Source organism: Lytechinus pictus, chromosome 17 (genome assembly GCF_037042905.1).
Source record: "Lytechinus pictus isolate F3 Inbred chromosome 17, Lp3.0, whole genome shotgun sequence".
Lineage (NCBI taxonomy): Eukaryota > Metazoa > Echinodermata > Echinoidea > Temnopleuroida > Toxopneustidae > Lytechinus > Lytechinus pictus.
The window spans coordinates 3,165,532-3,237,620 of record NC_087261.1 but is presented as its reverse complement, the minus strand read 5'-3'; the positions used below and the strand labels follow the sequence as shown (position 1 = coordinate 3,237,620).

The 72,089-nt window shown below is 35.6% G+C and overlaps 4 protein-coding genes across 6 annotated transcripts in view; all 4 read right to left on the bottom strand.

The window, feature by feature from the left end:
• Positions 1–2,731: 2,731 nt before the first annotated feature.
• Positions 2,732–10,247, bottom strand: LOC129280599 (interleukin 17-like protein). Of its 2 annotated transcripts, none has more exons than XM_054916603.2 (4): positions 10,010–10,247; positions 6,442–6,688; positions 5,096–5,334; positions 2,732–4,639 (listed from the first exon to the last, which is right to left on the bottom strand). In XM_054916603.2, the coding sequence occupies exons 1-4, from the start codon at positions 10,040–10,042 to the stop codon at positions 4,520–4,522; spliced, it is 639 nt and encodes a 212-aa protein (XP_054772578.2). In that variant the 5' UTR covers positions 10,043–10,247; the 3' UTR covers positions 2,732–4,519. The 2 variants fall into 2 exon arrangements, with proteins under 2 accessions (XP_054772578.2, XP_054772577.2); XM_054916602.2 differs by lacking the exon at positions 10,010–10,247 and adding an exon at positions 8,205–8,439 and having other exon boundaries at positions 2,741–4,639.
• An 8,940-nt stretch (positions 10,248–19,187) lies between these two features.
• Positions 19,188–31,367, bottom strand: LOC129280459 (interleukin 17-like protein). The gene is made up of 4 exons (XM_054916479.2): positions 31,018–31,367; positions 27,392–27,671; positions 22,789–23,021; positions 19,188–20,709 (listed from the first exon to the last, which is right to left on the bottom strand). The coding sequence occupies exons 1-4, from the start codon at positions 31,033–31,035 to the stop codon at positions 20,647–20,649; spliced, it is 594 nt and encodes a 197-aa protein (XP_054772454.2). The 5' UTR covers positions 31,036–31,367; the 3' UTR covers positions 19,188–20,646.
• An 8,713-nt stretch (positions 31,368–40,080) lies between these two features.
• LOC129279826 (tRNA selenocysteine 1-associated protein 1-like) lies at positions 40,081–61,071 on the bottom strand. Of its 2 annotated transcripts, none has more exons than XM_064111989.1 (9): positions 60,902–61,071; positions 55,971–56,068; positions 55,397–55,496; positions 54,853–54,947; positions 53,976–54,076; positions 53,102–53,249; positions 50,487–50,751; positions 48,793–48,820; positions 40,081–41,975 (listed from the first exon to the last, which is right to left on the bottom strand). In XM_064111989.1, the coding sequence occupies exons 1-9, from the start codon at positions 60,938–60,940 to the stop codon at positions 41,836–41,838; spliced, it is 1,014 nt and encodes a 337-aa protein (XP_063968059.1). In that variant the 5' UTR covers positions 60,941–61,071; the 3' UTR covers positions 40,081–41,835. The 2 variants fall into 2 exon arrangements, 1 of the variants encoding a protein (XP_063968059.1); XR_010296221.1 differs by having other exon boundaries at positions 40,639–42,082; positions 48,281–48,820.
• A 5,208-nt stretch (positions 61,072–66,279) lies between these two features.
• The window catches only part of LOC129281046 (tyrosine-protein kinase SRK2-like), a 22,742-nt gene continuing 16,932 nt past the window's right edge, over positions 66,280–72,089 (bottom strand). The window contains exons 8-12 of the mRNA XM_054917035.2: positions 72,031–72,089; positions 70,438–70,557; positions 69,422–69,572; positions 68,880–69,011; positions 66,280–68,659 (exon numbers count right to left, since the gene is read on the bottom strand). The exon at positions 72,031–72,089 is cut by the window's right edge and continues 87 nt beyond it. Coding sequence (XP_054773010.2) covers positions 68,466–68,659; positions 68,880–69,011; positions 69,422–69,572; positions 70,438–70,557; positions 72,031–72,089 — 656 coding nt within the window. The 3' untranslated portion in view covers positions 66,280–68,465. The remainder of the gene's footprint in view (positions 68,660–68,879; positions 69,012–69,421; positions 69,573–70,437; positions 70,558–72,030) is intronic.

Genomic DNA, 72,089 nt, shown 5'->3' with positions numbered 1-72,089 from the left:
GCAGACGGTTCTTTCTGATTCACTGCCTATTAAATGCGGAGTCCCTCAAGGAAGCATTTTAGGCCCCATTCTTTTTATGTCTTACATCAATGATATGTGTACTTGTATTAACGAATCTAAATTAATTTTATATGCTGATGATAGTGTCTTGCTATATTCAGATACAAATCCCAAGATAATTGATAAAAAACTTAGTGCAGATTTGGCTAATTGCATCGAATGGATGTCTGACAACAAGCTTAGTTTACACGTTGGGAAAACGGAAAGCATTTTATTTTGTTCGAAACAAAAGGTATACACACGATTTCAAGGTTTCATATAATAATCAGGTAATTGAAAGAAAAGATTCAGTAAGATATTTGGGAATTAATTTAATTAACAACTAACCTATCATGGACGGGTTTGGTAGACTCAATCGCCAAAAAGGCAAATTCACGCTTGAAATTTTTGTATAGATATCAAACCTGTTTGAATATGAAGTCAAGACGTATTTTATGCTTTGCTTTAATACAATGTTTATTCGACTATGCTAATGCGGCTTGGTACGGTAGTCTGGGTGTTACGGATAAGAAAAAGCTAAGAATAATTCAAAATAAAATTGTGAGATATATAAATGTTTTAGGACCAAGAGCACATGTCGGATATAATGAACTTGAAAAGGCAGGATTGCTTCATGTAGATCACAGGTCACAACAATAAGTATTACACCACGTGCATAAAATATTCTATTCGGATAAATTAGATCATTATATAGCAAATAATTTCACCCGGGTATCAAATATCCATAGGTACGATACTCGAAATAATAATTTTAATTTCGTATTACCAAAACGTGAAGGAGATATTGGAAACACGTTTTATTTTAATGGCATCCAATCTTGGAATGCTCTTCCTGATAAAATAAAAGCCGTTAAATTTTTTTGTCAATTTAAGAGTGCATTAAAAAATCACCTAAAACTGGAAGCTGCCCGAGAACAGCATTACCAGTAAAATAACACATTTTGTACAGTTGGTTTCTAGTATTGTAGATAATGTATACATTAGGGTATGTTAAAATATAATCTTGTTTCACATATTAGGAAGATTATTGTTTGCTTCAGATGTTTGCAAATTATATGACTGATGGATATGTTTGTATGTATTTTTTTCCCCCAATATTCCAGTACTTGTCGTAGTTTATATTTTTTGTTACAATATGTTAATGTTTTATACTAACTATAGGACCCCATTGGAAATAAGCCTTTCGGCTTTCATGGGCTATCCTGTCAAGGTATTTCCTCAATTTCATTGTAATCTCCTGTGATATTCTTGACGAATAAAATCAATCAATCAATCAATCAATCAATCAATCAATCAATCAATAGAAAAAAACTAGGCAAGATGAAAGGTGAAAGTTTGAACAATATCGGACAAACAAACAAAAAGTCATGAATTTCAAAAGATACAAAAAATTGGTAATCACTTTTCCCATGGAGACTTCAAATTGGCCACATATGAGATGTCTAGTGATGTAGGGCAAGGACTACTCTTCCATGTTACTCCAATATATAACATGGCTAAAATGTTTTAATTTTTTCAAGTTTTACTTCAAATTATGTGTCTTTCGTAAGGACTTCAAACAATATACTACGTGGGTTGTAAAGATTACTGCCCTAGCAGGGGAATAGGTACTTAGGAGCAATTGTCCTTGCCCCTTGTCATAATTTACTTACCCAGTTGCCAATTTGAAATATACATTGGGATCTCAATTTTAAAGCAGCCATTACTTTCTTATTTCTTGTCTGATATCTTTCACACTTTCCCCATTCTGTTTTATTTATTTTTATCCTTCCCAACACAACATTTAATGACCAAGGCTAGATTCCCCGTTAACATCTGATAAACGCACACTCTGAGACTTACCCCACACCCCTCGCGCTCCCTGTCCTCCTTGTCGATCTCTTACTGTTCTTTCCCCTCACAAATCCCCAGCCACCCACCTATCTACATACACGTTATCTTATACACACATACACGCACCAAATATCTAGTTCACTTACTCATATATATATATATACACACATACATGCCTACATACACACCTTCACGCACACACCCTCACCCATCCTCCCACACCCACGCACCATGCTGCCTCCCTTATCTGCTTTCATATCCACTCCTTTATTTTGGTTCTTCACAATCTTCCGATTTCTCTCCCATCTTTCCATAACTATTCAACTTCTGTTATGCCATTTTCCTTCTGAATATTTTAAACTTTTAAACTTTTTTTTTATCCATATGATTGCGTTTTTTCTATTCATTTTACTGATTTGTATAATGTGCGGTGGTAAGGCAAGATTCTCTTCTCTCTCATGTTTCTTCTCTCACTCTTTCCCCTTTTCACACCGTTCACCCTTCTTATCAAATGTTTATTCCATGTTCTGTGTTATCCTTGTCTTTGAATTTGACACATATTCACCATTCTTCAATTTGACAAGTAAAAAGTTCATTCAGTCCCATCCAATATTTAACAAAATTTGAAAAAAGTGTCATCGTTATGGATAAACGACAGATTCCCATTAAAAATAATTGCTGTGACTCTCGACGGGGTGGGGGGGGGGGGGCAAGGGCCGGATTTGCCCCCCCCCCCGGATCCGCCACTGCTTTTATTCTTTTACTATGCAAAATACGTCACTTGAATTATATTTGTTTGTTGGATATGGAGATAAATGAAATGAATTGAAGTGAATTAAATTTTGTTACATCACTCTTTATTTTTTTCAAGCTCAGGTTTTATTTTCAACATAAAACGAGACACAAACATACATTGTCATTTTAGACATATCATAAATCAACATACATCAATCAATCTCTTTATTTAACATCAGAATAAGGTAGATTGTTTTATCTGCTTGACATGATACTAATTATAAAAGTGAATTGAATTAATATTTTGTAAAGAGAAATCCACGAGAAAATAAAACTTGTAATGACAGGGTTCCTCCAGAAATGAAAAAGAAAATAGGGGAAATGGAATAAAACGGATAGTGTGTCCTGTATATATAAATCTCTCTCATTTTAACATAATCATTATTACGTTTGCAGGATAAAGGTAGCAAATTTAAGGAACTTTTAGTTGTAAGAGTCAACCCCCAAAAATGTTTTTTTTAATAAATAGAGAAAAAATCAAACAGGCACACGTTGAAAATTTCCCCCAAATCGATAAGAAAGTTATGACATTTAAAAGTTTCCCTTATTTTTCACAAAACAGCTATATGCACAACTCAGTGATATGCAAATGAGAGAGTCGATGATATCCCCACTCATTATGATTTTTTTTTTTGTTTTAATTACACAATATATAGGCCTGTATATTTTTTTTACAGATTTGGCAATAATAACCAACTTGACTTCACCACATAATGTTAAGACGATGGTAAATCACATCACGGAGGAATGAATATTTTCTTCACATAACAATGAGGAAGGGAGGGGTGACATTTTCAGTGTTATGCTTGTTGGATTTTTTCCCTTTTATTTAAGTCATTTTTTGTTGGGGTGGACTTGTCCTTTAATAACAATGATCAGGAGTGATTTGTTTTTTTCAGTAGACGTCAGTGTTTCGTTAATAGTACATGACACTGGCGTAACGATTGGTGGGGGAGGGGGCTTGGGGCCGTGGACTTATTTAACGATTTAACTATTTAAATATTTAACGATTAAGAACAAGGGAGAAAAGGGAACAAAGGAAATGAAAGGGAGAAGTAATTCAAAATTAGACGTTGGCATTAAAACTCTCAAATTTTCTCCTAGCTCGCTTCGCTCACTTACAGCTCTTTAGAAATCGTGCCCATTCACCATGACAATGAATTAGCCCCCTTAGGAATTTTTGGCTCATTACGCCTTTGATGCATGGGTTCGAAACTAGACTGCTGCAGGTGAGTTTGTCAAAATATTTACCAAGTGTCTATGCTCTTCAAGAGTAATCAACATGATCGCTCACTGCAAGAAGGGTCTAGTTATGATAATGATGAATTAATGAGTACTGTTAGATGGACAATAACTCAGTCTCTGACTGATACTTGAATACAGTATGAAAACATTTCGTGAGTGCTTCGTAACCTTAAAACTGCAATAGCTTGTTAATGAACACGTAAATTTCTTTCAACTATCCCGAGACCAGCTCAGTCTAGCTTACTAAGTTCTTATATATATTTCTTTCTATTTAGAATATATACAATCATGTTCTAATTTCAAGAGTGATACCCTTGTAAATAATTCTAGGTCGTCAATTACAACGTGTCTTTCTTACCGTAGCTTCTATGGCAGTGATCTTATTAAAAATCGTCAGAAATTGAACAGCCTATTAATATTGACGTCTCTCGGACCAAAACGTTTATCGATAATATGGCAATAGTTCACCTGAAAATCATTTATTGAAGAATGAATATATTTCTGTTACTCTTTGTTATAGATGTGAATGAAGAATGTAAGTCTGTCACGTATTCTGCGATGTGACCAGGAATAGATGGAAGTTAGATCATTCGATAGTCTCTACAACCTCTGTTACCACTGAGGAGGAGTTGTCAGAGCCTGGTTTGCCGACAGCAGTACGTTTCCTCAGACAAGCGCATGCCACAGGTATGTCTTCCGTAGCAACCTGAAGTACGGACGAGGCACATTAAAGTTAAAAAAAACACAACATTTTATTTTTAGTCCTTATTCTATCAGAATTATCTTCATCTCTAACACCTTCACCATCATCATCATCATCGTGATCATCATCATTATTACGATCATAATGGTTATTATGGTCATCATCAACGTCATCATCATAAACTTCTTCCACTACTACTACTACTACTACTACTACTACTATGGCGTAACAAGAAAAAAAAACTTTTGAGGGTGCCAGATATTGGCAGATGTAATAAAAGTATTAAAAAATGCGAGCGAGCGGACGGAGCGAGCAAAATGTTTGATAAAAATCTTTGTTTTTCTTTTATTGATATTCAAGAAAATGATAAAACCTTTTGCTCACTTTTGTTTCCTTTTTTTTTTTGGGGGGGGGGTATGCCTATTGTACGTATGAAGTGTGAAATGCCAAGTTACTTACATGATATCTGTATTGGCCGGATGCCTGAGGGGTTCTTCGTAGAACTTTCATCTTGTATGTGATGCTCTGACATACAAGGTTTTGATCAGGTCTGTGGGTGTATGGGTCGAGACAGGTCGAACAGCGACACTGGGCTACAGCAATTACTTCCGGTATACGCATTGGATCAGCGCAGTGGATGTAAGTCCAGGGGCAAATGGAATTTTCATTGTGGTGGTCAGGGTGGGTTACGTTAGCTCCTGCGTGAGAGAGAGGGAGAGAGAGAGAAGTGGGTAATAGTAAGATGAAGATCGAACCCACGTCCTTCATTTCGTTCCATTCCATACCTTTCCATTTCATTCAACCCCGTTTCATTGCATTTCGTATCATTCCATTTCATTTCATTTCGTATCATTCCATTTCATTTCATTTCTATCCATTCAATTTCATTTCATTCCATTCCATTCCATACCGTTGCATTGCATTGCATTGCATATCATTTCATTTTATTCTATCCCGTTTCATTGCATTGCATTTCTATTCTTTTCTCTTCATTTCATTTTCATTTCATTTCATTGCTGTATTCAAGCACGGAGCCTACCTCAGCCACCAGACTGTGTTTCCGCAAGACTGTGCACGAATCACGTCAACTATATTGAGCCAAGAAGCCGTTGGTGTGGGTTCTTAAATTTTGAATTCAAAATTTCGATCCCAGTTCGTAACTTCTATTAAATATTGCATTTTATTATCATGTTTATGATCAAATTATTATCTATGAAGAGAGAATTAAAGATAAATATCATGAACAGGGGCCGCGGAACGGTTTTCAAAGTGGGGGGCTGAGCCAAAAGTGGGGGGGGGGGGGCTGACCATGCAAAAAATCACAATCCTATAGTCATTTTTACGTTTTTGTACACGGTTTTGGAAAAAAGTGGGGGGGGGGGGCAGCCCCCCCCCCCCCGCGTCCCCTGATGAATGTAGCTGCAGTAAACAGGATAAACGCTGATTTCATGAAAAAAAGGCTGCAAAAACCAAGATCATTTTCATTTCATCATCGTAGATCTAGATCTGGTACAGTTATATTAACGAAATTTGTGAAATAATGAAATCCAAGCTGCAAAACTTTCACACTGAAGACTGTCCACACTCTGGACAGTGTATGATTATTGTCTGGAAAACGACCCGACATTTAACAGAAATGACATGCTTATTTTGCTACTGATTTTTGTTATTAGTAATTGCACAAAAATTGTTCCAGAATCAATTATACATAAGCCTGTGTCACTTTGATGGTCATTTTATTCAGTACGAATTCATTTTGACATCGTTACCATGGTTACTGCCATTTGCATTTATCTTAAACTTACCATCCGGGCATTCCTCTGAGCTCAGCTCTGTTGATGGACAATCAGTATTGGCACCAGCAAGACTGTTGGCTGTGACAGGGAAGCTCTGGTGAAGTGCATCGGCCTCTTCCGTAGGGTCGAATGAACGACGACGTTCGTGCAAGATCGCGTTGGGAATCGCCCAAAGGTCGGAGTGGTCGTTGCGGTTTGATGGGTTGCTATTGACCAGGGTAAGGACAAATGACATCGCTAAGCCGGAACTTACGATCTAAGGACGGAGATCAAAACAAAATTGAAAGAAAAAAAAATTGACCGCGAAGTTCGCACGAATATGATTATCGGACTAATCACACGATTCGTCCATTGTTCACGTATTCTTCTTGTATGTTGACTGGCTGTAGTTTATCGATTGCACTCACGACAATCGCATAAACTTCATGAGAACTTCGTGCGAACCGCGCAAGTTTCATTAAAGACCTGATTGTCGCTACAGATTCGGAGAAAACTTTACAATCTGACTGACATTCGCGTCATTTGCAAAACGTTAATAGATTTTTAGCTTTCACCACGCAGGAAAGATTCAAGGACACAGTAGATGTATTGAAAATGCCGGTGAAATGACGAAGAACAGCTGGGAGGTCTTTGTCGAAAGTTATGAACCAGAGCAGCAATTTCGTCCAAAGTTTCGGAGCTGACGAGAAATGGCAAAGATGTCGTTTGTCCAGAGTCCAGGACGAAACTCCTTTTTTTTATTCACCAATTTTCAACAAAGACTTCTTGATTGTTTATTGTCACGAAAGGGCATCTGACAATACATTTTCTATGTTCCTGAATTCGTCGTGCATCATGGATCGAGAACTACCCAATGAGTATCTCAACGTCGAATTGTCAGTACACACAACTAACATGATTATATTTGAAGAGTTTAGTTGCAAAAGGGGTTAGGTCCACTTTGGACCATTCCGGGAAAAACCATGCTTTTTATTCTCTCTTATTGCAATATTCTTATGAGAAACTAAATTCAAGTCAAAAGGGGCCTAAGCTTTTAATCCTAAATTGTCATGATGTACTACCCTATCATGTGAACATATAATTGGGTAGAAAAGAAATTTACCTGTCTACAATTTTTTTTCTATATATTAAAAAAAAATTATCATTGTGGACCTAACCCCTTTTGCAAGTAAACTGAAATGAATCCAATCTCTTTTGATTAAAAAGGTGATTTTTCTTTGCCACTTTCATTCACGTTTTCATTTGAATTTCTAATTTTCTTTGGTACCATCAAAGTGACTAAAAATTTAGAGGTTTAGAGACAGAAAACAATAAAATCTATGAAAAATGGACCTAACCCCTTTTGAAAAATGAGTTCTTCAGAAGAGTTTGATTGCAAAAGGGGTTAGGTCCACTCCAAGAAAATAATTTTTCTAATCCCCCCATATTGCAATATTCTTACGCGAAACTGAATTTTTATGATACCTACGATGAGAACATAAAATTGGGTATAAAAGAAATCCAACTGTCTTCATATTTTTTAAGATATTCTTTTCCAAAAAAAAATCGGCGTGGACCTAACCCGTTTTGCAACTAAACTGAAGTGATTTTTCTTTGCCATTTTAGTTCACTTTTTAATAGGATTTCAACTTTTCTTTGGTATCATCTGATAGAGCTACTAAAAATCTATACATTGAGACATAAAAATCAAATTTGATGAAAAATGGACCTAACCCCTTTTGCAAGTGAGCTCTTAATATTTAGTTTGAAACAGAAGCAAGCCACCTACTTACCGATCTGCAAAACCCTACAACATTTCTACCTGTATCAGTCATCTTCGCAACAGCTGTAGCCCCACCTTACTTGTCGATATTTGTAAATCAACTAAACGTAATCACATCTCTTTGCAACAATTTATAGACCATTGGAATGATTAATTACCGTACCCTTCTTCACGAAAAAATGATCATGCATTATGAAAAATAACACTTGCTCTAACGTCACCATTCGAACAGAATTCGACTGATTATACCATATTCAAAGTAGTTTCTATTTGTATTTTCAACAACTAAAAATGAGCCCGTAATTATCATTCTAATGTCAAGACCAACACTCATCCAATGTTTTGTCCATAATGAGAATCTAGGATTGGTTACCTTTAACAAATTCTCAGTGAGGATTAAATAAAGATGAAGAGTATTAATACTTGAGATCCTGATAAGAATGAAAGATCGCCGACATTCGATTATACGACAACGCTTGAGAGTACTTTCCAACAATAGCGCAAGCTATTATTCCATCTTATTCATTTCACTGTTTTAGCTCCAAGGGATGTTATCACTTGTCTAGGCAGAGGCAATGCTAATTTTGTATAAGGAATGGCTCGATACGGTATTGTAATTCACATGAACATTGATTTCAACTTCGTCACCACTCGTGAAGACAGCGTTCATCTAGGATTGGCTAGTTGCCCATGTTGTTTTTTCTTTCTCTGTTTGTTTGTTTATTTTTACGTAGCACATACATTGTGCATGTTACATTAGGAGCATGATACGGCTGGGCATAACTATTACCAGAGTTTGATATTATAGATATCGTTGATTTAGATAGGTAGCTTGGGGCGCGACTTTTTATTAAAAACCTATAGGTTGCACGGGCCTAAAAGATTTCCCATGGACTCTCTTGTGAAAGTGGCACTTTAAAAAAATGAGAATGGGTTGTCTCGAATCAATATCTTTTGCCTGTCAGTTGTTATTAGGCCCGCCGTGTGACCTATACCATAGAGCTCTATGCCTATACCATGTATACCTAATCTTCTGCTGCTCGTAGATTTCTGGTTCATTACGTTAGTGGTTGTTGGGGGCACATGCAAGTAATTGCTCGATGCACTTGTGGAGACCCCCGGTGAAGGTGGTGGTGGTGGTGGGGGGGGGGGGGGATTGCCGTGGCGTCATGAGCCCCAAAAATGAGGGGGGAAGACAAAGTGTGTGGGGCAATTGTTTTAAAAAGCAGCGAGTGAGCTAAGCGTGACCGAAGGTTTTGACCGTTTTAATACCAAATTCAAATTTTGAGTAGATTATGACATATACTATTCATGATATCATATTTCGCCATCTTACCTTTCCTATTCTTTCTCTTTTAAATGGCGTGAATTTTTTTTTTCGGGTGATGGAGGGAGGGGGGGGGGCATGAAATGAATTAATAATGACACTAAAATATTTATTTTTGATAATGCTTTTTATGATTTCATTACACAGTAATAGCAATATCTGAGAGTTTTATCTTCAGATCTGGGCCCCGTTGCATAAAAGTTACTTTTATGGTAACCTTGCCATTTAATGGTATCTTCCATGGTAACGATGCTCAACAGCCAATCAGAACCAAGGATTCCATGATTCATAGTTGCCATTGGATGGCAAAGTTACAATAATAGTAACTTTTATGCATAGTCATAGTACATAACAATACTCGCAGGGAGGGAGACAGACGATGTGGAATTAGAAAAAACTGAAGAATATAAATTAGTATAAACTTTATAAACAATGAATAGACAAATAAACCATAATTTTAAATCAAAACACGGATAAAAGTCACTTACAAATGCTGTAGAAAAACATATGTCGGTTAACATCTTCACCCGCTATGACGATATGATAGGCGTTAAGTCACGTGACTTGATTCACCGGTCTGGTCTTCACTTCACTCACTCAGAACGTTCCCTGTTTGGCGCCAAAAAATAATATGCACCTGACTAGCGAGGTCTTCCTTCTTTTCGAGTTTGGTGATAAAGTGGAATCAATTTAAGTGACGTCCCTCATAAAAGCCGACTTTCCAACAGGTAACTGGCTGGAATGCCCCTATTAAATACCCGAGAAATCGTTATGATTAATGGGCTAGAGTACCAGGTGTGTTAAGACATATTTACCACACCGATAATTATCCACCGACGCAGTTTCCCTCGGCCATCTTTCCCAGGAAAAAGTTATTCATTTCACTGTTTTTGCGATGAAATTAAATACGTAGAAAAACATATTTGGTGTACATCGTCTATCATTTAGGTTTCGAGGAATTCTAATTTTGTTCTTGCCGATCAGTAACGACATGAACTAAGTAGAATGATAATCGCTTTGCGGTGGGGTGAACTATTACGAGGTTTACATGCAGGTTTTATTTGGAAGAAACTAATTGATTTCATTTTTCTGACCAAGGATATACAGCCGGGCATTGACAGATCAATGATATATATACATACAAAACTTCACGTGTCTAGCATTCTCTCCAATCAGGTGTTTTCCCCTAATAAATATTTTAATGATATTATTTACCCAGGGTAGCTACCATGTTAGCTCCTTACAACTGTTCTCCAATCGTTTTCGGTTGCATGATGTAATCTTCGAAGGCCTACATCTTATATTTTGAATTCGAAAAGCCCCTGACTGCTTATTGCGGTAATTTTCACAATGAACAAGATGACCACTGTTCGAACTTGATACGATTTATGTATAGGCCCATCCAAAGCTCAGGGCCCTGGGACGATTTCTTTTTAAACTGGGGGTGCTGATGTAAATTTGACCAAAAAAGGGTTTTCACTACAAAATGAAGGGGTTTTTTTTCACTACAAATAAAAGGGTTTTCACTACAAAATTTCTCTGTCCCGAGAAATTTGACAAGCAAGAAAAAAAGAAAGGTCTTCACTAAAACATATAAGTCATTTTGCTTACTACATTTCTACATGGTTTTTTAACACCATCCAGAAGTCATGGGGGTGCTGCCTATGGAAAATGATATACATGCAGCACCCCCAGCACCCCTGTTTTTTCCAGGGCCACGGTGGTATAGCCAGGGCCGTAGCCAGAAGCATTTTGTTGGGGGGGTGTACCAGCTAAATTTGCCAACTAAATTTGGCGTGACAGCGCCAACGTGAGCACAGGGGGAGTCTGATGGGGGATGTGCCCCCCCCCCTACAATAATCACATGCTAAAAGATTTTGAATTTTTAGAATTGAATTAGTGGCATTTGGTGAATACTTTAAGGTAAATTATACAAAGATATACAAAGATATTTGTTGCACTGTAAAAATAAACATTTTGGATCAAAATAGAAAGGCTACTGTGCCATAGTTGCTAACTTGCAGTATGATGCCCTATATGCATTAATAATATCAAAATCGAAGATTTGTTAATTTTTAATTGACCTTCTGTGCAAGATGTCTCAACTAAAATTTCAAGAGTGCTACTGCTAACAGTGGCGTATCGTGGGTCACGGTATTGGGGGGGGGGGCACCAGCAAAAATTTTGAGTCACTAAGTGGGCGCGCGAAGCGCGCTCAATTGCCAGGTATACTGACCTAATAGAGACATTTTAAGGACTGTGCCATTAAACGGATATGTATCTTAGTGATCAAATAATGCGAGCGCGAAGCGCGAGCTGAAAATGTTTGATATTCAGTCCTAAAAAGGGACATTATAAGCAAAGTTTTGTAATCATGATACACTGTACGTACCTGTCTCTCAAAACAAACAATGCGAGCGCAAAGCGCGAGCTGAAATTTTTTGTATAACTTAACCATAAAAAGGGACATTTTAAGGACTATCTTTTGGAATTTATGAAGTGCGTACGTATCTCATCATAGTCATCTAATGCGAGCGCCAAGCGCTTGCTGATTTTGTTAGAATTACATTGGTACATGAAGCACTTTTTGTGGTCATTGTATCATGAACATGATACGTATTTCACTAATGAAATATTGCGGGCGAGAAGTGCGAGCTGACAATTTTTGAAATTCGGACCTGAAGAGGGGCATTCTATGGCTTGTTTGTAGGAATTTACTATTTCACTAATTAAGTGATGCGAGCGCGAAGCACGAGCTGAAAATTTGTTATAATTAGATCAGAAAAGGGACATTTTAAGGACTGTCTTTAGGAATTCGTGCACTGCAAAAACGCCGGTGTCGATTTAACACCAGCCCGGTATCTATATCGGTCCACACCAATGCGAACGTTAGCACAGACTGGACATGTTTTATATTAAGGACTTAAAAGGGGGCAATCACTTTAAATATATAGTGATGAAAAAAACATATGTCACTACATAAGACAATAATAACTTGAAGTGCGAGGAGATAATTTGGTGCATAATCTTTATGGACTTAAAATACAACAGGACTATATAATCTCATTAGTCAGACAATGCGAGCACCAGGAATGATGCAACCCCAACCTGCCCACACTCCCACCCATCCCCACCCCAAGCATATTCTGACACCATAAATTAAAAAAAAAATCTTCGGCGACATGATTTAGTAAAAATAACTTAGAACATTTTTGTGTTTTTTGCTAACTGCAAACTTGTAGACAAGTCTACAAGTTGTAGACTTGTCTTCATGAATTTGCCAACTGCAGAGTTACCAGTTTTTTTTTAAGTCTTGTGTTCTGTTCTTTTCAGATCTGAAACGGGGCAGTACTTGTACATCACTTTGCTCACTGGTAGAGCGTATAGTGTTCTGCCACTTTAATAGGCCCACTTTATAATTTGCCAACTATACTTTGGCTTTGATTATTCAACTTAAACCTTGGAAATTCATCCCACCCCATATTTATTTACCTAGTCTTGCCTCTAATTTTACAAAACTAATGTGTTTGTTAAATCGTCAATAATTGTGGTATAATAATATTTGCTAACTCACAAGCTTGTTTATATTGGGGGAGGACCGGGGGCTTTCTTTGTGTGTTATTATAGCTCCATCTATTTTGTCCTTTGTATTTTGCTGACTAGTAGGGGTTCTAAGCCTGGCTACATGGACTTGGATTTTCCAACTGTTGTCTTTACTCTAAAAGTCGTAACCTTCTTCGAAGTTAGTACCCCTATTTTTCTTTCCTTTTTTTTCTTTCTTTCTCTCCCCCCCCCTCTCTCTTTCTTTCTCTCCCCCTCTCTCCTTTCTTTTTTCTCTTCCTTTCTTTTTCTCCCCTATCCTCCATTTTGCCAACTGGTACATGATTTTGCCGACTGCCATGAATGTTGGGGGGGGGGGGGGTGTCACACCCCCCATACCCCCCCCCCCCCCTCTAGCTACGGCCCTGGGTATAGCATAAAGCTTTGTGTATTCGGAGAGAAAGAGAGACAGAATCGGCTTGCACTGCTTCTTGGAATCTTTCACAAAGAAATAAGTTTGACTTGAAGTCAGACTAGAATGTGACTTCACGTTTGTGACTGGAAGTCGCAGTTTAAACTCAAAGTTTCTTCAATGTCACGGGTCAAGTCCACCCCAGAAAAATATTGATTTGAATAAATAGAGAACAATCAAACAAGCATAACGCTGAAAATTTCATCAAACATGTCAAAATCGGATGTAAAATAAGAAATTTGAGACATTTTAAATTTCTTTATATAAATAGTCGTCATTGTCATTTTTCTTTCAATCAATATGCTTAAGATGACAATCATTCTAATGCAATTTTTTTTTATTTGGTAGTAACTCATATCATTTGGATAGAATTATATTCTGTTATCATTTTTGTTTTCTGTGATTCATGCCAAAAACTGTTTTTGATATATTATTTTTGTTATGTTATGGGAAAATGTATTATACAAATGATATGAATGCAAAAGAAAACAATAAAATCAAAATAGAATTATAAAACAAAACAATTATAATTATGCACAATTCAGTGACGTGCAAATGAGAGGCGCGATGATGTCCCTCATTCATAACTTCTTTTGTTTTTTTATTGTTTGAATTTATCAATATTTCATTTTTTTTACAGATTTTACAAGGACCTACTTGACTGAACCATAAGTGTTTAAACACTGAGAATTCCACATGTTCAGGGAGGAATAACGCTTTATTTCACCGGAAAATGATGAGAAATTTAGAACATTTCTTATTTCAGATAATAATATACATAATAGTGAGTGAGTCAGTGAGTGGCGTCATCAGTCCTCTCATTTGCATACCGAAATGTGAAATTAAGTGAAACTGTAAACTGTCACATCTTTCTTATTTTACATCCGATTTAAATGAAATTGTTCGTGTTATGCTGGTTATATTTCCTTCCTTTCATTCAAATCAACTTTTTGTTGAGGTGGACTTGTCCATTCAGGGGTATTATCCCCAGAAACTTAATGTTGAAAATGTGAAGGAGATAAAAAGCAAAATTAATGTTGTCAAATCCACACTGCAAAAACTCCGGTGTTGATTTGACACCAGCCCGGAATCTATATATGTCCACACCAGAGAAGTATTGAAACAACACCAGTTTGGAATCCGATGGTGTTTTAATACTAATTTAAATTGGTGTTGTATAAACACCTTTCTGGTGTTAGACCGAAACGAAACTGGTGTTGTTTAACACTTCTCTCGTGTGGACATATAAGATTCCGGGCTGGTGTTAAATCAACTTCGGAGTTTTTGCAGTGCACCTATTTAAGCTGCCAGATGCTCTGAATATAGTTTTATAAATCCATTATCAATAATTTAAGTATTGATGATGGATTAGGAGCTCTGCTATAGAATTACAAATTCAAAAATATGTAATTATGTATAGCAGAGCTCCTAATTGACGTAACGCGAACGATTATCATACATGTATTAGGAATGTCCACAACATTACGATTTGGATATCGAAAATTGCATTTACAATGTAACCATTAAACCGTATATTTGTGTTTGCAAAATTATTTCAATATAGCCACTATACAACGTGATGAAGGCAATGAATAATTTTGATTTGCCTTTACTAATCTAGAAAAATCGGACTTTGCATGATTACTTGATTTTACGTTTCTATGTGCCTTTATCGAGACGTCATAATTGTGTTAATAACGTGTAGGCATACATATAATCTCCCAATTTACAAACTGTAAAGGGATGAAGGGATCAAGGGTTATCCGTCCACTCTCAAAATGTTGTTTTCATAATAACTGCTCCATATTATGATCCACTGTTGAAAGAAATATATTAGTGATCGGTCGCTTCACTCTCTTACAGAAAAGTAATGAACAAAGCTTCTTTTTCGGGGGTAAATTGGACCCATTATTTCAATACAGTACACCCAATGAAAGATGCCGCGGAACGTTTTTGAAAGTTGTGGGGGCTGACTTTCAATAAAAAACACAATCATATTGTAATATTTAACGTTTTGCTTTGTTTGTTTGTGTTTTTTTTCTCCTTTTTTTTTTAGGGGGGCTTGTGCCATTACATCAGGTTATCGCGTCTGGTCGGGCAATCGCATAACTTGATCATTTGAGAAAATGATCGCTCCCCTAAATTCACGAAAAGTCAGGTCCACTCTACGTCTTTGTTTGTTTGTTTGTTTATTATTTTCATTAAACTAATGGTAAATTGGACCAGGACTTTCGTGTAATTGACTGATAATTTTCACAAACATGACAAAGCGACAGTTAAAACTAGACCCAACCATTTAGAAATTTAGGGTGCCCTTTTCTCGAATGATCGGGTTGAGCGATTGCCCGACAGGACAATTTGATGTCACAAACCCTCTTTGTCATTTTATTGGGAAAAATGGAAGCTGAAGCCCTCCCCAGGCCCCCCTTCTAGATTCACGGCCTCTGAATTTTCTACGCTCGGATGGTATATATTACATCATCTCTAAATTCGCATCGGACATGAGTTTTGTTGAATAATTTGTTTATGAGAGGACTTCACAAATATAGAATTAATGGCTTTGCATTGAAAATCCAGGGAATACTACGTACTATAATTATATCCGAAAAAAATGACTTATGAAGTTAGTGCGTAAAATACCATTTCCACTTCGAAAGCCAGGGTATTAATACCTTATGGTTAGCGGAGGAGGTCGCTGGTTACCAGAATTAATCCTGACTTTTACGTGAAAGCGTATCACTGAACGCATTACACTTATTTTTGTTATACCTGATAGTGGCAACATTAAATAGGAAACTCATTTACATTTTCATATCACTCAATATAACCATCTTAACACCTACACAACTGCTGTCCATTAGATGTTGGTTCTAAAGGGAACTAAGAACGTTTTTGAGACAATGGAATCTCTCTCCATCTCAAACATGTTAAACTTTCAAGCAAGTAATCATGGCCCTGGATAGGACTATCACGCATCCCTCTATGAGAGGGTGTGAGTGTCAATGGCGTGTATGGGGGGGGGGGGGGCTTAAAGAGCCATACCCCCAATCTTTGACGACAAGAATAAAGAAGAAGGAAAAAAGGACGGGAAGGACAAAGAGGGACATATTTTATGCAAACTAATTTCTAAATTTTGTGTCAAAATATATCCCAAATTTGTATTTTTATGCAGCATAAAAATGGATATGATTCTTTTCTTGTTCGCTTTGCTTTCTCGCATCTATTTATAACTTTTGATCGATATGCCATATCAGTCCCCTCATTTGTTAAGGGGATGGGGATATTATTACGCCCATGGTGTGTATGTTGGGGGGGGGTGACTCCGTATGATATAGGGCGCCATTGAATAGGCAACTAGATAATCGGCGCCTCATAAATGCTACATAATTATCATTATCACGAGAGGGAATGTGTTTCAGTTTGAGTGTTCAATTTTAGCCTAAATGAGACAATTTGAATAATGTCGCTCTAATCAGATTTATACAGTATATAGATGATGTGGAGTTAAAACGAATGGAACGCCTTCTTGTATAGCCTTGCCTGTATTACGCAAATCAGAATTTAAGCAGGGTTGACTCCGTGGCACTAAAATATATAGCACACACACACTCTCTCTCTCATTTAAATTACGCTTTGAGTATGAGAATCGGTGAAAACTTTATGTGAAAAAAAAACTTCTTTACATTCAAGCTTCAAAACATAACAAAATAATCGGGTTTACTTTCATTTATTTATTGAAATGGGAGAGGATATCAATATGCTCTATCATATTTTGTCTTTTTTTTAAAGCTGAAACGATTTTCACTTATTTCGTTGACATGTAATAATTATTATTTTTTCTGATCCCTGTTCTCCCCTATTTCACTAATTGAAACCTATAGGGTGGTTGCCCCCTGCCCCCGGCAAAGCCTATATACTATGTGCTACAGGACCGCGGTCTCGTATTTTCCATTCAAACATGATACAAAGTAATATAAATGGAATACAATTTTACAGATGAACATTCTTATCTCGTTATTTGTTTTTAAATTGAGCATAAACAACTAACGTATTATAAACCACAAATGTCATTTTTGCTCAAAATTTGTTTCACAGCCTTTGGGCGTCTCTGATATCTTACTGTGAATTGCAAATATGGGGGAAAGCCGCGACGGGGATTTCAAGCCCACGTATCTCGTTCCGTCTAGGGGCTAGTGAAAAGCCTCAAAGGTAATTCACTTCTACCAAACTTGATATTTCTATATCAACTTAAGAGTTAGTGGTTTAAATCATTAGTTTTAATATTCGAGTATCTTTGATGACGTATTTGTCGTCATCTGTGACGAAAATTCTGGGGCACAGGAATATTTCTAGCCTGTGACGGCATTTTTGTGTTCGTTTCGTCGTTATGCGTAATTCATAAAAGTACGCTTTGGTATACGTAGGCAAGTAAATGCGTATTGTGGACAATGAACTCTATAATGTCTTTTGGGGGAAGGTTTTTTTTTTTTTTTAAATAAAAAGTTAAGTATTTTTCGCAAAATTTGATTTTCACTAAACTTTCCGGTGACATACCATGCAGTTGCGTTATCCAATTTTTCATATGACATTTTGTAAGTGAGGGTGTGTATGTACGCATGTGCGAGGGTGACTTTGTGTGGGTGTGTGTGAGTGTGATTATGCGTGTATGTGTGAGTGATGTATATAAACATTGAACATACATTACTTAATTGTACATTTTTGGAGGTTCAAATCCGTCTGGGACCTGCATGGTATGTGTAATGTAAGAATAATAAAAACAACACGAATCATTCCTTTCAGTATTCTTGTCATGTTTATTGCTAATCTTGCTTAATATTATTGGTAGCAAACATTTACAAATAAACTCAATAATAGAACAATAATAAGATGTAGACTTAATATTATTGGTAGCAAACATTTACAAATAAACTCAATAATAGAACAATAATAAGATGTAGACTTAATATTATTGGTAGCAAACATTTACAAATAAATTCAATAATAGAACAATAATAAGATGTAGACTTACTATTATTGGTAGCAAACATTTACAAATAAACTCAAAAATAGATCAATAATAAGATGTAGACTTTCATGAACACGTCCTAAACAACCTGATAACAATGCACACATTCTGTAAATATTGATTGCTGTATAACAGCTAGATATAATACTATATAGTTGGAAAGACATTTGATTACACATTTTCTTAGAATTATGAAATATTAGTCGAACTACCATTATTATAAAGTACGTTAAGTCATCAGGGATTATGAAATCGTATCAAAATTATTGTCTGTTATTGAATAAAGGGAAATCATCGAAGTTACTATATACACTCGTACTCCCAAAGCATTCTAATCAAACAACTTTATAGTGTTTTACAGTCACCATATAAGTAAAAAGAGAATAAGGTTCATTATTAAAAGAAAACCATGCATAAAAAAAGATAAAGAAAAGAAAGGTGGGGAGTGGGTAAAATGATTAAAAAGATTAAGTTTTAATTTAGTACTGCAAAATAAGAAAATAGCATTAAAACGGACATGCTGAAGCAACCCTAGACACGATTTTGCACGACATTTGCTCTAATATCTTCATATCTCAGAGGACATAGGGTTAGAGTTAGTGTTGTAATAGAGTTTTTTTTTTTGGGGGGGGGGTCAGAATAATGTAAAGATAACGATTAGGGTTGGAGGTTAGGTTTTGTTTGGCAAAACGTGCAGATTTTCTATTGGAGCAATTCTCACCGGAAAAAATGCCTTGGAACCTTTGTAGATGAATGATCGGGGGAGTGTTTCAAGAAAGGACTGTTTTATTAGACAGTTACCATAGTAACAGTACTTCTCGGCCAATCATGATAAAGGAAAGATATCAGATCTAACAACTTGACGGACAAAAATGTTGATGAAATGCTTCCCAGAACGCTTGAACGATTATTTTCCAAAGAGTCGCTTCCTTTTGTCAGTGATAGCAAAACTGAGCGACTCTGTGCACGTGGAGTGAGTGTCTCAGCATGCTTATTTACTTATAGTAGAAGAGAAAATGTGTCATTGTTTTATTCGGAAAGGTATGGATTTATTTGCTTTTGAAACGTCTATATTACAGAAATCAGGGGCTAAGCGACTTCAATTTCTTTGGCACCATTTAGAGCATACAGAAAATATCCCAAATAAAAAAAGGGTAAATTTTGAAGAAGAAACAAAATCAAAGTTGCTTTCTTTTGTCAGTGGACGACAGTATACGTGGATATCTAAAATATGTTTAATTGTATGACCGTTTCTATTATCTATTGCCTGGGGAAGGGGAAATTTTCCCTATTGTTGACAAAATGTCTGGGTAACATATAATCAATCTTCTCTATGAAATAAGACAACTTATGAATACATGTATATGGGCCATTATCGTTCATTGCATGTGATTCGAAAAGCGGGAAAATCCCTTTTACATAGAGGCAAAAATTCATTCACGCATGAAATGAGTCATAAACATCTGATACTAGAAGGTAAGAAATAAATGTTATTCCTTAAATGTAAAGAAATTGTATGAAGAGAATAAAACCAAAACCAATCCACATAGTGGATACTATATTGAGCCACACTACCTTGACTGAAGTAAAAGTGCGTAAAATATGCACAATAATAGAGAAATGTTCCTCTTATTTAAACTATAAATATATAGATTTTCAATACATTTCTACACACAAATTTCTCATCATGAGAGAAATGTTATTTTATATTAACATGAATATATTGCGATTAGAATATATATCATTCCTTCAACAATATGAATATACGACTGAATAAAAAGACACATCTATCGAAATATACAACTAAAATTTGACTAACATTGGAAAACATGAAATATATATATATATATATATACATACTACTATTATAGCATTTTATTATTCCTTCACCATTTACGATGAATTGTTTTTGAAATTGAACATCCATGCAGAGTATTCATTCTGTGTATAATATAGGAAGATCAGTCCGATTCCATTCCTAGATGCTGTATCAATAATTCTTCCAAACCAAATAATAAATTCGTTTGAAGTAATGAGGAAGCCTCCTAGTGTTTATCACTGTTTGTGAGCTTTGTCCGAAGATTCGTTTATAACTTAGCAGCCTCTTGTCTCATGCAAGCACACGCAACTGGAATCCGCTCATCTTGTTCCTATAAATCAGTAAAAAAATAATAATTTAAGATCGATATTAGTTAACATAATGTACTTGTATTCATGTAAAAGAAATATTCAGTTGCAGAGTTAAATCCGAAAAGGTTTTTAATACACTTCGATCAAAATTGAGTAATTAATATCATTACAGTATTGTAGAGGTGCCGTGGCCGAGTGGTCTTAGGCACCTGCACTGTAAAAAAAAATATTGGGTAAAATTTTAACCAGCACGAGGGTAATTATGTTTCCAACCAATTGTGGGCAGTATTTTACCCAATGCGGGAAGCGTATTGTCCAGTAAGGTTAAAAAATAAGCAGCAATTACTTTAGAATGGGCAACATTTTCATCACACTGGATAAATAAAATATGCCCAAAAGAAATGCCCAATGTTGGTTGGACACATAATTACCCTCATGGAGCATTTTTACCCAATATTTTTTAGAGTGTCAATGCTCTTTTTCCACATTCAAATAAATGAAAATGCTATTCGCATTCTTGGTAACTATGTGTGTGTTTGTCTTTGTTTTATTTTTTTAACTCCTCTTGCCACGCGTCTATTTTTTGTACAAAAGCATTACTTTGAATTAAAAAAGGATGAAAATTAAAATTAATAATATACCTTTTATTGGAATAGACACTCATTCAAGAAGAACCATTGACGAGTGATGCTTTTTTAATCAGGCTATATTAGCATTGTTAAAGTAAAATCATAGCAAAAACCTGAAAAGGGGGATGAGAGTCCTTACTGCCAAAAAGTGCAAAATAACAAAAAAGCACGTTTAGATTTTGAGTAATTTGTTTTCCATAAGCTCGATAAGCTCGATACTCGTTGAATGATTGTCGAAAATATTGAGCAATCATCAACGTAAAGTCCTATTAATTTGTTGAATCATTTGCTTTCAAATGCAAATGATAGCATCTTACCATCCCGGGAATTGAGCTAAAATCGTTTCTATATTGCTTTAAATAATAATTGTTTTTTTTTTGTTATATCACTACGAATCCATGACCGGTCATACTGTAGTAAAATTGCGTGTTATGCAAAAATGGGCGCTAGTTCACGTGTCCTTACCCAAACAATCATATTATGAGAATACATTTCATAAGCTGATGCCAATACATCTGACTAAGTTTTTCAAATGGTTTCGTGTTTTTTTCTCTTTCTTTATTTCTTTCTTCCCCCCCCCCTTTTCCTTTCCTTTTTTTTATTATTTCCTCTTTACTTTGATTTTGTCGGTTGTCTTTGTGAATATATTCTTCTTCATTGTTTATTTGTTCATTGTTTTTAACTCTTATTATTATGTATTTTTTACTTGTTGCATGGCCCCCAAGATCAACAATGCTTAGTCCACTGATGGGGTTACCCTGGGTAAACAAAACGAATAAATAAATATAAAAACTCTTCTTCTTCTTCTTCTTCTCATACCCAATATCTATTCTAAAGATTCTCATACAAATGCACAAAACTTTGGACAGATGAAAACAACAGAAAAAAACCTGATGTTGCCAGATTCAAACAAGCTTCCCCTTTTTAAAGGATTTTCGGGGGGGGGAGTTAATATTTTTTCAAGCTTGTATAATTTTTCATCTATAAGGTCAAATCTGTTGGTGTGGTTTATTTCCAATTGGTCTACTGCCAATTAGTCCAATTGCCAACTCGTCTACTATCATTTGGTCTATCATCAGTTCGTCCACTTTCCACATGGTCTAATTGCCAATTCGTCCTCCCACCATTTTGTCTAATAAGCAGTTGGTCCAATAGCCATTTAGTCCATATGCCATTTGGTCTAATTGGACTAAGTGTTAATTGTGCAAAATGAATGAAAATAAAGTGGATTTTGCACCATCTGGTTATGAGACAAAATTGTCATAAACGAAATGGTGATTAGATGAAGTGATAGTTGGATCAAATGGTAGTTGGACCAAAAGGTCGTAAGACGAAATGTTGATGAACGGAATGGCATTATTGACTAAGATATGGTAGACAATGTAGTGAGTGGACGAGTTGGCAGTAGACGAATTGGCAATTTACCGTTGGTGCCACTGGACATGCTGGACATCATTTTGCTTGACCTACCTCATAATGAAACATGCCATTCTTACAGCTCTTCCTCCTCAGGACCTTGATGTTATAGTACACTGGCTGGCAAGAAAGTTCCGGATCTTCTTCGTTCTTATACGGATCAATACACGAGGAGCCGCCGCACTGGGCCACCGTTAGACGAGCTGGTATGCGATCAGGGTCGTAACAGGTGACGTATGTGAACGGACACGTTGAGTCGGTTGAGACATCTCTGGTGATGTCAGTTTCTATAATACCGATTAAAAAACACAGGAACAAGGGCACGGTCAAATATCAATTTCAAAATCAAATTCAAATGCAAGTTCAAATTCAAATTCATATTCAAAACCAAATTCAAATTCAAATCAAATTTAAATGAAAACGATAAAAATAATAGAAATGAATAAGACTTAAGCATGTTAGGTAAAGGTATCTCTTGTGTGACAGATTGTAATGCCCACATACCGATTAAAGCACAACTTATAAATGTATGTTTAAATTGAAAAGTCAATATTGAATTGAGATGCAAATTCGCATTCGAATTCAATTTTAAATCAAATTAAAAGAAGCAATGATTATTAAAGAATAAGGCATTTCAGTTAGTTTTTTGGAGGGGGGCTTGTTTGGAGGGGGGCTTGGCCCAAGCCCCTGCCCCTCTCATCTGTACACCAATGAGTCGATTTCAGATTAAGATTCACATTAAACGTCGGAAACAACTTTTGAATTAAGTTTAGATTCAATATACATACAGATTTAGATACTAAGAATCCCTACCCTATACTCAGAATCCTACGTGTTTACTGCAGTCCTTTATATTTCTTTCCCTGGGAGAGTGACCATTTTTAAATCTCTGCAAACTATCTTGCATCCAGTGGTTCTACACGTGCTTGAAATGCATATCTACTTCAGACTTTATTGAAGAAGGACGATTTCTGAGTCCTCAATATGGCATACAGCTTCAACTGTTTTTTAGTCGTAAGCACACTTACGTAATATCTATTAACCTATAAGTGAATTAAACACATTGTTATTTGGGCGTTTCCGTTTTTCAAAGTGAACGAAAACGGAATGACAACGAAAGGACCTAAAGAGCTCTCATTTAAATTAGCCACCGATATTTTTTTTTAATTCGGTCTGCATAATGACAATACATGTATAATCCTAATCATGTGATTAATTATTTTGGGGCGTTGGCTCCCGATTTGAATGCGATGTAATGAAATTTACAGAAAAATTGAAGTCCTTCCCGACTTGCCATAACAAAATACGATTTTCTTTACGTAATATAATGACGAATATTGTGAACGTTTGAATGGTCATTTATTGTTCACGGCACTTGTAGTACTACTTCACTTTGTATTCTTAAATTGATGCTCTTATTTTCTTTTTTTTTAAGGCAATGTATAATGGTCAATAATTTTAAATATACAATCTTATTTTGACTATACACTGCAAAAACTCCGGTGTTGATTTAACATCAGCCCGGAATCTATATTATGTCCACACCAGAAAAGTATTGAAACAACACCAGTTTGGAATCAAACCGATGCTGTTTTAATACTATAATTGATGTTGTATAAACACCTTTCTGGAGTTAGACCAAAACGAAACTGGTTTTGTTTAACACTTCTCTGGTGTGGACATATATAGATTCTGGGCTGGTGTTAAATCAACACCAGAGTTCTTGCAGTGTAGGAAATTGTATTTAATCTCAGAGGCAGTAAATTTTCTACAAGCTCTGCTTCTTTTTTTCAGTTGTGTCTCATTTCTCATGTTTTCTACAAAGTGTTATAAGATGTTGAGGATTGTTTCTACCAGCCACCACTCAAAAAATCGAATGACATAACAGGGACTTTCTTGAAACGATTGTATTGAATTCTAATTCTTAATTTTCATTGAATTTTCGTTTCTATGCAATTCTTTCATATGAGCTCTCTACACAGCAAAAAATGCGGTGTTAACCGGTGTACATAGAGGACCACACCAGTTATTTTACACCGGTGTTAAATTGACAGTGTTAGTTTAGCACCTATAGGTGTTATTGCAACACCTTTGGTTGTTACATGTACACTCTTTGGTGTTATATTCAATCTCTAGGGTGTAATTTTAACACCAGAGGGTGTGGTCCTCTATTAACACCCACTGGTGTCAGTTTTAACAACACAGTTTTTACAGTGTACAGAGTGGATTTGGCGCTACACTGTAAAAAATGATGTGCTAATTTAGCACTTACAGTGCTTGTATAGTGACTGCACTACGAGTGCTGATTGTCTAGTTTAAATTTGAACTAGAAAATCAGCACTCGTAGTGCAATCACTATACAAGCACCTTGAGTGCTAAATTAGCACATCATTTTTTACAGTGTATGCAAGTCCAATTTGCCATATATAATTAAGACAAAATTGATTGTTTAGTTAACTATTGCCTTCACTAGGATTTATTTTCTTTTTCACAAAGTTCCTAAATAATCCATTTTATCCAAAACTCAGCTCCTCGATATATCCTTCCACAATTCGGTGAATATGGTAATTTTCATAACGCACGCAGTATTAACAAACAAATGAAATCAAACGACAAAAACGCACATGTTCATATCACCCTTGACTTTTGTCATTAAAATAAATTATACAATAAACATGATAAAACCATACGAGTACAAAAAAAATTGGCTAGTTGCAAAACTTTTCCCGAGAAAAATGGAATTGGTTCAGAATATCAGCTCTTTGATACCTATAGTTCCCACTGCCGTGCGATCGTACACGAAAGCAACGATTTTATTTTTATTTATTTTTTTACCACTCGTGTGAAGGAACACCCTATCAGCAAATGCTGTTTTTCGTAGGGGTCCATAGACTGGCCTTCCGATTGGCCTTCCGCAACTGATCACGAAAATTGTTGAACCATTCATTTGTTTTCTACGATCAATACGATTGCCACGACTGATCTGATACGATTTGATACGATCTGATAACATCACTACGATTAATCCACGATTAAGACCACCGTTTGTATCGTGACGCAAGTTGTGACAGTGAGAAGTATAATAAAACTATGATACTCTTTTTACCAAAACGAATTGTATACACTGTAAAAGAAATATTGGGTAAAAGTTTAACCAACACGAGGGTAATTATGTGTCCAACCAATTTGGGGTATTATTCTACCCAATGCGGGAAGCATATTGTCCAGTACGGTTAGAAAAATAAGTAGCAATTACTTTAGAATGGACAAAATTTTCATCACAGTGCCCCAAAGAAATGCCCAATGTTGGCTTGACACATAATTAGCCTCATGGAGCACTCTTATCCAATAGTTTTTAGTGTACGTGTGCAAACGTGAAGTGCGGAGGACGAACACGACATTTCTAATTGAATTAATTTCTCATCACAGACTATTTCAAACGTTTCCTTTACACTGAATCAAGGTGCAAACGATGGAATTTCAACGGCTATTAAACATTAAAATAAGTAGAAAATTCGCATTAAGACGATCTTATTGCGATTGTGGGAGAAACCTGCAGACAACTACGGCAATTAGTGATACTAACTGATATTATCAAAGCTAATTAACATAGTGAAAGGGTAAACTGCGGTATATCAATCGACTTAGAATATATACATTGTCAGGTTAGTGACTCGAGAGTTGGATCGTTGAAAGGGAAAGAAAATGGTGCATTATTTTGAATGCCGCCAAAAATATAAAATCTTAACTAATAGGTTTATTGCCCTTTTGTGTTTTTAGGAGGGCGGGCATTGACGATGACGACCAATAATGACGTATGGTCTTCTACCGTGCAATAAACTGGTTATAATCTATCTTCAAAATGCATACCCCTCCCTTTTGCACCTACTTGTTTCATAACTATAGAAGAAAATAAAGAAGATATTACGAATGACTTAGCAAACCAAAATCGCCCATGTCAGGCGAATCCATCTCTAATTGAAAGTTGTTTAAAAAAATATATATATAACATTAATTATAAAAGAACCCAGCTAAGATGAAAGTTTTAACAAAATCGAAGAAAAAACAATTAAAAAGGGATAAAAAGTAGGAGAATAGTGGTAAACGTCGCTCTCTTCCATTTTTTTTTAAATGGTGAGGCCGCAAACCTTCTCTGCCGTGAATATAATGCAGGTGCCTTGACCATTAGACCACAGTAGACGGCTGTGTCATCATTTGAATTTTCAAACATGCATATAACTTTCTTAGTTTTTGTCCGATATTTTCAAGCCTTCATTATTCTGTTGTTCTTTTTTTCTCCTCTATAACACATTTGAATGTTGTATTTTTTTTTCAAAGATCTCTTATACTGTGAGATAAATGAATGTAAATTATGTCATTATATCAAAGTATCAATGTGGGTTTATGCCTTATACCTCCGACCCGCGAAACGGTCAGTTAATGGTAATCGCGTATCAGACTATTCCATATAAGAACTGAAATCATGCTACATTTCTTAATTTTAACATAATTTTAATGTCGTTCGGGCCCCTGGTGATGAACCCTCTGCTTTTTAAGGGGTCCACACCTTACATGTATATATTTTTTTAATTGTTTTTACACATGAAGGTGGAATAAATGAAAAAATGAAATGGAATGAAAATGCCAAAAGGGTTACCTTTTGTTCCCATGGGGCAATCGAGGGCGGGAAGGGCATCACTGGAAACGTCTGGTGAGGAATAATTGAAGCTCTGGACGGCATAGACTTTCTGGTACGGGAACAATGAGTGTGCGTCCTGTTGCCGACGAACACGTTCTTCAAGATCGTCTGCGAGGCAAGCCTTCCCCGGTACGTCGGGGAGACCAGACAGTCCCGTCCCGTCTGATGGCGGTTGAAAAGGGATTGAGAAGGCTGTTTGAATGTGCAGACACGACATGATGACGAGGAACACGTTTCGCTGTGGATTTGGGTAAATTAGATTATCTGTTATTAATAAGATCATCAAGTAAAAATGAATGTTTGTAACAAAATGATGGTTATACAATTATTTGAATATAGAGCTCATACATAAACAACACGAGTAGGCCTATAGAAACAGTAGATACCAGCAACGGCGATGCTTGGGTCTTGTTTTATTAATCAATTAGCTTTTTTTTTTTTTTTTTTTTATTGATTAAAATCAACATTTTTCTGAGGTTGACTTGGCCTGTAAACAAATCTACAAATAAATAGATAAATAAATAGATAAATAAATAAATAAATAAATTAATTCATTCATTAACTAACTAACTTATCAATCAATCAATAAATCAATTAATAAATAAATTTATTTATTTATTTATTGATCTATTTATTGTAATAACGATTATTACTATTATTATCATTAATCTTTTTTTTTTTTTGGGGGGGGGGTAATGGATACCTTTGGTTTTGTCATTTCATTCGATCAAATTCATTTATACCGTTATCAATATTTCATAATTTTTTATCATTATCATTAATTTGACATGCTGTTTTCATTATTACTTGGTACCTACTGTTATTAGTATTATTATTATTATCATCATTATCATTCAAGATTTCAATTGATTTGTATTGTACATGATCTATTCATTTCACTATTATTGCTGTTATTGTTTTAGCATTATGATGGTGTTATACTACTATTCGATATGTTATCTCTATTATCATTATAAAAAAAACTTTATCATTATGAGTCAAACATTATGTATACATCGGTAGAATGATATAATAATAATAATAATAATGATAATCATAACAATGATATACTACTACTACTACTACTACTTATGATAATAATAATAATAAGAACGTGTGATACGTAAACAAGTTATTTTTAAATACTTTTTTTCAATTATCATGATAAGCAGTATTAATATCCTGGTGATCAAAACTCAAGTTTTGCCGCCCTTTTTACGCGGCTACGACCAACGCACTGATTTGGGTAAAAATAGGGGTAATCGACTTTCTTGTCGCTTTATCATATCTACCGATTTCATTTTAACTCTTCCCGCCAATAAAAAACCATAATTAAAAAGGTTACCATTCTATTAGATTTTAACAAAACCTCTTCATGAATATCATTACATTGAAATAAAAATAATAGTGAAATATATCATGGTAAAACGTTTTTAAATGAAACGGTAACTGTCAACATTTGCGTTAGAGTTGAATAAGTCCAAGTCGGTATTAAATTAGTAAGCTAATCATTTTAATAAAGATGGCGTGCTTGAAGTGATCTCATACATAGTTCTCAATTTCAGTTGAGTATTTCATCTACGTCACACCCTACGTCCTTCATGACGTTCTTCCCTAAGGCCCGAAGAACAAAAAGTGTTGAGTATATGATTTTCTCTTCAGAGCTGCTTCATTTGATTAAAAAACACCGTACATTTTTTTCACAATGTATACAATGATTTACTCTGGTACTAAAAAAAATAGTTAAAATTACTCAATAACATTGTGGCAAAAAATTGCCTTAATTTTTAAAGTATTTATGAGTTTGGCAGTTTTAAGTAAAATTTACTTATTTTCTTTGCATCCATTTTACTCAAGAAAATCAAGTTACAATAACCTAATTTTAATTAAGTAAAACAATCACTAAAATATTTGAAAAAATCAAATGGGGGAGTGGACTTTCGTGATTCAAAAGTCCGCTCCCCCATCGTCTAACTTTTGGTGGCATTATTTTCATCTTAGACATCTTTTATCCAAATATTAGACTTTGTGCATTTTCACTTACCTGTACATGATTGTATAGGTACTGACATTGATATTTATACGCGATCTGATAATTCTTACAAATAAAACAGTGAGAATAATATAAGCATTTTCCGAAAACCTTAAAAGAAATCTGAAATTTTCTGCTAAATGACTATTTAATGTTGCTCTTTCTTTGATTCAACAAAAGAATAAAATAGTTACCACACCCTTATCCAAAACAATTTCAAACACAAATAGATATGACAGTTATAAAAAAAACATTTACTTGTTCTAATGAATATGCATGCATTATTTAAATAAGGCGTTAATTGGAAAATATAAGTACATTCAAAATGATTTTATAAGTAATAATCATCTTTGCCTAATTGAGTTAGATTTTCTCAATCAAATCAAGCTGGCAATACGTGAATTTTCTTAAATGTATATTGAACCCAAATAAATCAAGTAAATCAAGTAAATTAAAAGACAAGTTAAAACTACTTAAAAAAACAAAAATAATTACAGATTGTAAATTCTACTTAAATACATCAAGTGTTAACTACTGATTCCGAATTTTTTACAGTGTATATAAGATGCGGGAGAGGAGAGTGAAAGTGTTGTTTACTACTGTACGCTTATTCTTCCTTTATATATTTTTGACAATACATATTTACTATTTATATTATATTCCCAAAAGTATGGAATAAACTATATTCTCGCTATTATAATTTTGTTCATAAAATATTGCCCATATAGTTACATGTATACATAAACTTTAATGAAGAATTCAACCCCTATACAGAAGACGCTCGTCGCCAGCAAAATTGAAGCTTTTGCGCGGTATAGGCCTACTATACTGATTACTAGTACTGGAAAGACAGACAGCATGACAGACATTCACTCTCATCTGCTCTGACCAGATAAATTGTGATATCTGCGCAGGTCGGTCAACAAGTCACTATCGAGCAAAAAAATGGAGAAACCAACGAGTGTCAGTTGAAAAAAAAATGACAAATACACTGCCAAATTAAGAGGAAAGCCCCTCTTTCTGAAATAGGGCCAATTATCAGTATCAACTGTCGGTTTGACGGTAAATTACCAATTCGTCTGCTGCCAACTCGTCCACTCATCACATGGTCTACTTTCATTTAATCTAATGCCATTCCGTCCATCAACATTTCGTCTAACAACCATTTGGTCCAATCATTACTTCGTCTAATCACCATTTCGTCTCATAACCAGTTGGTCTAATATCCATTTCATTTTTATTCATTTTGCACAATATTTTACACTTAGTCCAATTAGACCAAATGGTATGGACTAAATGGCAATTGGATCAACTGGTTATTAGACGGAATTGCATTAGACTAAATGGAAGTAGACCATGTGTTGAGTGGACGAACTGATGGTAGACCAAATGATAGTATATAGACGAGTTAGCAATTGGACGAATTGGCATTAGACGAATTGGAAATAAACAGGTTTGACCCCCCCCCCCCCATGAAGTCCCTGGTCTCGCTTTGCCACTTACTTTGAGTCTGTTTACGAAATTCTACAAAAATGTAAAGCTGTCTACTTACCACTGTAATCATTGTCATCCTTAGGATGAATTATCTGAAAACTAGCTTAAATTTGTATCAAACGACCGAGGAATGTTACTCAAAAGCAGAGTTTGGCTAATGATCAATGGCTCAGGGGTTGTACGAAGTCTCTGGTATCTACACTCAGATTTAGATGATGCGCCTCAAGTTGATCAAAATATACCAATGGATTAGTATTAAGTGAAACACTGTTGGGTATCCAGCATATTCACCTGTATTTATACCATCTGAAGGTGAAAATCCGAAAATGAGCTCAATGATGAAATTCATTCGATGGGAGATACAGGGTGCTCAATCTGGTGGAAATTCCCACATCTTTACCCCTCTGTCATACCGCTTAATCCGCATCTTTCGTTTTAGGGGGTAAGTATCTTCCGTTGGATGCTGCCGCGCTCAACCATGCAGTGGAAAAATAACGCCACGAGGTCACGCGGTCAAAATGAGAGGGAAATCCCCGATACCAGTTTCCATTTTGTTCATTGAGCGCCCGGATGATCATGATCAATACCATCAGCGGTAGGAAAATAACGGAATAGCCAAGGACATAATACATCATTGTAATGCATTCATTCAATGTGTCTGAAAAAAAATATCCACACGATACAGGGTTTGAGAATGACGAGGGCCAGTGTTGATAGGACGTACAAGTCTATGATCACATCTCAGTTAATAATGTTATGGTATAGTAATAATAATAATACCAATGATAATGATGATGGTTATGGAGGTGCACATCTTAGTTGCGTTTCGTTTTTTTTTATTTATTAAGACTACATTTTTATTTACCCCGTTTATTTATAGTTGATAGGCAGATAACTGAGCGCTTGGAAACACCTGTATTAAGCGCCCTACAAATATCGTAATAATAATAATTAGTATTATTATATTAATGGTAATGATTATGATGATTATGAGAACAACAAACTTAAAAAGATAACCCTTGGCCAGTTTATCGAACTGCCTCGGATAGCGTGATTACACAAACAGACATGATGCAACCACATTCCCAATCACAACATGTCATATTTTATGATCCACCTTGTACCTATATTGTTTGGTACTTTCCGATAGGGTACTTTTGGGCATATTAATCTTCCACACTATCATAAGTATTCAACATAATTCTCACAAAACTTCCCTTCTTGTATTACCCATCTCCCCACACTATATTAATATTTCTTACGAACTTCCCTTTATTAGCATACCCACCCACCCTTTGTTAAAGAAAAAGTGAAAGAAATACGAAGACATTTTATTTCAACAAATTTAACACGAATATTTGTCTTTTGGGAATTTTCGCCGTTTTATTTATTTCCCCCCGTTTATTTTCTCAAGCGGATGTACGCCTATATGAAGACCACTGATTACGAAAGTTTCCTCGCAGATAATGCACAACCTTTAGATAAAGAAAAATAGATTAACAATGCATGGATTCTTGGGTTTGAAACTTCTTATTATAAAGGCAATATTTAAAAATCAGCATTATATTAATGATATTTGTTTCTGTTATACCTGTTATTGGAATGTCACGAATGAGGATCTAGAAGTTTAATGATAATTGTAGTGAAAGACAAAATATTTTTATTTCTATTCTAGAAATCTTTCACTGTCATTTTAAAAAAGAAGATCTTACAGAAAAAAAATATAGAATCATTCTATAAATTGTAATATAACAGGCAATTTTCTGCAATTTAACAGAAAAGGTCTATTTAAAAAAAGGAGGTATTAACTGGAAAGTCATAAGGTTTCATACCCCATATACAGATTTTCTGTAATTTTATACAATTTAATAAAGCAGTTTTTCTCGAGACATTGTTGCAGGAACTTTTCTGGGTGTTTTTCTAGAGAAAAGTCTCTACGGAAAAAAAACAATAAAAAGATTGGTGAATGTTTGAGGAAAATCCGTTTAAGTTATTAGAATGAAGTTTAGGATTTGTGACTTCGTATACGAGCAGCTGTCCCATGCTATGTAGGCCTAAATATAAAATGCAAACATTTCAATTTCTTAACGATTCATGATGACTAAACTTTTTTTTTTCTTTAAGGATCGGGTATGAAATAACTTGTCTGTTGATAAACTGAAGGTATTGTTTGTACCTTCTCATAAATTCTAATAAATTATGATTTTTTTTCTTTTTTTCTTTCATAGAAAGGATAATCCGTTATTGTTTTACCAAACGATATGTGGGGAAGCTGCTCGCATATAACACTACAAATAAAAACAAGTACATATTCTACACACTAATAAAGAAGACCAGTATTGGTTTAAAAGAAGAAAAAAATCATTTTTTTTAAAAAATCTTTGATGGATTTTCCTCAAACCTTCACCAATATTTACTTTACACTTTTTGCTATTTTTTTACAATTTAATTTTTGTCAGGGTAAACTTCCCCTTGACGAGAAATTTTCTACCAGCGTATTTTGTCCTGATTTCAGAGATGGGAGAATGATGAGTTGCTTTATCAACATTTTATAAGCGGTTTTCGATTACGTTTCAATTATTTTTTTGTTCATTTTAATATAATTTATTGGTTTTCCTTCATTAAAATCAATAAAAAGAAAATGAAAAGTGTATAGCTGTATTCAGGGGATCCAGGATTTTCTAAGGGGGGCATTGAAAAAAGGTTTTTACTGAAAAATGAAGGTTATTTTGTCCCACGTAAAATTTTGGCTATTATTCTCAAGGGGGGGGGGTCGGGCCGGGCCGGGCGTGCCCCCCCCCCCTCCTTGATCCACCACTGCTTGGATTTAATTAAAGGACAAGTCCACTCCAACAAAAACTTGATTTGAATAAAAAGAGAAAAATTCAACAAGCATAACACTGAAAATTTCATCAAAATCGGATGTAAAATAAGAAAGTAATGACATTTTAAAGTTTTGCTTCATTTCACAAAACAGTTATATGCACATCTCAGTCAGTATGCAAATGAGGGAACTGATGACATCACTCACTCACTATTTCTTTTGTATTTTATTGTATGAAATATGAAATATTTTGATTTTCTCGTCATTGTCATGTGAAATGACGTTTCATTCCTCCCTGAACACGTGAAATTCCATTATTTGAACATTTTGTGCTTCAGGCAAGGAGGTCCTAATCATCAAATCAAAAATGGCAAAGAAGAAAAATCACTTTTTTTTTCAAAAGGGGTTAGGTCCATTTCACTTTGGTTGCAAAAGGGGTTAGGTGCACATTTTTTTCTTTTTTTTTTTGGGGGGGGGGGAAGAATATTTAAAAAATATGAAGACAGAAAATTTTCTTTTATGTTCACATGATATGGTATCATAAAAATTTAGTTTCGCATAAGAATATTGCAATATGGGAGAATTAAAAAAAAAGATTTTTCTCGGAATGGTCTAAACTGGACCTAACCCCTTTTTTAACCAAACTCTTCAAAATGAAGCCGGCATTTGAAATATATATATGCCTAAAATATTTAGCCGTATTATATCTGTAGAGATATACAGAAAAAATGGCGGAAGCTTAGGAGACGGGGTCACAACAAATTAAGTTCTCTTCATTTAACCGCTGTTCGTATATCAAGGAATGTTCTTGAACTTTTACACTTATCATTTCAGTGTAACATAAGTTAAGTAGGTTTCGTTCCATTCACCGGCATGGTATAAAGAAACAACAGGAATGCTATGACATTAATTCCACGTCGTCAAATCCATTATTATTTTAATCGAAAATGATTCAAATATGTTATTTTACCAAAGGAAATACCAATTGCTTTCACTTTGATTCGATTCACCCAGATCATCTACCGATTCCTTGACCTTGCTTTAAGTTCTGCATATTTGAAACACGAGGAAAATAAAAGAGGAAAATTGTAACAGGAAACTTGGAAAACCTATTTTTCTGAAAATGTATTCTATTCATTTTCCTAAATTGCATTATCGTGAGATCATGGCTAATAGGTGCTACTTTAGGCGATGGCTCCAGGTTATTATGGTAGAGGAGGCAGAATCTGAATATCATATCAAATTTTCAGTCGAATAATTAACAAGTCGAGCACGACTTGAACCTCTCTTTTCTTATACGATTCATTTTTTTTTGTCTGATTACTTTCGTGTTCTGTTCCTTTCGTTTTGCCTGTGCTTGAAAAGCTGCTGCAATAGGGGAGATCCCCCCGCCGTAATGCGTTTTAATGGATTATAATGATATATAGCATTTATGAGGCGCCGATTATCTAGTTTCCTATTCATTTGCGCCCTATAATACCCCGGCTGTAGCTCCAGCTGCTAAAGGCGCTTGGTGCATTCAGAGAATTGATCCTGCCGGGTACCCATTCACCTCACCTGGGTTGAGTGCAACGCAATGTGGATAAATTTCTTGCTGAAGGAAAACACGCCATGGCTGGGATTCGAACCTATGTCCCTGTCAATGAAAGACGAGATTTGTAACCACTGGATCACGACGCCCCCAAATATATCATACCACCCGTTCTTTGTGTTTTGTTGTGTAATTTCATTTGGAGAATCTTATCAACATGCGATGTGTTTTAAAGGTTTCCTCCTCTGTTCAAAAATTAATTTCTTCATTCCAGTTGCTAAACTTGAGTTAGGTTTGTAATGTGTATACATTGCCGTTATAGAGATTTTGCAATGTGAAGCATTCCAATTTTTAATCTGTTATTGTGGGAATATACTTGAAATATCATGAAATATGAAATGATATTTGGGTAGTGTAAAATGCATAACATTCATAATATCCGGACTTTTTAAATATTTTTGCTGGACAGAATGCTATTTCTCTTACATGTCTTATAAGCACGGATATTTTTTTTATTCACAAAAAGTAATAACCATTCTACTATCATTAGAAGGATACATGTCACACAGTGCATTAATCATATACGTGCTATTCTTTGTCTTGTCATCCAAGCTCTGCTTTCATGTTTATGCTATTTTTTGTTCAAATAAATTACCTAATGTGTTAATCATATATACTGAAAATCAGAACATATCAAATTCCGCTAACAAAACTCAAGAACTCCAATCGTGCATTTTAACTTGAGCCTAAAACGGCGCTTTGCCATTCCGCGAAAAATAACCTAGTTAGTCGTAAGAAATGCAAATACATATCTCGTTGAAATTCATAGTATGCAGATGTTCAGATCGTCATTGGACATCATTATTTCAGATACAAAAGTATTGATGCACGTATACCAGGATGCGATGAAATATGTCGTGTTTACATGCCTTTTCGTACGGTGATAGGTCCGAGCGTTCGTTATGTGTACACCACTCGAAGGGGGAAATAGCTTGCAATTTACAGTCAGTTTCGAAATGCCCAGACATAAGGGGAAAGAGTTGTAAATCGTATGGAATGAGAAGAAAAAATACGATCACGCCTAAGCGCTGGGATAAAGATAGGGGGCTTCAAAAATTTTAACGACCCCATGCCACCCCCAAAAAAAATAATAAATAAGAATATGAAGAAAAAAAAAGGAGAAAAAAATAATGTCAAAGTCTATTACAATTCACTAAATTAGATTTTCATTTTAAAAAGGATAAAATTTATTCTCGCTTACTTCGCTAGCTCAGGAAAACTTAAAAATGTCGGTCCATATGCGGTATGATTCCCACCTCAATGTGTTGGGCTCGTTACGCTAACTGATGAGAGATTATCAAAATAAAAAATGATTCGAATTTAGACATGAAAGACGTAATGATGGGGGGGGGACTCAATTTGTGTATTTGAAGGGGCGGTTTATTAATGATATATATTGTTGCGGTTTTTTTAATGTAAAATGCATGGTTTTAAGGGAAAAAAAATCTAAGTGAATTAAGACCACAGAGATTTCCCATTACATTATTCTTCCTCCATGCACCTTCTTATTCTTTAATTCTTTCTTCTCCTTCTTTTCCTTCTTTTTCTTCTTCTTTACCTTCTTCTTCTTCTTTCTTCTTTTTCTTCTACTACTATACTTCTTCGTCTTTTTCTTTTCATTCTTTTTCTTCTTCTTTCTTTTTCTTCTTCTTTTATACCTTCTTTTTCTTTCTTTTTCTACTACTATGCTTCTTCGTCTTCTTCTTTTTCCTTATTTATTTTTTTCTTCTTCTTCTCATCCTTCAATCTTTTTCTTCACTACTTATTCTTCTTCGTCTTCTTCTTTTCCTTCTTCTTTTTTTACCTTTTTTCTTCTTCGTTTTTCTTCTTCTTCCTCTCCTTCTTCTTCTTCTTCTTCTTCCACCTTGGTCGATCTAGCCCGTGGCTGGACCCTTTTTATTATTATTATTATTATTTTATACGTTCCATCTCAATTTCTCCCTCCTTTTTCACGTTTTTCTTCTTTCCCGTTTTCCTTATTACCAATTTATAGGGTTTTGTTGCTGTCTTATATATAATTTCGTGGATGAATATTTGACTTTTAACACATTATTGCTTTCATAAGGTAAATTTTGTTTCGTTTTATCAGTTTCTATTTGATTTGATGTTTGGACAAACGGTAAGATTGTCTCCGGGTTTAACTCTTTAAGATCTTATTACCAGATCAGGAATTCGCAATAAAATATGAAATTCATCACAACCGTGAAGTTATGGCTGTGATAATTATACCAAGATGGAAAATGAAACAAGTGCGAATTAAAGTTTTGCCATCCATCTATCATGTCTATACCTATATAAGGATCCATTTATAAAGGACAATGGTTTCAGCTTTAATGTGCAATTCACGATCATACCTGTTATGCCTTTCTTTCTTTCTATTTATAAGTTTCGAGTCCCGCACCGGTGACGCAGCTCTCCAGTTCGTAGTTCCTTTCTGCGCATGAACAAAAGATTCTACGCATGATCAGAGGAAGGTCATTTGTACTAAAAGTGACATGGTGGTTTAAAATCTAATGAGATAAGCACCAACCTTGATGTCTTGATTATTCATATATTCTTTTGAATTGTGGTTTTCATTTACATCCACAAAACACAACAATGCGTCCACGAACGACGGGTATTTCACAGTTTGCCAAGTAGGCCTACATTGTGCAACATGCTATGATATATGCATTCAAAGTAGGAATGCAACAAATACCTTCATAAAGTGTTCATTGGTGTGCTATTCTAGTCCGGGATTCTAGTCACCTGGTCTATTCAATTTTTTCATCCTGCTATGTAAGGCAAGCTTACGTAATATCTTGCTTTGAAATCTGCCTATCATAATGAAAGAAATGAAAGGTCATTTGACCAAAATTGTCCATGAAGTAACTACGAACTGGTCTATTGCTCCGTCTTAATAGCTCAGAAGATACAGGACTAATGAATGTAAAGATTGAAATAAAGTTTCTGGTTCAGAATAATGTAAAGATTCAGATTAGATTTTTGGAGGTTAGGTTTTATGTTTCGCTTAATGTGCAGATTTTCCATCAGAGCAATTTTCGCCGGAGTAAAAGTCATGTAAACTTGGCACATTGGGAAAATGTCATAATAGAAGAAAAAAATAGAACTCACATTGAATGTAATTCGCGCCACCCCCCCCCCCCCCCGCTAAATTTTCTTAAGTTCAGCAAGACATGCATCTACGTTTTCGCACTTAAAAAAAGCATTTGAATACTCGTGTGCTGGAATATCGCTCCAGAGCATCATACGAGCGATTACTGAAGCGTATTTTTGCTAGTACTGTTAATTGTCAATCCTATTTTTTTTTCCCTTCTTCATGCAGCTCGTCTTGGAGATATGATTCCTCTGGCTCTCGTTTGGAAAGCGCCCCCTCTTGTTTATCCCGAGACCGAAATAGACGATTGTGAACGTGTCACTTCGCAACTCTATTCATGTAATTTTCTTTATCTCTCTTTATATGAATTGTATCTCTTATACTTCTCACTAACTATACAATACGCTCGATTCCCTTTCCCCCATATTCTTACTTTATTTACTCATTCCGTCGCCGTTCAATCAAATTTTTTTTTTCGTTCATTTCATTCTTTAAAGAAATAACACTCCTTTCACATTTTCCCTCATTACCTTCATATCTCGCATCACCATCATTTTCTCTCTTCATCTTGCTTTTCTTCTTTCATCTTTCCACATTCAACAAGCTTCGATTCTTTCCCTGTTTGTATTTCATGTTAGCATTCAATAGTTTCACTGATGGGGGAGGGGGTTATGAGGTGGGAGTACAAGAATGAAACATGTTGGAAAATATGTAAACGGAAGCGAGGGAGCTCGTCGCGAAGGGCTTTTTTTTTTCTTTTTTTCCAAATTATTTGCTAGAACAAGAGGAGGGCCTTGGGATTTTTTTTCCATTTTTTTGGAGGGGCTCCTTGAAGCCATGTTTTCTCTTCACCTGCCCTCTAATCTTTATCTTCATTCCAATATTCCATCATATTCTTCCTCCATTTATGTCTTATTCGGCCATTTCTCCATTCTTTTCAAAATACTCTCATCCTTCATTTCAATGTTATCATTTTATCTTCATGCCACTTAATTTTTGTCGTTGTTACTATAACTCAAGCCTCTTTCCATTTCCTTTACAATCATCTCTCTCATATCTTTATTCTAATTTCTGCATTCTTCACCTTCTGTCATCCTCATCCTGCTTTTTTTTTAAATCTCAAGTATAATCGTACTATAGGGCCTTGGAATAACTAATTATCGCTGCAGTCACTGGCGGATCCAGAGGGGGGGGGGGGGAGGCACAGCGAGCCTGTGCCCCCTCCCCCCTTGGAGAGGCAAAATTAAAATTAGTAATGTAACAAAATTAAAATGCTGTTAAAACAGAAGTGTGCCCCCCCCCCTTCGAAAGTGAAGACTTTTTTGTGCTTGTCATTTTTTTTCGTGGGACGAAATCCCCTTAATTTTGGTTGAAACCTTTTTTTTGGCTTGTCAAATTTTTCCAAGGGAAAATGTGCCCCTGGCTGCAGTATTCTCATAATTTAAAAGCACAAATCTAATATTGTCACATACTTATCTCATAGATGAATTCAAATGCTACCCTCATTTTTACTTTCCATCTCTTCCTTGATAAAATTAAATTCAACTTTACTTGTACTCCCTTATAATAAACTTATAAGAAAAGTCATGAGAAAATATCACATGTAACATCCATTGTATATACAATAGTTTTTATTTAAAAAACCCCCCAAACTAACAAATTGCTATGTACATGGAACAGGTATTTTCTCATTGATTGGAAACAATACAAGACGAAATTCCCAACAGCCACAGTTGGACATCATGATTCATATGGATTCCTTCAGGTTAACGTTCTTGTGAAACCTACAAGGAAAAAAATGGCTATAAGAAAAGCGGGTGAATCCAAACTTTGAAACACATGAACCGATAAAGTGAGCCTAATAATACCTAATACCTTGGTAACGGCTCGTTTTCATGCCAAGCTGTATACACGTTTCATGACATCGCAGTACCTTTTGATATTTGACTCTACAAAAAATCTTGTATAGTTTTGCCAAACCCAGAAACATAATTATAGAAGACATATACATAGTAGGAAACCTGAAAAAAAAAAATCAGCGCTGCATAATTACTTGTTGAGAATTTACTAATACTAATAACTAATAATTATTGATATTCAACCTGCAGCTTTTGAAAATTTCAACTAACTGGAACAAAGCCTGGTTGTTGTAAATGCATTTTTTTTTGGGGGGGGGGGGTGTTTTCATACACCTATTTCTGTGTTCCATTTGAGATATACTTTTCATTGGTCATTAGACATCCCTGTTTACTGCAATGTTCAGAATACATATCATAATCATATGAGTTCTGTGGGAAGGGCAGCGAGGTATACTAGGATAGTAGCAACACCAGAAACATTTCTGATTGGTCACTTAGGTCTTGGAGCCTCAAAATCTTTCCTTTCATTGACATTATGTACCGAGTGAAGTAGTCCAAGGTCACATTGTTGGCTGTAAACAGGCACATAAATACACAAGATACCATTTTGGGAATACAATATCTTTACAGAGAAGAGTAGCAACAAATTGAACCACTGTGCTTTAATTTTTACATAAATAATCTGATTGAGTCCAAAGAACACCTCCTCATTTGCCATCAATATAATGGTAATGTCATATTGGCCTGTATTCCGAACTTGGGTTTAAATTAAACCCTGGTTTAAAGTTGTGGTTAAACTATGGATAGCCAATTTGGAGACAAATCTCTATTAGTACACATTCAATTTATTAACTCACATGACACTCAAATCATTCATACCTTCTGGGAATGATAAGTGTTTTTCTTCATTATGAAAGCAAAGGAAACAAAACAGTAAACGTGTGATTATACGATGTAAACAAAATTTTAGAGTTTTTGGCTCTGGATAATTTTAGCACTGAGTTAGACCGCGTTCTAATTTAAACCATACTTCAGAATACGGGCAATTGTGTTTAGGGATGTCAGCCGACCATGATGACAAGAAGTCTCTTTCATTGTTTCCTTTGTTGGACTATGTGTTGTCACTAGACCTCCTCCATAGATTGAAGTCATTCTCCCACTGTGCACAAGGAACCCAAAAATTAGTTATTGATTTCTAATTTATTTTAATCCAAATTTTTTCATGAAAATATAGGTCCATGACTGATCAGAGTCTTAGAACTCAGCACCTCCTTGGTGCAATTTCATATCAAAATAAGAATCATTGAAGAAAAATCAAAGCCCCTGCTTCTCTGAGAATAAAACATTGAGCTTATGGGGTACAGATTCCTCAAACTGTGTGTAAGTTAGCACACAGTCTGTGCAGAAGACACCAATGGTCATAAAATGTTTCTCCAAAAAGACAGATTTCAGCTGTCTAGAGTGTTGCTACTCTTCTGGGAAAGGGCTTCAAGTACTAGCGCCCTCTATTTACAGACTTCTTCTATTGTGGCTGAGTAGGAGGTGATAGGATGCCAACGGGACTCGGCGAGCTTCTTGTAAAAATCTTGGTTGGCTTGAATGTAGGCTAGGTTCGTTGCTACCATGTTCACCGGTGCACTGTGATCTATGGCAATAAAAAGAGAAACATATCGTTTTAAGATGTTTAAGCCCTTCTAAAGCTTTGGTACCAAGGGCCAATAATGCGAATTATAGTAGAGAATCATTTAATACCTTTTTACACACGCTAAAATTTCCTTAACCCCGTACTATAGGTGGGGCTAAATTGCCATTTAGCCCCACCTATAGTACGGGGTTAAGCTTTAGTCCGGCAGCCCAGGAGGTTTATTCAACCGAAAGCCGGACAAGCAAATGACCCCATAGCTGGATGGCATGGACCCTGAAGTTTACAAAAATGCATTGCTGCCGGGTTCTATCCGTGGTCTTCCGTCCGAAATGACGTAATATATGACGTCACTACAAAATGGCCCTATTTCACAATTTTTTTGACATTCTACACATAGCATGAAGTCAAGGGGAAATATCTCAACCAAATCATGCTTGTTTTGTATGAAACTTTCAAAATATATTGTTCAAATAGTGCACAAGAGATATGCAAAATTTCATGAACAGAAATTATTGTTTACATATGCAAATTACGTAATGAAATTTGCATATCATTAGTTTGGGAGATTTCTTGCATCAAAAATTGTCGAAAATCGAATCAGAAATTTATTTTCTTTTTTAATGTACTTTATTTAATATATTTCCTCTCAAGCATAATATCATTCTCTTCATCTATATCTCTACTTTTAGAAAATATATGCCAGTAATTGGAAATAACATTATAGACTGTGATTTCAGCCCCCTTTTCAATATGATGCGCACATAGAAATCGTGCGTTTTTGGCCTATTTTCACCATATAGCTGAGGTGTGCGAACGATATGCCTACTTTATTGATGTTTCCTGCATTTTGCATGATATTAAATCTTCCAAACAACATATTTTCATCTTTATTATGTCTCTGCTAATAAATAAATTACTTCAGCAAAGATTGATTGCCCACTGGGCAGTCTATAGGCTACGTTTTCAGCCTAGTTTTCAACAACGAACCTATACCATGTATGACTGCATCGTTGTAGTCAAGTCGGAAAAGGGGGTTCCTGTCTACCATCAAAATATTTTTCACTCAACGTTTTTGTATTTGCCTGAAGTGTCTAGTTAATGAATCTTGATGTTCTCTTTGCAAAATCGTGTCCAACGGGGTTCAAAATTGATATCTTTTGCGGCCCTCTTGGACTTTTTTTTAATAAAAATCAATTATCTGTCAGAGTCTGACAATGGGACAATCTTAAATAAATACGCATTTCAGTATGATTTGGATAGTAGAAATCGGTTGAAATTGCTTTCTGTAATAATATATTTTGAAAAAAAAAACCAAGAATTTATAAATATAATTGAACCAAAATAATCATGTGCATTGACATCTATCTGTTTTATCTTGCATCGCATTTGTTGATGTGCCTAACATGCAGAAAAGTCATGTAACGTGCTTAGCGATCGATATAAAGGTATGTATTACTTGTATCATGTGTATGAGGGTAAAAGGCATTTTCTACACAAAGCAACTTTTATAATAATGAAATCTCTTGAAAAAGATAGAGGATCGAGGCATTGCTCTGCGTTTTCATTTTGCATGCAATTACTTTCGGGCACCTTAAAGCATAGTCCCACAAGAGCCAGTAGAAGGTTACATACCACACCCTTATCCGTAGCTTGACTATTATGATATCGTGCTTTTCGGAGCCCCCGATGTGGCAAAATTTTGTTTTGGGTATGTATTTTTTTCTTTTAAATCACTTAGAGACAAAAAAGAAGTTTTTTCTCGTTCAGCTACATATAAAGAAGTTAGGGCATAGCAAAGCCTACCCCTCAGGGAGCTGCCAAAGTCACCCAATCCTTTTTTGTATTTTGCCAATTTCTCGGAAAATTCGTCATTTTGGAGAACCATTGAGGCAAAAGGTGTTTCTGACTTGCAGTAAAGCCCTTGTTTTTGTTTTGTAAGCACATAAAGATGACAAAGTATGATCTTCTTTATCAGTTACATATAAAGATGTGGTAGCACAATGAAGCCTTCCCCCTTCAGGGGCTGCCGAACTCTTCTAACTTTTACGTCTATTTTCCCTCTTTATTGGAAAAATTGCAGTGTTTGAGCCCCCATTCAGGCAAAAGGTCATTTTTGGTATATAGTTATGCTAGTTTTGATTTTGGAAACCACTTGGAAATAAAAAAAATAGGCTTTTTTTCTATCAGCTACATAAAAAAGAGTAAAAAGAGTGCTGGCATATCGACTTCTTCCTTCTTCAGAGGCTCCAAGATTGGCAGATTTTCCCATATATTGGAAAAAATATGGAAAAGGGGTGGGTGACTTTGGGAACCCCCAGAGGGATAGGCTTTGCTGTGCAACCACTTTTTAGCAGCAGGGAGAAGAAAGCCTATACTCATTTAATTCCGCGTAGTTTCAAAAGAATAAAACTGGCTTTACTATATAGCAGAAACATTTTTTGCCTCAATGGGGGCTCGAAAATAGCATTTTCCCATAAATAGGTAAAATATGGAAAAGGGGTGGGGGATTTCGGCGACCCCCTAAGGGCATATGCTCCAATATGCCAACACTTCTTTAGATGTAGCAGATAGAGGAAACTCTACTCTTTCGTCTCCATATAGTTTAAAAACAATAAGAATTTGCCTTACAACATAGCAGCAACACTTTTTGCCTCAATGGGGGCTCGAAAATAGCATTTTCCCATAAATAGGTAAAACATGGAAAAGGGGTAGGTGATTTCGACGACCCCCTAAGAGGGTATGCTTTAAAATGCCAGCACTTCTTTATATGTAGCAGATAGAGGAAACTCGACTCTTTCGAATCCACATAGTTTAAAAGCAATAAAATTGGTTTTATTTCAATGCAGAAACACGTTTTGCTTCAATGGGGGCTCGAAAATAGCATATTTTCCCATAAATTTACAAAATACGGAAAAGGGGCGGGTAAATTCGGCAGTCCCGAGAGGGGGTAGGCTTTGCTGTACCAGCACTTCTTAATATGTAGCAGATAGAGGAAACTCTACTCTTTTGTCTCCATATGGTTTCAAACCAATAAAAGTGGCTTTACTACATAGCAGAAACACCTTTTGCCTCAATGGGGGCTCGAAAATAGCACATTTTCTCATAAATAGGTGAAATATGGAAAAGGGGTAGGTGATTTCGACGACCCCCTTAGGGGGTATGCTTTAATATGCCAGCACTTTTTTATATGTAGAAAATAGTGGAATGTCGACTCTTTCGTATCCACATAGTTTAAAAGCAAAAAAGTGGCTTTACGACATAGCAGAAGCACTTTTTTGCCTCAATGGGGGCTCGAAAATAGCATATTTTCCCATTAATGGGCAAAATACGTAAAAGGGGCGGATAACTTCAGCAGTCCCAAGAGGGGGTAGGCTTTGCTGTATCAGCACTCCTTTATATGTAGCAGATAGAGGAAACTCTAGCCTTTCGTCTCCATATAGTTTAAAAACAATAAAGGTGGCCTTACTACATGGCAGCAACACTTTTTGCCTCAATGGGGGCTCGAAAATAGCACATTTTCCCATAAATAGGTGAAATATGAAAAAGGGGTGGGTGATTTTGACGCTCCCTTAAGGGGATATACTTCAATATGCTAGCACTTTTTTATATGTAGCAGATAGAGGAAACTCTACTCTTTCGTATCCACATAGTTTCAAAAGAATGAAAGTGGCTTAATTCCATATCAGAAACGTTTTTGCCTCAATCGGGGCTCCAAAATAGCATATTTTCCCATTAATGGGCAAAATACGTAAAAGGGGCGGATAACTTCAGCAGTCCCCAGAGGGGGTAGGCTTTGCTGTATCAGCACTCCTTTATATGTAGCAGATAGAGGAAACTCTAGCCTTTCGTCTCCATATAGTTTTAAAATAATAAAGGTGGCCTTACTACATGGCAGCAACACTTTTTGCCTCAATGGGGGCTCGAAAATAGCACATTTTTCCATAAATAGGTGAAATATGAAAAAGGGGTGGGTGATTTCGACGCTCCCTTAAGGGGGTATGCTTCAATATGCTAGCACTTTTTTATATGTAGCAGATAGAAGAAACTCTACTCTTTTATCTCCATGGAGTTTCAAAAGAATGAAAGTGGCTTTATTCCATACCAGAAACGTTTTTTGCCTCAATCGGGGCTCCAGATTAGCATATTTTCCCGTAAATGGATAAAATACGTAAAAAGGGTGGGTAACTTTGGCAGTCCCCAGAGGGGATAGGCTTTGCTGTACCAGCACTTCTTTATATGTAGCAGATAGAGAAAACTCTACTCTTTTATCCCTAAGTGGTTAAACAACAGTAAAAGTGCCTTTACTGCAAAGCAGAAACGTCTTTTCCCTTCAATGGGGCTCCAAAAATGTAGAATTTTCCAAGAAATTGGCAAAATACGAAAAAAGGATGGGGGACTCCGGCGGTCCCATAAGGGGGGGGGGGGTAGGCTTTGCTGCGCCCTCATTTCTTTATAATGTAGCTGATAGACAAAAATTATACTGTCACAGAGGTTGCTTTTTGGTGTCATTTTATCGCAATATCGAGTAATATATGGTATTTGCCCTTTAACTAAGCAAATTTAGACATACATACTGTCATGAAGCGTTTCAGTATTATCGGTTTATTATGTCCTCTTTCGTGTCGAATGCTGATATTGTGCAATAGTTGTTGATGTTAATGATTGAACAGATAGATATCAATGCACATGCAAATTTTTGACCAAAATCATGGCAATTTCGGGATGAATTTTATTTCAAAATATATTAGCTGTCCAGAAAACGAATTCAATCGATTTCTACTATCCGAATCATAGTGAAATGCGTATTCATTTAAGATTGTCCCATTGTCACACTCTGTGCAAAAAATATGAAAATAATTACTTTTAATTTAAAAAAAAACCAAGAGGGCCGCCAAAGATATCAATATTGAACCCCGTTGGACACGATTTTGCAAAGGGAAGATCAAGATTCATTAACTAAATACAAAAAATTTTGAGTGAAAAATATATTATGATGGTGCAAAGGAACTCCCATTTCCGACTCGACTACAATAATGCAGTCATACATGGTATAGGTTCATTGTTGAAAACTGGGCTGAAAACGAAGCCTATAGACTGCCCAGTGGGCAATCAATCTTTGCTGAAATCATTTATTTATCAGCAGAGATATAGTGGAGATGAAAATATGTTGTTTGGAAGATTAAATATTATGCAAAATGCAGGAAACATCAATAAAGTAGGCATATCGTTCGCACACCTCAGCTATATGGTGAAAATAGGCCAGAAACGCACGATTTCTATGTGCGCATCATATTGAAAAGGGGGCTGAAATCACAGTCTATAATGTTATTTCCAATTACTGGCATATATTTTCTAAAAGTAGAGATATAGATGAAGAGAATGATATTATGCTTGAGAGGAAATATATTAAATAAAGTACATTAAAAAAGAAAATAAATTTCTGATTCGATTTTCGACAATTTTTGATGCAAGAAATCTCCCAAACTAATGATATGCAAATTTCATTACGTAATTTGCATATGTAAAAAATAAATTTGTTCATGAAATTTTGCATATCTCTTGTGCACTATTTGAACAATATATTTTGAAAGTTTCATACAAAACAAGCATGATTTGGCTGAGATATTTCCCCTTGACTTCATGCTATGTGTAGAATGTCAAAAAAATTGTGAAATAGGGCCATTTTGTAGTGACGTCATATATTACGTCATTTCGGACGGAAGACCACGGATAGAACCCGGCAGCAATGCATTTTTGTAAACTTCATGGTCCATGCCATCCAGCTATGGGGTCATTTGCTTGTCCGGCTTTCGGTTGAATAAACCTCCTGGGCTGCCGGACTACTTAGCCCACTTTCTTTTTACACAGCATTTTTGCAAAGTGGGCTAACCCCACCTTTAGTACGGGATTATTTGGCCCTGCAAAAAAGCAGGGTTATCCAAGCAATTGCGGTGCTAAGAGCGATAGTACGGGGTTAAGATCGCTAGTGTAAAACGTGGGCTAAGCTTAACCCCGTACTATAGGTGGGGCTAAATGGCAATTTAGCCCCACCTATAGTACGGGGTTAAGGACATTTTAGCGTGTGTAAAAAGGTACGAGTGAAGTACTTGTACTACGAATGATCGACAAAAACCACTAGTCCGGGGTTAGCGAGTTTCGTGTGTGAAAAGCAAGCATTTCTTATCCGGGGTTAGCGATAACAATTTGGCATGTGTGAAAAGGAAAAAAAATAGTACGGGGTTAAGGATAGTACGGGGTTAGCGATAGTCCGGGGTTAAGAAAATCCTGTGTAAAAAGGGTATAACATTCTAATCTTACAAAAGTGTGCAGCTAGATATTTTTCAGCTGTTAATTCTGTGTGAACATTTGACACAAGATTCTGTTTGTATATATAGCCTGGAAATAGCGCCCTCTCTTGTGTGATTTCAGTTTACCTTAGGACACTTAGAATCTTACAGATGCAATGGTTGGATATCAAAAAGCTACCTAAAAAGATATCCTTAAAATTATCCAAATATATGTTAGAACTGGTTTTATAACAAAAAGAAAAAATATGCAGATATCTTTATATTAAACGGGCACCCAATAACATAATTTTTCTTGTTAAATGTTTAAATCCATCCAACTTTGTTATCCCTCCCCAAAATTCAAAGAAATTTTTAGTGTTCTGGTTTTCTGATTTTACTTTATTTTGTTCAGAGCAAATAATCTTCAGCCTGGAGTACCCCTAACAAATCAATCAAAATAATAAGGCTTGATTAGGCTTGATTAGTAAAGAATCTAACTCGGCATTTTTCATGCAATGCATCGCACTTACCTTCAAGAGTCTCATCATCTTCTTCGTTCTGTGAGAGTAAAATAATAGAAATAAAATAACACAGCATTAGACGAGTTTGATCAATCTTTGCATTCTATAATAATAATATAGGTATATTTACCCAGGGAAGCCACTTCAGTTCTGAAAACTATTATTATTACACCGGCTTTAGCTGGGCTGCCTAGGCGCTCAAGCATTCAAGAAATTTCTTCCTACCGGGTACCCATTCACCTCACCTGGGTTGAGTGCAGCAACAGTGTGGATAAATTTCTTGCTGAAGGAAATTACGCCATGGCTGGGATTTGAACCCATGACCCTCAGTTTCAAAGTCAGAAGACTAATCCACTGGGCCACAACGCTCTGCATTCTTCTTGTCATTAGTTGAATACAGTGTACTCAACAACACAGTGTTCCTCTTTCAAAGCTGGGATGCCAGTGGCAAATGGATCCAGGGCATGAACAAAATTTTTGAATTTACGAAACACACAAATTCATTTTTTTTTCCTTTCTTTTTCATGCATCCCTCATAACATGCCAAACCTCACAATGTCCTAACCTAAATTAGCAATGCAGTCATATACCCACTAGGTGTTTCATAAAGTTGTTCGTATAGTATGTATGACTTTATACTCGACTGGTGACCCTTTCTTTGCTACATGATAATCCCTATGTAACTGACCTAGCATGAATGGAAATGTTTTTAGGTGCTAGGCATTTCCTATTGTGCGTAGCCTTACAAACAGCTTTAAGTATCCACGTGATAACTGCAAAAAAAAAAGAGGAAGGCTCTGCAATGTGTACAAATCTGAACAAATACGTTACATTTATTTGTACTTGTAGCTGATGGACAAAAAGAATGGAAGATTGACAATTTCGTAATTCATGATTCCGCCCTCCCCCCCCCCCCCCCGAGATCTCGGCTGCCGCTTGAGCAAGCGCTACAAAAATTTGCACAGGGGTAGTGTGCGATGAAATCTACAAGGCTGTATAGTTAATTTCTCCTAAAAAGGAGGATTTTTTAAAATATGAATTACGGTAATTTACGCTTAAAACAAAGAATTGCTCTAATGCTCTGTATACAGCCCCCAAACACCTAATTTACTATTCATAGAATCTCTAGAGGATTGCAGTCAAAAGTACTTTTTTCTTAAAGTCGTTATAACTATTTTTTTCTGATGTAATTTGCTGTTTTTTAAATTTGTTTAATTTTTTATCATTTTTTTGATGGAAATCATTGCCGAATTAATTCTGATCATAAAACAAGGCAAAATTTATTCATTTTAAATTTAATCAGTAAAAGTAGAAACAATGATACAAACATGTATATGAACTTTTGCTAAAAAAACAATTTGCATTGGATTTGTACATGAATTCACATCTTTGAGCAATTTTGGGTCTGACATGCACTTAAAATATGTTGCGTAATTACATAACCGCGTACCCAGGCATCACAAATTTGGTATCTAAAGCTGCACAAGACTTGAAAATAAACAGTCAGCAAGCAGTGCAGTCGAAAAATTTAACACAGTAGATTTATCACAAAAATGACAAGGGGGGGGGTGCAGATTCTGCAGGTGGCTGCTCTAGACAGGTTCTCATATATATTATAATCTGCCTCCATGGGAATCGATTCCAGTGGTTACTATAGACAGGTGGCTACCAACACAGGTCTGACTGTATTGCATGTGACTTACCTTGGCGGCAGCAGCAGCCGGTTGCTGAGCAGGATGTGACGTGGGTGTCTGCTGGGCTGGAGTAGGGGTAGCTTGGACTGGAGGTTGATAGGCCTGCTGCTGCTGCGGCATCTGTTGACCCATCTGTGAGTAAGCTGAATATGGATCCATACCACCTTGGTAGGGATACTGGGTGGTCTGGTACTGGTTGGCATAAGCTGCAATCGTTGCCCCACTAGCCATGGGCATCATACCGCCGGTTGTTCCCCCGGAATTCATATCCCTACTGGTATCAAATCAGTGATAAGCCACTTGTAAAAACAGTCAATTCTTAAACGCATATATATCAGGGTCCCGTCTTACGGGAGTTGTGATTGATCCAATCAACCTTAAGTACATGGATATGAAAATCCATCAATGTCATAATTTTCTCTACAAAATTTACACAATGTCCTTTTTAAACAAATAGGAAGCACACTGACTTGACAAGAAAACAATAAACGGATGAGCAATTTTGAGCATACACCATATCTAGAATTTTTTAGAACATGCATTTTAGATGTTTTCATTGCTGGCTTTCCATAGTTGTGGTTGATGGGATCACTCACAAGGCAAGTTTTTTGAATTGGCAAGCATGGAATCAAAATCTGCGGATTGGAAAAGTTTGATTTATAATCTACCAAATAAAGTTGCTAAGTTTCTCATGAATTCCCTTTCGGATACACTCAATACAAATGCGAAATCTCGCTGGGGGAAAATGTCTTCAGCAAATTGTAATAGATGTCAAAATAGAGAAACAGTACATCATGTGCTAAATGCATGCCCTATATCACTTGACGAAGGGCGCTACACTTGGCATCATGACAACATCTTATTGTATTTGGCCGAATCTATTCAAGAAGGCATAAAGTCATTTGTGGATATTATTATGTACACAGATCTTAAGGAAGGGCGATGGACAAAGGAAGGAATATCTACCATACCACTAGAATGCACTCAAACAAATCTCATACCAGATATCTGCATTTTTTGGAGGAACACAAAGAAACTTCTCATACTCGAATTATCAGTCCCTTTTGAAATGAACATATCCAAAGCACATGAGTTCAAATCAAACAAGTACGCCCCCCTAGTCACAGATATAGAAAGCAATGGATATTCAGTGGTATTCCTTCCTTTGGAAATCGGCTCTCGAGGCCACATCTCACCGGACAATGCAACGAGGCTTAAGCGGCTGCTGAAGGAAACTGGGAGTCCCGTCCATCTCAAACAATTCCGAAAGAATATATCAAAATTGGCCATCGTGTCATCTTTTGTCATCTATTACTCCAAAAAACTGAATATGTGGGAAAACAAACTCCCTCTCCGTGTTTCAAGTACATAGACGGACTCCATTTTCCTTCCCTTTGCTAACCTCGTTGCACTTCCCAGTACTTTTCTCCATATCGATTGTTGTATTATATTCAAAGGTTTTTTTTCTTCTGTATATTGAATTTTATTACCCTGCATTTTCTCATTATAGAGAAATGCCAACCTCGTTGCACTTCCCAGTATTTTTCTCCACATTGATTGTTGTATTATATTCTAAGTTTTTTTTTCTGTATATTGAATTTTATTGCCCTGCATTTTCTCATTATAGAGAAATGTCCTGGGCGTACATTGTATTCCTTTAATGTGCAGATTTGCAAATAAAGTGATATATAACAAACAAAATCCAGGACCAGGGGCCCATTCCAGAAAAGCTTTGATCACATGCAGCTTCAAAATTATCCGCAACTTCATTTTGCATCATCAATTTTATAAACACACATTTGAGAATTGCATTTGATTCTTTTTATTTTCTTTTTAAATCTATATGTAAAAGACCCCTAGTGATGTAAGTCACACACTCACTATTTATCATTATTCAAAAGCTAAGGTATTCAAATGTTCAACTAATGAAGCGCTTATATATATATTTTTTTTTTCTTCTTATATATGTTTCATTTTTATCTTGTTTCTCTATACCATGTCATGTTATCAATGTTTTGGGAACTGCGCTTACACAAGGTCACTTAGTTTTATTTATGCAGTTCCCCATTTCATTTTCATTTTTTACTCTTGCTTGTAAAATATATTGTTTCTCTTTATAATTGTTTTTATCGAGAATGAAATAAATGCAAATTGAATTGAATTGAATATGGGTCTCGGCTTTCATGCGAAGTGGATTATTAGTTGCCTCTCTGACTTTGCAAAAAAATATTGGAAATAGAGACTTCTTTGGGGAAAGGCAACTATATATATATATTAGAAATTTCTTTGACCAAACCTGCTTCAGAATTCTACGCAACATATACAAAATGAATTGTTTGTAAGTAACATCATTGGCTCTCTCATTTGCATATTGCCATATTAATATTATGCACATTACACTTTTACTTGTAAAACTAATTCCTTTCTGCTACCCCTAACACTCTCATTATGTTCATACCTTGTGTTTTGTTATTCTATTTCTTATATTTATCTCACTTTATGCAATATTTGTATAATTTTGTAGGCCTAATGTGTTTTTATGATGAATGATGAATAAATTTGAATTGAATTTGAATTGAAAAGGGTATTACAGAACTCAAGAGAGAGAGATAGAGACTACTTACTTTTTTGGCTGAGCTCTGTCTACTTTCAATGTGACACCCATGGGACCTACGGCTCCATTCATCTGCATGATAGCTGCTTCTTGGTCAGTATCATTGAAGAAACGTACAAAGCCAAAGCCCTTGGAATTCTGGCTATCATCTCGGACAACTTTAGAACGAGAAGAGAAAGAGATAAAATTACTTTGTGAGCTGAAAAAATAAATCGGTTACATCAAGTGTTGTGGCCCAGTGGAATAGTCTTCGGACTTTGAAACAGAGGGTCATGGGTTCAAATCCCAGCCATGGCGTAGTTTCCATCGCCAAGAAATTTATCCACATTCTGCTGCACTCGACCCAGGTGAGGTGAATGGATACCTGGCAGGAATTTATTCCTTGAAATGCCACCACGCTGTAAAAGGTTTCGGGGCTAAAGCCAGGGTAATAATATCCAATTAAGCGCATAGGGACGCATTTGGCAGAGATATGCGCTATATAAGCATGTTGGTATTATTATCAATCAGTACTGCAATGAAGTCATATTTTTCATGAATGGGTCAGTTATATTATATTGGGTGGCTTAGAATGAGTTATAAACAAGGTGGCTCCTGAACCAAGTCTTGCCTGACTTCATGATCAATATTAAAAATATGCAATATGACCTTTTGACCCCTAGATGACCTTTGACACAGTCATCCTCATGAACACACATGTAATACCAAAGTATCATACGTACTAAGTGTGATCATAATTGATGCAGAAATAAAGAAATGATAGCTAATTGAACAAATTTTTTTTTTACATTTTTTTAACGGACTAATAGACCAACAGGGAAAAGTGGTTACAAGGTCTCTGTCAAACTTAATTCAGGCGAGACAAAACAGATAAATATACTCACTCTTTGCTTCCTTGATAGATTTGTAATGTGAGAAGAGGGCTAATAATTCTTCATCAGTTGTACTTGTGTTGAGGTTACCAACGTAGATGGAGAACTCTTTACTGAAAAAGAAATAAGTTGAAAGAAATAAACAAAGGGTACAAGTGTATGTAGATGAAAAGGCAAGTAAAAATGTATGTTTATACCAGGTTTTCATTTTTTCTAAAAATCATGCAAAAATATCAAATTTTGTCAAGTGTATAATTATGGGGTTCTAGATTTGATCCAATTCAACTGTTTCCTTCCTCTACACCTCTTACCCTCTATCTTCCCGTCAACGCTAAATTTTCAAAGCTGTCCTTTCTAATTACATGTTCTACAAAATTCATTTGCCTTATTTTTATACCTACAATGAGCTTTCTCTCCACACCATCTCTTCTTAGGACCTCTTCATTGGTTACTCTGTCAGTCCATGGAATTCTCATCATGCGTCAGAGGAACCACATTTCACAACTCTCCAAATGCTTTCTCATGTCTGATGTTATATGACCATGCTTCACAAGGTACATGTATGAATTCAGTACTCGCAATCGGGTCTCCATTTCAGTGTCCCGTTTCTAATTGCATTGTACAATTTGCATATCGTGATCAATATATTCAAGCCTGAAAATGAATACCTCAGTCACATTTCCCCTACGGTAGCCGTACGGCGAGTCGAAAACAAGACGTTTATTCATCTTTATTCACACCAGCTACGTGTATAATAGCTGGTACAAAAAAGTGTTAAAACGGCCATTTTTTACTTGATGTCAGCTGCCGCAGGGGAAATGTGACAGAGGTATAAACCTACAACTAAGTGTTAAGTATGTGTTACTGTGCCCTGAACTGAGATACTTACCCATATGGACTTGGAGTACTGGATGGGGCGGCTTGTCCTGCCGTTTGGAATGTGTTGCCTTGGTCTCGAAGAGAATAATTCAACTTGAATCGCTTCTACAGAAAATACACAGAAAAAAGGATAAACTACATTACTTGGCATTCACTCAGTACAACTAAAGCTCATTGAGCGAAAACACTCAAGATAATTCAGAGCCATTAGCGATCACATCATTTTTGTCCATAATGCTATTTTCGTAATTTAAGGAAAAAAGACTTAATCAACTTATTTCAATACATTTGTAAAATAATGAGTCACAGAGGGTCATTTACAATACTTTGTGTTAACTTTTTCAAAATATTCCTGCCGTTTTACTTATAAATGGAAAGCAAAATACAAGTAATGAATCAACTAGATACAACACACTATGCTGAAGTAAAAGTCAACGAAAGTCGGTCTGAAATTTCCTCGGAATATTTCGCAATAAATGATGTAATTAAGAAAATGGATATCAATTGATATCAAAGATTTAAATCAAAATGAAAATAATTGAAAGATGACTTACTGCAGGATAGTTTGGTAGCGGCAAACCAGTAAGTTTTCTGAGAGCCAAGGGGACGGCTTCCTTACTTGTCAACTCAACAAAACAATAATTCCTGTTCTGCCTGGAAGACCCAAAAAAAGAACACAAAAAGAAAATAAGGCACAAAAAGAAAAATCATGAAATTGAAAAATCTCAAATTTCTGATCAAAATTGGTAATTATGTGGTTATCTTTTGTATCCACACTGTACATTACTCTGTTCTAGAATGTTTATTCAAGACTAGATTTAATGGCACTAGTTCAAGACAGTTCATGTGTGCAATTGAGCTTTTACAGATGTGTATCGCATAGATGATTTCCCAGATATCCACTTACATTATCAGCCAGGATGTGCATATCACTGTTTTGTGAAAAATAAGCGAAACTTTAAACTGTCATAACTTTCTTATTTTAGATCCAATTTTGATAAAATTTTCAGCACTATGCTAGTTTGATTTTTCTCTATTTATTCAAGTCAGCATTTTCCTGGGGTGGACTTGACCTTTAAGATACAATTCATATTGACCCCTAGATTTATGATGGAATGGTCTACTCACCCAGTCTTGTGATCTTTGAGAAGTTTAACCGATAAAACATGTTCTCCCATCATACTGAAGGCTTCAGCGATCACCCTCTCGTCCATGTACTGATCAATCTAAACAAATAAACAGCAAAATTTTTCTTTTCAATAATGGAAATTCAAAGTCCAACAACTCTTGATATTATCAAGCTACATGTAATATCTGAACTAACTCAATGACATGGGAGAGCCATGCAATCCCACTTTGCACAGACAATGATACTTGTACATTCAATTAATTATTTCTATCTATTGCCCTTTAATTCCATATATTTGCTTCAATATTTTACTTTCGTACATGTACATGTATTATAATCATGAAGTGTCCCATATATGGCAAGCGTGTCAGACATTTTTTGAGAAAAAAATTCACCTGGTAGTCCAGTAAGTGGATAATTCCAATTACCATACATTTTATCAATTTTTTTCTTAAAATCATTATTTAAATTTAAGTTTTTACCGAAACAAATCAAACCAAATTACATTCTCATCTTTTTTATCAACATTTGCACAATGACTTTTATCTGATTTAACGATTAATCGATTATACCAACATTGTATATTGGATTTTATTGCAATAACAAGTGGAATGCCTCTGGCCGTCTCACCTGCATCAGGCGATTCAATATAGCAGCAGTGCTGATTTTGAAAACTTCTATAACTCGCACAAGATGTTCAGTGATACTTGGTTACTTTACTTTACTTTATGAATTAGACCAATACACTTATAGAGATATGATGGCAATTCAACAAATACCCCCAACGTGGCCAAAGTTCTTTGACCTTACATGACCTTTGACCTTGTTCATGTGACCTGAAACTCGCACAGGATGTTCAGTGATACTTGATTACTCTTATGTCCAAGTTTTATGAACTAGACCAACACACTTTCAAATTTATGGCTGTAATTCAACAAATACCCCAATTTGGCCAAAGTTCATTGACCCTAAATGACCTTTGACCTTGATCATGTGACCTGAAACTTGCACAGGATGTTCAGTAATACTTGATTACTATTATGTCCAAGTTTCATGAATCAGATCCATAAACTTTCAAAGTTATGATGGTAATTCAACAGATACCCCCAATTCGGCCAAAGTTCATTGACCCTAAATGACCTTTGACCTTGGTCATGTGTCGTGAAACTCATGCAGGATGTTCAGTGATACTTGATTAACCTTATGTATAAGTTTCATGAACTAGGTCCATATATTTTCTAATTTATGATGACATTTCAAAAACTTAACCTTAGGTTAAGATTTTGATGTTGATTCCCCCAACATGGTCTAAGTTCATTGACCCTAAATGACCTTTGACCTTGGTCATGTGACATGAAACTCAGGCAGGATGTTCAGTAATACTTGATTAACCTTATGGCCAAGTTTCATGAACTAGGTCCATATACTTTCTAAGTTATGCTGTCATTTCAAAAACTTAACCTCAGGTTAAGATTTGGTGTTGACGCCGCCGCCGCCGTCGGAAAAGCGGCGCCTATAGTCTCACTCTGCTATGCAGGTGAGACAAAAACTATCAAAATACAATCACAAGCAGTCAAAGACTGAAATAAGTGAATGTTTACATACAAATAGAATCATAACAAAATATAATGTAAACATTATAAATGAATATCAAATACAATACAAATTCATAAAAATGAAAAAGAAATGTATCATAAATAAATACAAAAGGCCATAAGTACTACAAAGTGTCACCAAGGAAGAAAAAAGAGGAACGAAAGATTAAGAAGAAAGAGAGAGAAGAGAAAAGAGGTGGGAGAAGGGAAAGAAATTGGGATAAGACAAAGAGAAGGGAAAGCAAGAGGTGGAATTTGAAAGAGAATAGGAGGCAACCTTCAGAAAAAAAAACTAATTATGCAATACAAGACATTTAACAATGGTAACAAGTAAATAAACTAGTAGTTGCATCGAAACGAGCACAAAAAAGGGAAAAGTAGAGCTGAGGAAATACATGTAGACTCCCGAAGGAAGTCGAAGCAGTATTGATATTGCACATGAGTAGATAAATTGCAAACCATCTAAAATTCAAAACCTGAAACAGTACCAACAGATGACGAAGCAGAGACAACAATAAAATCGATTACTGTAAACTTTTGCAAGTTCTGCGGTGATTTTCTTGCTACCCAATATTGCAAACGAATATGTATATTCTTCGATCTACACGTACTTAAGCAAAGTCAGCACACATGTACATACATGTACTAGCTGCTGCATGCACGTGGCCTGTAATGGCCTCCTGCCTGTGTGTGGCAGGCTACTAGCTAGGCATGTAGGATCAGAGCAGATTCTCAATGGTGCAAACAATCTCACATGATAAACAGTTTAAATCCATCAAAATAATCACAAAATCGGCAGGAAATTTTAATAATTATTCAATTCAATTCAATTCAAGACTTTATTTTAAGATTATTGATTTGGTGATGTAATTAGAGGAGCAAGTTATTGAGATTTAATAAATACATGTAGATCTAGTTGGTCTTGTTGTGATCGGTGCGAACTTGTAATGGGATGAGATGCCTGTGTGTGATGCCACGATGTTTTATATAGTTTTTAAGTTTGACAATGTTTCACTTTTCTAAAACATTTTAGATTTCTATCAATTTTTAAAATATATCTAAAAAACACAAATATCATTAAGATTTTGTTAGATGATTGGATTTATTTTGTTTGCTTGAAGTTTGAACTTTTTTACTCTTTCTTTCCTTCTTTCTTCATCCTTTTATCCTTTTTACTTGCTTTTTTTTTGTTCCATCTTTCTTTCTTTCCAATCTTTCCTAGCTTTCTTTTCTGATCCTTCCTCTCCCTGTTCATTTTTCTTTCTTTCCCTTTCCTTCTTTTTAAAATGTCCTTTATCTTATTTCCTTCATTGTTTCTTATTTGCTTCCTAATCCCTCTCCTTTTTCTTTCCATTCTATTTCTCCTTCCATTTTCTTTCTTTTTTCATTCTCTCCTCCCTCTTCATCCTTTCTTTATTTTCTTTTTTCATTACGTGATAATAATTATTTATAATCATGGAATGAATTTTATTATTTGTAAAATAATAATTTTTATCTATAAGTTGTTCTTCAAAACGGCATCGCTAACCGGATGTAGGCCTACATCATACGTAAGCGGTTCAAGGGACAACCCTATTGTATTTGCGTTGTGTACATTTGGATTGAGCAATGAGGGATCTACACGACATCGGTCTGGTAAGAAACCTTTATTTTTTCACATTTTAATTGAATATATTTTTAAACCTCCTAATGCCTTAGGCGTAGGAAGGTGTGGAGAATAATAAAATCATGATCATTTACGTGATTTTTAATAAAAAAGATGGATTTCCTAGGGAAATCCATCTTTGTTTACATGTCTCTCTTAAGTCTTATGCATATATGGGAGGGGATTCAAGACTCCAATGATGAAGAAGTATAGGCCTATGTCAATTTTTTTTTTAAAGACATCATCATGGAGTCCTCAAGACTAGAGTGAGTCTTGTGAGTCAGTGACGACAGTGGTCACAAATAAAAAGATCTGAAAAAAGCTGAGAAGTGTTGTAAAAGTCTGAAATAGAAAGAGCTCCCATACTTTTTGTACAGAGCCAGAGCTGAGGTAGGCCAAAAATTAGACCAAAAGCTTCAGTCTCTGTATTTTGGTTGTTCCGCTGAACTACGTTGGCTCCACTCACCATACATAGACTGAAGGGGATGGGGCCCCGTACCTACAGCCAACGTATAGTGAACTAGTGTTTTATAGATCGCGATTTAAAACTGTTTTTTAAGCAAAATTGAAAGTTTCATGGTTTCCATTATCAGGGAAATATAAATAACTTAAGTAATTGCATACCTTGGGCCGGAGTTATTGAAAAAAATCCTCTGGATGATTGAGAAATCTGTCATCTAAGACATTTTCACCTGACCCGACGGTTTTTCTTGCAAGTTGCCATCTTGAATGACGTCATTATCGTATTAACTTAATGTCTCGAATCGATATATCGCGATTATAACTAGTAGTACTAGTACTAGTATAACTAGTATCGTTTATCTTCGGTTTCGTTCGCATATGGAGCAGATCGTATAATATTGAAAGCAATATCGATATCACATTCGTGATTGTTGACATTCGTTTGTAAATATTTTATAGTTTGGCTGCCATTTTTATCGTGTTCAACCCAATTAAACATCGGTAAAGTATATTTTTCATGCCCTTTTTCATCTATATCGTTTAAAGAATTCAAATGTTAAAATATCAAGTTTTAAAAGTTTGTTGTTTATACATCCTTAGATTGTAAATTCGATGTGTAAAATTACATCAAACTTTGGACTGTGAATTGACAAAAGGGAGGGAATGAGAACACATGCGAGCCCACACGTACACCCTACCGTCGGTAAATAGGGATTACAGTAAAATGTCAGAAATTGTTGAATAAATCCCCAGAAACGACGGTTATTCCTGTCTAGCCAAAAATTAGACCAAAAGCTTCAGTCTCTGTATTTTGGTTGTTCCGCTGAACTACGTTGGCTCCACTCACCATACATAGCCAAAAATAAGCTGAAATTAAGCTGAAGATCAAAACAAAAAAATATGAAATCAGATAAAAATCTTAACTCTCACACCCCTGCTCTCCAGAAAAAAAAAGCCCCCAGGCTACGCCTACGCGGACGCCAGCGGCGCAGGCCGCAACTACATGTAACACTAGTAACAGTTTCACTAACAAAGCCTGATCTAGCTCTAGGCTGAGCAGGCCAGCGCCAGTTAGCCCCGCCATTTGCCCCCCGCGCTCCCGGCAGACAACTGGCTTTAGTCCAGTCCTGATCCTGTTGCCTCGGCCTCCCAGACCGACCTAATATTACTCGTAATTGTGAAAAGACCCAGGACCAGGATTCAGCCATCAGATTGAAAAAATACTTACATCTCCCATCCATAACGAAGAAGCACTTCTCCCAGCCATTGTTTATCCGTAGAAAGAAAAGAATGAGTAGCCTAAATCAAAATGTTTAATCTCGAGATCGTGATCGTGGATTCAGCAAAGCGAATGCCAGCGCGCGCCATGCGTCAATTCAAGCGACTGAAGTTAAAGTACTAGTATAATAAAAAGATCATATGTACGGTGTCTTAGAAAAAAAGGAGAAAAAATGTCCGTGTCAAACAGAATGTGAGTTTCCATGTACCGTATCAAAAAAGATGCAATTTTAAAAAGTCCTGGTAACTGAAAGTTTACAACATGGGGATCAGCATTAATGATTTCCGCATTAATGATTTCCGGAATTCGAGTATAATATGTTTTACAGAGACATGGCTAAACCCTGACATTAATGACGATTGTATACGAATAGATGGTTTTAATGTAGCGAGATTGGATCGTTCATTTCAACAAACCAAGAAAAGACGCGGTGGTGGGATATGTCTCTATGTAAATGATAGATGGTGTACGAACTTTACAATTAAAAATTCTATATGCAACGAAAATCTGGAAATGCTATGTGTGTCACTTCGCCCGTTCTACTTGCCCAGAGAATTTCCCCAAGTTCATTTATTTCTGGTCTACATTGCTCCCGATGCTAATCAAAATGAAGCAGAACAGCTTATTCAAAATAAAGTTAGGGAGATGGAAGCTGAATCACCGGACTCCCCCAAAATTGTACTCGGTGATTTTAATCACTGTAGACTGGAAGCTATGTTGCCGAACTATTGTCAAGTAATTGACAAGCCGACACGAGAAGGGAATATATTGGATAGATGTTACTGTTCTGTTAAAGATTCCTATAAGACCGTAATTCGACCTGGAATAGGACTTTCGGATCATAACGTAATACACTTGCTACCAAAATATCGGCAGAAACTTAAAACGCAAAAAGTACAGAAACGAGTGGTACAAGTGTGGAATAATGAAACAATTGACAACCTCAAAACGTGCTTTCAAATAACTGATTGGAATGTGTTCTTTGAAGCTTCGGACGACATAAACGAAATTACAAGTGCAGTTAATGACTACATCGTCTTTTGTCAGGATTTACATATACAAAGTAAAACGATTAAGGTGTACCCAAATAGTAAACCCTGGATTACTAAAGATATTAAAGGAATCATCAAAGCAAGAAAGGAAGCATTCGATGCCGGTGATCGACTAATCGTAAAGTCGTTTCACGCTAGACTGCGTCAGGAAATAAACAGAGCGAAACGAGACTACCGAAGAAAGCTCGAAAATCACTTTCAAAATAATAATCCGCGAGCAGCGTGGCAGTGTTTGCAATCAATGACCGACTATGTTCCCAAAAGAGATCAATCACTCGCGAATGTTGATGACCCTTTTAAGATTGCAAATGAACTTAATAGGTTCTACGGACGGTTTGATACCCATAACTTCAGTGATATAATAGACGGACAGATAGCTGAATTAACTGACTCTCGAGATGATACTGTTAAGATTAAAGAAAGAGATGTATTAGTCCAATTCAATAGAATCAATCCAAGGAAGGCATCCGGGCCCGATCTAATTACCGGAAAGGTACTACGTAATTGCTCGAGAGAACTGGCATTGCCGTTTTGCGTTTTGTTCCAAATGTCGTTAGATAAACAAGTGATACCCCTTTGCTGGAAGTCTTCTATTGTTATCCCTGTAGCCAAAAAGCCCCGCCCCTCTGAACATAACGACTATCGTCCGGTAGCATTGACTTCAATAGCGATGAAGTGCCTAGAACGAATTATACTGAAGTATATTCTCCAACCCATAAAGCACCTGGTTGACCCCCATCAGTACGCCTATCAGCCAAAGAAGTCCGTTCAAGATGCGATTCTTTATTTGACACATATTCTCTGCAAGCACACAGATGAAAAGAAATCGTACGCTCGCACTTTGTTTGTTGACTTTTCGTCCGCATTTAACACTATTCAACCCCATCGACTTGTCGAGAAGCTGAAATGTCTGGATGTGAAACCGTCCCTAATTTTATGGCTAACTGACTTTCTTCGGAATAGAATCCAGCGCGTGCGCGTCCAAGATGCTTTGAGCGATCCCATAGTAACGAATACAGGTTCACCCCAAGGCTGTGTGCTCTCTGCAATCCTATTTGTTCTATATACCAATGACTGTCGTTACCTTTCTCAAAATGTCTCTATTCTTAAATACGCAGATGACACAGTTATAGTTGGTCTAATTAAGGAATGTGAACTTGAGTATCTAAATTGTGTAAAATGGTTTACCGACTGGTGTAATGACAATTTCTTAGATCTCAATGCAACAAAAACCAGAGAAATGATATTTGACTTTAGAAATAATAAACAAGTAGAACCAAGTGATTGTCGTGTTAGAATCAATGAAGAGGAAATCGAAATAGTTCATAAGTTCAAATACTTAGGTACCATTATTGACGATGGATTAAAATGGGGAGATCAATGCAATTCAATTTACAAGAAGGCAATACAAAGGATGTATTTCATAAGAAAATTGAAGTCATTCCATGTTGACCGCACCATAATGGTTTTATTCTATAGATCACTTATTGAAAGCATCCTCATATTTGATTGTGTGGTTTGGTTCACAAGCTGTCGCAAAAAAGATCTGAATATACTATGTAGAATGGTCAGACAAGCAGAAAAAATAACTGGACACGACCTAAACCTCACTGATGTATGTCGAAACAGAATACTTGAAAAGGCAAAAGAAATACTATACAATAATGATCACCCATTGAATGTAAACTACGAAAGGATGAGATCTGGTAATAGACTACGGTCAGCACGTTGTCGAACAAATAGGTTCTTAAACTCATTCGTGCCAAGCTCAATCCGAATGCTGAATGAGGAAGGGATTATGTAAGAATAATAATATGCCTAATAATGTAAATTTACCTTGTCGGGTAGTTGATGTTAATTCCTTAAAACAACAAAATTGAAAATAAAAATAATATGTAAATACTGATAACAATAACAATTACAAGTGGACAATGCTGTGAATATTTATAGTACTGATTTATTACAATTCTAATGTAATTTCAATTCAATTTCCGATATCTAACTTTCAGTTCAGATTTCCATTTCAATCTTAATTTTAATGTCAATAACAGTATTTTTTTTCAAATGCTACCCAGGGGGTAGCATTTGCACGTGTATATCATAATTGACTATATGTGATTGTTTGATTTTCTGTAAATATGTTCATTTTCTATGCTATGCTATGTATGTTCAATACCATGTAAAAATGCAAATTTCCACTTATTTATTTATCTGGACAATAAATACTACCTTATGAACCTTATGAACCTTATTTTTTCACATATATTCTCGGGCTACGGTATGTGCTATGATTATGACAGTATGATTATTGACAGGTTTATCACTCAAACGTTAGAGTGATACATCCAGACTATTAAAGGACAAGTCCACCCCAACAAAAAGTTGATTTGAATAAAAAGAGAAAAATCCAACAAACATAGCACTGAAAATTTCATCAAAATCGGATGTAAAATAAGAAAGTTATGACATTTTAAAGTTTTGCTTAATTTCACAAAACAGTTATATGCACATCCTGGTGGGTATGCAAATGAGGAGACTGATGACGCCATCCACTCACTATTTCTTTTGTATTTTATTATACATGAAATAGAGAATATTCTAATTTTCTCCTCATTGTCAAGTGAAACAACGATTAATTCCTCCCTGAACATGTGGAATGAGTATTGTTTAATACTATATGATTCAGTCAAGTTGGTCCTTGTTGCCAAATCTATAAAAAATGAAATATTGTATAATTCAAAACAATAAGAAACAAAAGAAATGGTGAGTGAGAGACATCATCGACTGTCTCATTTGAGTTGTTTTGTGAAAAATAAGCAAAACTTTAAAATGTTATAACTTTCTTATATTTGAATTCCGATTTTGATGAAATTTTCAGGATTTTGCTGTTTGATTTTTCTCTATTTATTCAAATCAACATTTTTCTAGGGTGGACTTGACTTTTAAGGTATTCCGTACTAAAATTAAGGATGATTAATGCGAACATGGGGCGCGACGTGAAAATTTGATGTAGCCTACTGACCTGAAAATGGGACATCCGACATTTTAAGGACTCTTGTTGGTTCTCCAGGAAACCATCTGTTAAATTTTGATTTCATTTCTTTTATATTTTCTCCATATCATAAATACGGAATAAAGAAACAGTGTGCACCCCTTGCGCTTGGCTTCGGTGCTTTTGTTTCGTTACAAAGGCTACTTGTCTATATTGCTGAAATATAAAAAAATGTCACATTTCCCAAACTTCTTTTCAGGATTATATGTTTATTCTATGAAGACAAATACCAAGTATTGTTTCCAGGGGAAATGGTATAGGTCCTACTAAAAAAAAAAAAAATCGCAAATTCGTGATAATGAAGTGACTGAATGGGAGAGTGCTGTCGTACCAATTGTCGCAAACAATTAACAAATTTGCCTCTCTCACATGTTGAGATTTAAAATGTGTAAATGGGAAGTTTACCCTCACGAATAACTGGTTCTAACAAAAAGCAGCAAATTAGTTTTAAAAAACATTGGTGAATGTTTGATTAATATATATCAACGAATACGAGACTATGATAAAAAAAACCCAACAAAATGCGAGGAGCTTCACCATTATAAAAGGCCTTATATAATGTAGATTCAATAAATCCCAACTATTTTCGATGGAATATGATGAAGGGCGGGGGGCGGAAATGAAACCATTTTTTTTAGAAAAATGACACTATGATCAATATTTTATTTATATTTTCTGCTTTTATTCAAATCAACTTATTATCAGGTTGATGTTCCCCTCCGTTTTACGTATAACAATAACTTTGTTAGTTCAACTTCTTCCAAACTCTCAATTTTCTGGTTTCTCTCTTTTTATCATCACCCTTTCTCAGAAATCATTATTTAATTGGGGAGTTTTCGCAACAACTACGCAGACGCTTTCTGAAACGTAGATAATATATTGTCAAATGCCAATGACAATGAAGTCTTTGTCGAGGGTCTGTGAAACAGCAGTTTCGTCCTGGACTCTGGACAAACGACATATTTGCAATTTTTCGTCAGCTCCGAAACATTATATAGGACGAAACAGCTGTTCCGATTCACTTATTTTTCGACAAAGACCTTCCAGGTTGTAATGGTGATTTGACTGGCATTGTCAATACATTAGCTGTGTTATAGGATTCGTTCTGCGTGGCAGTGCGAAAACCTCCCATTGTTATACCCCCCCCTTCTCTCTCTCTCTCTCTCTCTCTTTACTCAACAAGACATAGTGTTGACTATAGTAATACAAGGAAAAACAAGACGTATTTGGTTTGGCGTGCAGTTTAATAGTTTATATTTCTAGCATAATATTGCATAGTGATATTAAAACATCTCTCATTCTATTTACATACGTATAAATCGTTTTCTAAGATAATAATTGCATATAAACACACTAAAACATTCATTCTTCATAAATCCTTTTCTGTTCTACAAAAATACGCGTAGCCTTCATCATGTTTTTCATAAACGCCTGCTTCCTTGCAGCGATACTGAATAAAGATTGCACTATTATATGATACTCATTTCTTTTTACATATATCTTTTTTACACTTTATACACAATTGCCAGTTCAGTTGTTCCTTTATATCTGGTAGTATTATGTTACAAAACACTTCGGAAAAAATCTAGATAGTCAACATAACAACAATCAATTTGAGTGATCTCCTCATTATTATCATGATTATTTTGCACCGGACAATCTAGAATAATATCATACAGGTTCGGAAGTGACTATATGAACACTATTTTAATAAATCCATGAACAACGTTTATTCTGCATTGATGCTCTCGAATGATCGATTCTCTTAAAATGTAGGCCAAACAAATCAGATGTCCAACGTATATCTCTAAAAAAAAGCGGAAAAGGTGGAAGACCTTTTTTTAATGCTTGTCAAATTTGTTTGGGGTATAAATCGACCTGAAATTTGTGGTGAAGACCCCCCCCCTTTTTTTTTTTTTTTTTTTTTTGGGGGGGGGGGGGTTAGTTGTGAACATTTCATTCAGCCTGAACCCCACCCCCTTCAAAAATCCTGCGTACGCTACTGATGTTGTCACTCCCTGTCATTTCTTTATACCCTTCAGTATCCGACATGGCGCACGGAGAAGGAACACGAGAGCTATCATGATCGAACATATTGCATTAAAAAAAAAGCATCATATGAAATCTACAATAGCCGTTTACATTTAAATCATCAATTTGAATGTAGATGTGACAACGTGATGTATCTAGGGGGAAGGGGGAGGGGGCATTTACCCTGTGCGCCTGAACTTCGTGCCCACCCCCACAAATTAGAGGGGGGGGTCTGAATACATATAATATATCTCTATGGTCAATGAGGAACATTCAAATATGCCACCCATGAATAGAAGTGCATGGGGAGGGGAGCAAGTTTACATACGCCATTGATGTATTTATGCACTGTACGACCAACGACCATGATATGCATTTTGAATTGCATTCACAGAAATAATTATAACTAGTTCATCAGTTAACAACAATTGATTGAATTTGTATGCTGTGTATTGGTACTTGAATTGGTTATTGTCTCTTTTTTTTAATTATTTTTATCGAATGACTGTCAATGGTAATCTACATTTTGTGATTTTATTTGATTTGAAACAACAAATTACAAAAATAATAATTTACCTTACAAAGGCACATCAAGTTTGCAATATTTTTAAGAATAGTCCAATGTAGTTACCAGGGAAGTGAACTCCCACTTTACTTGTTTAACCATCGGTGATATTACCACAGTGAAACTTCCTATTGAATATGAAATATCAAGAAACAAACTAGATTAACCAAATGTTGATCTCACACTGTTGACGTTACATAAATCATTCCCAGATCTTCGAAATCGTGATAAAATAAAAGGAAAATAATAAATTCCACTGTGATTACATGAAAATTTTATAGTTCATACCTATATACGTTTCCCTTCTTTGACCTGTGAAAGTCATGCATTGTATAAAATGGCCTTGTGATTTGCGCTTTCCAGGTTTTTAATATTATATAATTTGTTGTATTTATCATAATAATCACTTTTTATAATATGTTATCCATGTTATCTGATTTATTTCACAACGATATTACCGTTTTTTCACATAAATGTTGCCTCTCAAGCGATACATTTTCAAAACCATTTTCATAACATACAAAATTATCCTACCATTTAAATAAACAAAAATACAACAGAAAAACGACTCAAAATCACCTCGTTCGCTTTACTCGCTCGCTTGTGTGTATTCATGGACATTTCACAACAAATTCCTATGCGAACGGCCGTGCTAGCAAAATGAGACACCAAGGCCTATTCGGATGTGTTTAATTAAGGACCTGTTGCGATTGGGGATGAATGGTAGTGACATATTAAATGTCCAATAGGCCCTATTTTTCTAATCCATATCAATTTCATCAAATAAAATCGATGAATTCACAGCTCTTTCGATCACTGATATTGAATTTCTGAAGCATGATAGAAGTCATCTAGGAACGAATGGAGGAAATCAAAGGTGGGTCGTTTCTCTGGTTGAGCGTCCCAGCATTGCCGCATGATGTCGTAGAGTTGGTCCGGGCATTCCACCGGTTTGGGCATGCGATAGCCTCGTGAAACCTGGTCCAATACCTCACGATTGACCATGCCTGAAAGAGACGAGAATTCAGTGTAAGATCATGAACAGGGTGCGGTATCATACATCGTATATTAAACTTTTTAGAATGAACAGGATCCCGTGTCAGAAAGGATTGATTTTAAACATAACTCAAAATAACAGTTAGTTCCATTCCGACCCATATCCCCCAATAAAACGACAAAGTACTATTTGATAGTAATAATTTTATATCATAATTCAATTCAATTTACCTGGATAAGGAACTCGGCCTTTTGTAATAACCTCGTAGATGAGGATACCAAATGACCAGACGTCAGATTTGATGGTGAACTTTCCAAAGTTAATTGCTTCCGGGGCAGTCCATTTGATTGGCATCTTAGCACCTGTTATAATAACAAATAGTATCATCGAAATTTTAAGATTTTATTCTCAGTTATATTATATGTTTCTTGCTTAGTGGGGCATTAAAATAGACACTAATTAACTTTAAAAAAGAACCACGTTTATGGCAAACTTCACATTGAAACCCTCTTAAAGTAAACAAATAAAGTAAAATAACTGATTTACTGTCCCAAAATGGTATAAATTGATGAAAGACAAAGTACAGTTGCTTTAACTAACAAAATAGATATTACTCAATATGTGTTACGTTTTTGGCTATCTTGCATCTCTTATCAAAACACCCTGACACCGCCCTTGACATTACGCTTTTTATAATGGTAATCAAAAGTGAAAAGTGGGGCATATTATCTAAGGTAGATGTTGACGAATAAGAACCTATACGGTACCGTACCTTCTCTTGCGATGTATTCATCTTCAATGATCCTAGACAGACCAAAGTCTGCTACCTTGCAGTTCCTATGTTCACCAACAAGGATGTTCCTAGCAGCTAGATCTCTATGAACGAATCGTTGTGATTCTAGGTATGCCATACCATCCGATACCTGGAATGCAAATGAAAGCATTAATGATTTAATGATTGTTTATTGCTATCTCGTTTCTGAAGAATTCCGTCTGTGTCACGACAATGCATGAGCATGGCGCACTTTATGCGTTGTAAGAAATGTATATCTACACTCTAAATGATCTCCATTTTATTTGAAGATACATGTATATATTGTCAGAGTGTCAGAGAGAAAATGACTCGATTCTTTTCAAAATAGATATATCCTTCTTCTAAGATCAAGATTCATTTTCAGGAAACTTCACTTTTTACATTAAGTCTATTAGGTGCTCTTCCGATAAATATATATATGTATTACAATTGAAAATATTGGCCTACATGATACATGCCATTCTCCGCATGTCGACATTCCACACATTCTGTCATGTGAATTCAGATATATATATTTTTTCACTATCAATTGTTTCCTCTTCAAACATTTGCTTCGTTTTCTTCCGCTTTTTCTCATCAGCTTATGGTCCTGTTTATGTTACACTCTAAACACATAACATTTATTTAAAATGATAAACATAGTATCTTACCATCATCAAGTGAAAAATATACATTATGTTCTCGTCAAATGCGACTATAACAATTTATGTTCATGCTACGTCAGGGTTACAATGAAATAATCTGGTACGATTAGTTTGAAACAAAATGCGTTACACGATTATTTTAATTACTTTTGAATGGAAGACAATTTTTCTTTGCAATTACCATTGTGTTAGAAGCAGGATTGTAGGTGTCACTGACAGCAATGAAAAAAAATTGAGAGAAACAGTGGATAATATGTTAAAGAAGAATTCTAAATGCCATTGAGAGCAAAGAATAAAAAATGGAAAAAAAAATCTAAGTGGATGTTTTACCTGAGCAGTGATATCGATGAGTTCGGGTTCTTTCAGGTGTCTACCCTCGCCGTCATGAAGGTATTGAAGCAAACATCCATGTGTCATTAGTTCAGTCACGATATAAATCGGTTCTTGGACCTAAGGATGAACAATATAAGATTTGTGTTCCAGTTTAAGAAATATGTCATTAAAACGATGACAACAATAATTTTAATGGTGACGGGGGCGATGATGCTATAATAGCAGTAGTAATATTGATGATGAAGAAGATGATGGTCATGGCAACAAAGATAATAATAATTATTAAAAAAAGGATTACGATGATAATGATGATGACAATGATATCATTTATGATATTAAATAATGATAGTAAAGTTCGCTAATGTGAATGAAAATAAAAAATGAAAAAAAGTATATGTATAAGGTGAGTAAGGTGGGTATGCACAAAATGAGAAAAAAGAAATAATAGAATAAAAGCTATATTTTGTTATAAAATATTTTCAGATACAGTCATGATGTAAAATTATGCTACCATGTAATTGTTTTTTTTTACAAGAAAATGTTATGTGTACATATCATTTGTTATACAAGACCAAGATTTAAAACAGTGTTCTGGTCTTGTTATCCCGTCTAAATATAACATACCATGAACACAAAAATTACTTTAGAAGATTCTACTTATCATCATAATTATGATAATAATATAATGAATTTCCAGACCACCCGCTGATAAATTGTGATTAACCATGCATGCCAACAAGCTTTATCCTTCATGCTGTGAACACGTCCCCTCAATTTCCGATGTGACTCGTCATGTTTTCCCATGGTCCTGGTTTCACACAAGAATTGAGTTTGAGGGCAACGCTATTTCTGGTCGCATCCCGTCCCAACTGTATTTATTATTAGATGCCGGTAGTTGGGTTAGTGCCAACGCTCTAAAAAGCATCAGACATGAGGTCGAACTTGTTCTCCACGATTAAGTGAAGTTCGAAGGAAATTGCGCGAATATAGTCTCCGAAAGGATCTAGAAACGCTGTCACATGACCACACATATTCAAAATATTGCACAGCTGAACATCAAGCAGATTTACAAATACAATCATATGTACGGAATTTTTTCGAATTGCGATTGCGACGTTGAGGGGGGGGGGGGGGGATTGATAATGTTTGTTTTTAACTGTTTCGGGAGCTCCAAAGACTGACGACAGAAAGGAAATCAATTATACATGTATAGCAAGGAAGAGTAGGTTAATCGTTGCTCTGACTTCGAAAATAAATTCTCTTCAAATACATTTTAATGGTGGATGTTTTGGTCTTTTCGGGGGGGGGGGGGGGGTGCTTGACAGCTCCCGATAACACAAATTAACAACATATAATCACCGCATTTCATTTTTCAGTATAGTCAATGAATCCCCATTAGTATGCCTATTTCAGTAACTAGTCGATTTCACTCACTAACATCCTAAATATTTTTTAAAACAAAATACAGAAGCCAAAAAACAAAACAGAAACAAAAATCGAAATTTCTTGTTCGCTTGGCTTGCTCGTAATTTTCACTTGTTTCTTTCATTTTTGTTGTTATTGCCTACTCTAATGTTCTCCGATACCTACCCCTTCAGAGCAGATGGCTAGTAAAGCAACAAGCTTTGGATGTCTGAGTTTCTTCATGA

What these genes read in the sequence shown, in the direction of transcription:
- LOC129280459 (XM_054916479.2), bottom strand. An exon ending in TTGCCCCATGGGAACAAAAG is followed by an intron (nt 23,022 to 27,391) that starts GTAACCCTTTTG and finishes TCGGTATTATAG; the next exon opens with AAACTGACATCACCAGAGAT. An exon ending in ATGGCATGTTTCATTATGAG is followed by an intron (nt 20,710 to 22,788) that starts GTAGGTCAAGCA and finishes ACTGATTTATAG; the next exon opens with GAACAAGATGAGCGGATTCC.
- LOC129280599 (XM_054916602.2), bottom strand. Translation starts at nt 8,246, where the DNA reads ATGACTGATACAGGTAGAAATGTTGTAGGGTTTTGCAGATCG. An exon ending in TTGTAGGGTTTTGCAGATCG is followed by an intron (nt 6,689 to 8,204) that starts GTAAGTAGGTGG and finishes CTCCGTCCTTAG; the next exon opens with ATCGTAAGTTCCGGCTTAGC. An exon ending in CTCAGAGGAATGCCCGGATG is followed by an intron (nt 5,335 to 6,441) that starts GTAAGTTTAAGA and finishes TCTCTCACGCAG; the next exon opens with GAGCTAACGTAACCCACCCT.
- LOC129279826 (XM_064111989.1), bottom strand. Translation starts at nt 60,940, where the DNA reads ATGGCTGGGAGAAGTGCTTCTTCGTTATGGATGGGAGAT. An exon ending in CTTCGTTATGGATGGGAGAT is followed by an intron (nt 56,069 to 60,901) that starts GTAAGTATTTTT and finishes TTATTTGTTTAG; the next exon opens with ATTGATCAGTACATGGACGA. An exon ending in CGCTACCAAACTATCCTGCA is followed by an intron (nt 54,948 to 55,396) that starts GTAAGTCATCTT and finishes TATTTTCTGTAG; the next exon opens with AAGCGATTCAAGTTGAATTA.